General features: G+C 29.9%; 1 long non-coding RNA gene and 3 other non-coding genes across 4 annotated transcripts; all 4 read left to right on the top strand.

Annotated features, from left to right (window-relative positions):
* The first annotated feature begins 6,679 nt into the window (after positions 1-6,679).
* Positions 6,680-6,752, top strand: Trnak-uuu (transfer RNA lysine (anticodon UUU)). The gene has a single exon. It is a non-coding gene; the product is annotated as a tRNA-Lys (tRNA).
* A 4,194-nt stretch (positions 6,753-10,946) lies between these two features.
* Positions 10,947-11,019, top strand: Trnak-uuu (transfer RNA lysine (anticodon UUU)). The gene has a single exon. It is a non-coding gene; the product is annotated as a tRNA-Lys (tRNA).
* A 6,229-nt stretch (positions 11,020-17,248) lies between these two features.
* Positions 17,249-17,321, top strand: Trnak-uuu (transfer RNA lysine (anticodon UUU)). The gene has a single exon. It is a non-coding gene; the product is annotated as a tRNA-Lys (tRNA).
* A 9,458-nt stretch (positions 17,322-26,779) lies between these two features.
* Positions 26,780-55,404, top strand: LOC129915265 (uncharacterized). Its single transcript, XR_008772263.1, has 4 exons — positions 26,780-27,241; positions 40,460-40,502; positions 54,461-54,755; positions 54,825-55,404. It is a non-coding gene; the product is annotated as an uncharacterized LOC129915265 (long non-coding RNA).
* The last annotated feature ends 652 nt before the right edge of the window (positions 55,405-56,056 follow it).

Here is a 56,056-nt window from a genome sequence, read left to right as displayed (position 1 = left end):
ATTTTTAAAAAGCTTAAAGCTTATTCCTTTTTGTAAAATTAAAATTAAGTAAATTGAATGAAGTGCTTTTTAAAAACTAGTCTTCAAATTTAGAATTTTTGAAACAAAATTGTATTGAAAAATTTTAACATGTGTTTAATAAAAAATTGTTCTTTAGAAAATATGGATTTATTTTTCAAATTTTTTTGGCCATATACCAATATTTTTATTTAAATTTATAAAAAAAAAATTAAAAACTTTTGTAATAGAAGTTTTTGACAATAATTTAAATTTTTTTATAAATTCCAACATTTAAATCCTTATAAAGTTATTTTTTCTTCATTCAACAGCCTTTATTGTTAACGTTTAAATAGAGAAAGTTTGAGAAAATCAATTATTTCAATACAAAAATTCAGTTTTTATCAAAAAAAAAAAAATTGAAGTAATTTTTTTTTTGTTTGGCTAAACAATTTGTCAAGATAAATTCATATTTTATTACGAAAAAAGTTAAAAAAATGACATTTAAAATTTTTTAATAAGTACTTTGTTTTTCAAAATTCTGAGCTTTATATTAGGACCATTTTTACTTGCTCAATAGGGTAAGTATTGGTTACGTGTCGAAAAAAAATTCGACTTTTTAATCAAAACTAATATAACGATGATAGAGAAGTCCAAAAAAGTGGGAAGTCCGTCCGAAATTTGTTATACATGTTTTTTTCGTACTTTCCAAGGTTGTTTGTTTTTTTTTGGTTTTTTAATATCTCGCTTAGAACGTATAGCTCCCATAAAAAATTTTCGAGTTATGTAGTTTTCTCAAAAACGGCTCTAATGATTTTGATTAAATTTAACACACGTAATTCTGTACAAAGTTCTAACAAAACTGCGTTTTTCACTAAAAATACGGATAATGGAAATATGGTATTTCCGTTTTTTTTTTTTTAATCACTAATGTCGGCTCTTCCCTTAAATCTTTAATTAGTTATTGCAATTTTTCTAGAAAACGGCTCTAACGATTTTGATTAATTTATGCATACGTTATATTCAAAGCAATGAAACTGCATTTTTAGTTTTTCTCAAAAAAGTCAAATAACAAATAAAAAAAATTTTTGTATTTAACAAAAATTTGGTCTCCATGTCGGCTCTTTCCCCTACATTAACTAAATTTCTTACAAATTTTTATAGAGGCAGGTCTTATAATCTACAAGTAGACTAACATAGAAGTGCTTTGAAGTAAAAATTGAAAACAATGCATGGACCTAATTTAGTAAAACAATGGCATAAATCAAACCTTAAAGTGGTTTGAAGTCAACAGTAAATTCATTATAATTGTTTTACTCAATGAACGAGAATCCCTCAAAGACAAAAGTATTGGTCAATGTGAAAGTTATTTTGCAAAAAATGATTTACTTTATTCAAAAAATCTAAATCTTCCTCACTTCAAAATCATTTTTGGAAACATCAGCCATTTTCTGATTTCGCACTAGGTACGCCTTCAAATCTTCTCATCAAGTTGGTTTTAATTCTTATTTAACCTTTCTCGTTGTATAATCATATTTAAGACAAGTTCGACACAAACTAATTAAACCCAATAAGACACATTTCCAATGAAAACAAAGAATAAACTTATAAAAACTAGGTATTTTCTATGTTTAAATAAACCCTCAATAAATTCAATGAATTAGAAACAAGCCCATACTGTGATTACTTTAAAATAAACTCCTTCTCAAAACTATACTTCTATTATCTTTCTGATAAAACGAAATTTCTTCATATTATAAAATCAATATTTTTACTACCTATAGAAAAATCAATCTTTCTTTCGCGCGGTGCAGCATACTTAAGAAACTTAAAAAAAAAACTGTAATATGTATTTGAACAGAAAAATAAAATAATAAAATTAAACCAAATGTAAATACGTAAAAAAAAGAAATCAATTAAAAAAAATATTAGTTTTAAATAAATAGATTTGAATTTTTGTTTTACCTTAAATATACTCATTAGTTAAATTTCGATCAACAATATAAATATGGTTTGTATTTTTCTTTTTGAAAATAAAACAAAAAATCACATAACTGCACAGTAAAAAAAAAAAACAACAAAACAAACAAAAATGTTAATTAACAAATTCGGATTACACAGGACTTTTGTTGAAAAAAATTCTTACAGAAAAAAAATTAATAAAGAAAAACAACTTTTCAACTTACCATACACTCTCAGAGAATAAAAGTAAGCATTATCTCTATTACACATGTGTTTTGCAATAAATAAAAAAATATTTAATTAGTTTTAAATTGTTTTTATTTTTAATTAATATTATTTTTTATTATCTAGTTTAACTTTATACTTATTAAACATGGTTAACTTTAATTTCGTTAAACGAATTTTCCTAAAGGCAAATTAAAACAAAATATTAATAATAAGGAAAAGAAAAAGAAAAAAAAACAACAAAATGTAAATTAATTTATAAAAACTAAGTAATTAAATAAAAAAAAAAAAAAAAAAAAAACACAAATATTACAACTAAGAATCTTAGGTACTTTTTAGAATTAAGTTAATACTTACCATGATATATATGCAACAAAATAAAATAAATCGAGTATTTATATAAAGTTAAATTAAAAGATTATAAAAACAAAATATTTATAAGGTTAGTGCATTCTTTATAATATTATATAGTAAAAATACATATAAATTATAAAATAAGTTTAGTGAAAAAAAAAATAAAACTAGAAAAAAAAACAAAAAAAAATTAAATTAAATCACATTCATCCATCAAACACACACAAACACTTACTCACTATCTTCTTATAATTGACGACAAGCAAAAAAAAATTAAGAAAATTAATTTTAAAAATTTATTTGTTTTTCATTGTTTGATTTTATGGATTAAAAAAAATTGTGTAACCCAGTTTTGTTATTTATTAAACGTCTCGTGTATAGTATATAGTAAAAAATATAAGAAGAAGTGTGGTAAAATAAAATTAATAAAAAAAAAAAACGAAAATATATTAAATAAAATTGCATTCCATGTAAAAATTTCAAAAACAAAAAAAAAAAATATTTGTAATTCTATACTTGAGTATTATAACGTATGAATAAACAAGGACTAGGATATGAATATTATAAATTATTATTGTGTATGAATGGTAGGTTCAAGATACGTTATTAACATAAACAAATAAAAACAAACATATTTTGATGAAATGTAAAAAAAAATTGTTTTATTATTTATATTCCTTACTTTTTATTCTTTGCAGTTTTGTCTATGTACACTACCTACAGCTGTTTTGTTTGCAATAAAAATACTTGGACTGTTTAAGCCTATTTTGACTTGGAATTTAAATTCAAAAAGCAATTAAAAAGAACTTAAAATAATAAATTTATATACCTACCATTTGAAAAGTCATTCATAGTGATTTTAATACATTACTTAGAGCCGTTTGCTCAAACAAAACTTAAGAATTTAAGTTCTACATAAAACTTTAAGTGAAAGTTTACTTCGAGGAAAAAGTTGGGGATAAGACTCTATGTTCCACTTAAATTATTTGATTTTCGTCTCAGCAAGTGGCAATTTGTCAAAAAAACAGACTTACCTATTTTTAACTTGGTGAACGATTTTATTTAATCGTTTAAAATTTTGTGTCATTGTTGTTATTTAATTTAAGGTTTCGATTTTTACTTATTTGTGGACAACATTTTTTCACTCACATTTACCCCATCAGTTTTAATTTGCTGATCATTTTTTTGAATATTTGAATACTTGCAATATAAAATATCATGAAATTACCAAAAATTGATAATTGGCTATATTTTTTTTGCAAGTGCCCGGAAAAATCGACATATTTTTAAAGTCATGGAAAAATGTTACGTATACACCACAGTGTCCGTAAAAGTATTAATTTCAAAAACAGCAAAACGAGTGATAAGTGATGTAACGGAAAAAAATATAAAAGGTGTGAAAGCTATGGGAAGCTGGTTTCTACCTATCCAAAACCCTCTCCTCCCCCATTCAGGCGGGAAAGGTAGTTTAACAAAAAAATCAATTTAGCAGAGTTAAGAAGGCTTATTGTTCGAAGTCCTTAGAAACAGAAACAAAATCCTTACCAATTTTGAAGCAAATCGCTTCAGTGGTGTAGTTTATCCTATTTTCGTGACCTTTTTTCAATCAAAATTATGATCCTAAGTGGGCTGTAGGTCTGTCTTGGTATTTTAATATTTTGTCGACGTTTCGGGCGTGATTACACCCTTCTTCAGGACTCTAAAGTAAAAAATTTTTATTCTAAAAATACTAACAAAAATCTAAATTAAAATCTATACTTACAATATTATAAAATAATAAATTTTAAGATATTTCTTTAAATTTGTTTTGGTTAATTTTCTGTTATCTCTTTTTTATTTCTTATATTTTTGCAATATTTCAAAATTTAAAAATTGAAGCCTTGAAAAAGACGTTTCAATTAATCGAATTTCAAAATAATGAAATCTAAATTTCACATTTGATAAAAAAATCAAAATTTGACTTTCAAAATCAAACACGATCTTCAGAAATCAATTCAAATATAAAATTTAGCCTAAAATAGTTCTATGGACAAACTGGCTATAGATATTGCTCAGTCCTTCGCAATCTGATCGCCTATTAACAGTATTATTAGTATTTAAAATGTGCAACATTTCCAATAACATACGTTTACTATAGTGTTTTTCTGTCTGTAAAATGTCAACATTGTTAAAGTCTGGCCTATGTCCTTCATCTATGCAATGTAAAGCCAATGCTGTTTTTTGTGAGTGTCCGCTATTTATGTCTGATCTGTGACCAGCTAAACGATTTTTTAGCTTTTGCATAGAAGTTCCTACATAAACGGAAGGACAATGGTTTATTCCGTCACCTAGACATTTTATCTTAAAGACAATATTTGATCTTTCACTTTTCGAAAATTCACCTTTTAAATTTGAAAACAATGAACTTCTTAAGATATTTGACGATTTAAAAGCTAAACGAACATTGTCTTTATTTCTTATGGGGGCATTTAAAATTCTATTTGAAAGACCTGAAATGTATAGAATACTTTTGTATGAAAACTGTGTAAAATTTGTTACTAAATTTGTTTGAACCAAGGGATTGAAATATTGATTCAATATTGTTCTTATTATGTTTAATGGAAAGGAGTTAGAAAGTAAAGTATTGGTAATTATTTTTATGTTTTTTTGACGAAAGACAATGTCACTGATATCCAATACTCTGTTGACAAAATTTTTAGCTGTGTTGATAATAACATGTTTCGGCTGTTTTGAATTAAAATTAATAAGACGACCTGAAGATGTTGGTTTTTTATACCAATCAAATACTAATCTATTATTTTTTCTTTTTACTAACACATCAAGATAAGGAAGTTCTCCGTTATTTTCCAACTCAACAGTAAACTGAATTTTTGGATGAAAGGAATTTAAGGCAGTTAGAGTTGAATTAACATGATTCGATTTGAGAATAATAAAAATGTCATCGACATATTTTGTAATTAGCTTTGGTTTATTTGGAATTCTATCAAATACGCTATCTAATAATGCTTCCATTACGATATCTGCTAATATTGGAGAAGCAGGACTTCACATAGGAACTCCTTGTTTTTGTTGATAAAATATTTTATCATATTCCAAATAATTGTTGTCGATTACACAGAATCGCAAAATTTCTAAGAATTTTAATTTTGGAATTCTTGTATGATCTTTGATAATATTCCAACTTTTTTCAACTAATTCTAGAGCCAATTGAATAGGAATATTGGTGAATAAAGAAACAACATCAAAAGAAACTAAAACATGGTCTTGTTCTAAAACAACTGGTGAGACTGTTGAAATGAACGATGATGCATTTTTTACGTTATATTTAGAGTTACCAAGACAGACCTACAGCCCACTTAGGATCATAATTTTCAGTGGTGTAGGCTATAGCTCGAGATAGAGTATGACCGTTCAACAGATACCTATGTATAATTGCGAGACCCATATTTTTCGCATTCTCTATCATCGCAATGCAGGTAATGTTTGATTTTTATCTAGAATTCAATTTCTTACGAATTCTTATGCTGCATAATATGTATGTATGTAGTAGCTTTATGGCAAGTTCGCAAGTTTAAAATGCAAGGAGAGAGGGGTCTAGATACCTAGTCCTATTAAGTAGCAGGGATATTTTCAAAAAAAAAAAAAAAAAAAAATAACGATGCTACACTTACAAAATCGGAATTTACCTTTCTCAAAAGTCAAACATCCAGTTAGACTCACTAAATGTTAAACTTGAATGAATATGAAATATTCATCATTAATCGCTCTTTTCATGGACCACGAATTCACCAGTCTTTGCTTATCTAAATTGTTCATTATAATCATATGTTATTACTAGCCCAAATATTATTTTTATTATTTTATAACGCTTTCGCTATCAATAAATATTTTAAATCTGATGTAAACAAAATCATTTTTATAGCACATGAAGAGACCTAATTTCTAATAAATTTTACTTGAGAGCTTCATGCTTCCTGTATATTATTGTTCTTGGAACGTAGGTTATTTTGTAATCATAATAATTCATAAATCATAATCATTAAGAGCATTGTATGTATAAATATTTTTATTTGCCAATTTTGTCAACATCATACATATTTGGTGCTGACAAAACTCTCATTTGAATCAGCATTTAGCAAGTGCCCGGGTAGCTCAGTTGGTAGAGCGTTGGACTTTTAATCCAACGGTCCAGGGTTCAAGTCCCTGCTCGGGCGGCAATATTTTTTATTTCTTGCAACTAAAATATTCTATGTAGATGATGATGATAAACTCGAAACTAAATCTATATTTTGAGATGGACAATTTTGGTTCTTGGTTCTCATTGTAAATGAAATGTTCATTCCGAGTTATAGAGGGTGTCCCAAAAGTAATGGATCAAACGAAATATGCTGATAGGCCAACTTAAGGGCTCTCAGAATTTGGTAACTTCTTGTTCATCCCAAATCCTTACGGTTTTCGATTTAATGCAGTTCTTGTGAAATTTCGAAAAATCCCTACTTGGCAACAGTAATTTTCTTCCTACGTACATTATTGATTTTAGTTTCAATTGCTTATAACTCTCTCTGTTTTTTTTTTTTTTGTATTATTAACAATTGGCCATAACTCTGGAATTAATAAAACGATTCGCAAAAATTTCAAAACTGTGAAGACCTCACTGCTCACAGTTTAGCCGTTCGTAAAATTTGAATCTAAATTAAAAAAAATAATAAGAAATTAAATCCTTCTTTAACTCAACCGACATGATTTTGATGATGAAACTAGTGCTTCCAGAGTGTTAAAGCTCTGACCATGCCATCCATGAGAAAACCGTGACACATATACATTAGGGCGTTCGTTATTTTTAAATCAAGGTCCTAAGTGGAAAAACTGTTTCTAAATAGTATCTTATAATAAAAAAATCCTCTAATTTTTTCAGATTTTTATTTTGACACTAGATGGCGCCCAAGAGGGTTAAAGTTTTTTCTCATTTGAAATAGGTGTGTGTTGAATTATGAGGCCATTTTTTTAGATACCTATAGCCTTAAATCAAATTTTTTTGATGAGGATCTTGTCTACATTAAACAACGTTTTCAAAAAGGTATAAACCATTTTTCTAAGACCAGGGCTTTAGTCAATGGATGCTAAGGCTATATCTATTTAAGGCTATATCTAAAAAAATGGTCTCATAAGTCAACACATACCTACCTATTTCAAATGAGAAAAAAACTTTAACCCTCTTGCGGCGCCATCTTGTGTCAAAATAAAAATCTGAAAAAATAAGAGGATTTTTTTAGATACTATTTAGAAACAGTTTTTCCACTTACGAACTTGATTCTTGAAAAAAAAAAAAACCTAATTAAGGAACGCCCTAATATACATAGGTACTTAGGTAAGTTTCGATCCATAAAAGATGTTTTTTTTTTACATAAAAATGATTATTTGGATTTCTCCATCATCGTAATGATGAATGTTTTTGTGACACGAAATCCATAGGTACCTACCTACCTACTAGCCAGTGGCGTATTGAGGGGGGGGGGGGGGCTCAGGGGGCTCAAGCCTCCAAAATCATGTTATTATTTAACTGAATTCATCATAATCTACACGATTAACTGAATCTTGAATGATCGAGCCCCCTCCAAGTTCTGAAATGGTTGTTTGTGTTTGTTTGCGTAAGTGCCTTAGTTGCCGTTGAGGGTTGAGATCATTTTTTTTTAGGATTTTAGTCCAATTCAGAATGCTTCAAATTATTTTTTTGGTATTTTGAAGTCGAATTACATTAATGTTAAATTTTTTGAAGCTTCTTATGGAATAAAGCCGTATTTTATTGTCTTGAGTACCTTATCTATATTTAATTTTTTTCAAAAATAATCTTTTTCTCAAAGATATTGGAAACAAATTTTTTTTATATCTCAAAATCTTAGTGGTCAACATTAAACATCAATAAGAATGAAAATTAGTTTTTGAGACTTTCACGTCCTGCATTCACTTGCCGAAAGTGAAATTAGGTGTTCTGTATTTTCTCACTCATTTTTTTTTATCGAATTCAATTCACTTTGTTTCTGTTCGTGAATTTGATGCCTTTTTCAATGAATCTGCAATTTTTTGACAAAATATTATCAAAACTTATATCGGGCAGGTTCAGAAACGTTAGGGACTAAATATTTAGGTAATTTCTCCGTCTCTGATTGGTCAGCTGCCAAAAAAAAATCCTTCCAATTTAGGTAAATTTATTGGAAAGCTGACTGGAAAGTTAGGCAAGAAAATTTTCCCTAACAATTTAGGAAAGTTTTTTGTGTCAACATGACAGCAGATTGTTTTTAGTTAAAGAATTAATTTAGCAAAATTAAATTTATTTGTGTGAAAAACAACTAAAAAGTGCATTATCGGTTATAATTAATTTTATTTATTCATTACAGTTAGGTGAAATTTGGTGTTTTACCCATGCGACCGGTAAAATTCTTAAATAAATTTCGAAATTTGACAATAGCATCACATCCAAACTAATTTAGTCAATTTACTCAAATTTCCGTTCATAAAATGACGTTGCCTAAATATCTAGTCCCTAATATTTCCTGAACGTGCCCATTTTTATTGTTTTGTCGATAAAAGATGAATAAAAATTACCATTTTTATCAAAAAACAAAACCGACTTCCATGGATCAAAACTGGGTTTTATGGTTTTTCTAATAGTTTCTATGGCCAGAACTGAACGAAGTTGAAATGGGACCACATTGCAGCCCCCAGCTTTCCAATACAAAAAGAATTACCTATCAAAATTGGTTCACCCAATCCAAAGTTATGAGGTAAAAAGACGAATTGAATACCTCCTCCTTTTTGGAAGTCGGTAAAAAAAATGGAAAAAATTTTCCAGCCCCCTCCAAATTTTTTTCTGGATACGCCACTGCTACTACCCCGAGCAAGTAAAAAAATCTATAGAAAGTTTGCAAAAGAAGGTACCTAGGTACCTTCCTTAATTTTTAAAGAGAAATTGATATCTACATAATATGTTAAAACAATCACAAACAAAATTGAAGTGCAAAAGTTAAACAAAAATTCATAGTAGATAAGAAGTTAAATGTCCATCCAGATAACACTGGCCAACAAGGTTTTTGTTACAGACACCAAGATATACTTTTCTATAGGTTTTTTGGGTGCTAAGCTCGAATCCGAAGTCAGAACAATTCTATCACATCACGTTTTTGAGATAATCCTGTTAGAAAATCGAAAATGCCGCTTTTTACCAATTTTCGAGATTATTTCTTAGCTTTTGGTTATTTGTTTTAAATAAATTTGTAACGGTTTCTAATAGAATTAAATCTTGTCTTTCTAAATCCGTTTAAATCTTTTAAAAATCTCTTTTCTTCTTTGAGAAATCTGAAATTGAAATCAACGTGTTTGGTATATCTCATGTTTATTTACTTTTAATAGCGAATCTCGAAAAGTTCTTTGCCAATCGCTTTCAAATTTTGACACAACGTTCCAGTTAGAATCTTGAAAGTTTTTATATTTGCGAAGGTGGTGAATCGCGGTGAGATACATCAAAGCGTGACCGTGTCAGATAGTTATTCTAAATAATTACTAGTGAGAAAAATATAATTTTTTTCTTGTTAAAAACAAGATAAGAACTTACTGGAATGTAAATGAAACGTTGTGTCAAAATTTGAAAGCAATTGGCAAAGAACATTTCGAGATTCGCTATTAAAAGCAAATAAACATGAGATATACCAAACACGTAGATTTCAATTTCAGATTTCTCAAAGAAGAAAAGAGATATTTAAAAGATTTAAACGGATTGAGAAAGACAAGATTTAGTCTTATTAGAAACCGTTACAAATTTATTTAAAACGAATAACCAAAAGCTAAGAAATAATCTCGAAAACTGGTAAAAGGCGGCATTTTCGATTTTATAACGGGATTATCTCAAAAACTTGATGTAATAGAATTTTTTTGACTTCGGATTCGAGCTCAGCACACCAAAATCCTATAGAAAAGTATACCTTGGTTTCTGTAACAAAAAAAAAGTTTAATTTTGTTGACCAGTGTAATTATTATTCTGGCGCAAAGAACAAATTGTTTTTTGAGTCGTTCAATGACTCATCTCATCATCGTCTTGTTCGAATGAATCAATATAAATAATTTAAATACAAGCTTCTTCATAGGCAGTATGCATTTATGCATACCTACCTAGTTTTCTTTTATTTATTTATTTTGAACCATTTTAGAGTAGACTCGTTACATTGCTAAGCCAACTCATTATTACAAATTCTATCCACTCTGAAATTAATCCAATAAAAAGAAGTTTTGGTAGTACCCGTATGTATTTTTAGTATTCTTTCTTCTAATTTGTTTTTAAACTTCAACAAATGAATTAAACAATGTGGTGAAATAAAAAATGTTAAAACATACATTTGACACACAATCCACCAGTTGCCCGGGTAGCTCAGTTGGTAGAGCGTTGGACTTTTAATCCAACGGTCCAGGGTTCAAGTCCCTGCTCGGGCGGTTTTTTTTTTTTTTGTCTTATTATGTTCGATATGCATACTACTGATGTTGCGGATGTGGATTTTTTCATATCCACGGATGCAGATGCGGGTTCGGATTTTTGAAAGCTCTATCTGCAGATGCGGATGCGGATGTTTAAGAAAAATATGAAAAATTAATATAAATGGATTAAAATAATGATACAGTTATAGATTACATTTTTATTACTTGTGTTTAGTGAGAGAAATTAAAAAGAGGTGCATTAGACTTAATAAAAAGTAATACTGCCACCTTTTCTGCATCAAGTCCGTTACACAGAGGTTGGTTAATTAAGCCCCCGCTACTAAATAGTTGTTCCCTAGGAAAACTGCCTTTTGTAGTGGGTAGAAATTATCGTTAAAGATTCTACTGGCACTGGCCCTATTTTTGTCTGGAAAGAAAGATCTCTATTAATAGTCTGTTTTCACCCCAAATTTGATAATTTCACAAATTAGGTCAGTTCGAATTCCAAATTCTGAAAATTTCCTATACCTGCAATTTAAAATTCGAAATGAGATAATTTGCGATATTATCTAATTTGGGCTCTAGTGAAAATGGGCTATAAAAAATTATTTCTTTGCATTTTTTCTGTGTTTTGCCTAAAAAAAATCAGTCGCAGTTCGCAGACCATTACTCGGTGTGAATCCCATTGGTACGCGCCAATTCGCCGGCTCCGCCCAATTTCTTTCTTGTCACAACTTCCTTGCATCCGCATCCGCATGGAAATCCGCATTGATTATTGCGGATGCGGAGGCGGATGCGGGTGTTCCGCATTTGCGCATGCGGATGCGAATATTTGCAACATCCTTAATGCATACATATTGATAAATGATAACATTACAGGCCTAAAATAACCTATTAGATATCATCTCAGTCGTTTTGAGTTCAATTGTTCTTTTAATTTTTTTAATATTTCTTCATCTAAATTAAAACATAAATAATAAAATGTATTAGTACTAACTTCTTAAGAAATTGTTTGTTCGATCCTAATAATCCATAATTAGAATTTTCTAATTGATATTCTTCATGTACTCATATGCAAACTCCCAAAGCAAAATCTGACTTTTGTTGCTAATTAACATGAGTAATTAATAAAAAGAGGTTGTCTGTAAAGCCGGTTTACGGACGATGATTTTGCGTGATAACGTCGTCAGAAAACAGGTTGTGTGCTTTTCTTTAAAATGAGTCAATTGAAGAGTTTACTTTTTTCAAACAATCATAATTTACAAGAAAAAGCTAAAACTTCCTTGCATCCGCATCCGCATGGAAATCCGCATTGATTATTGCGGATGCGGAGGCGGATGCGGGTGTTCCGCATTTGCGCATGCGGATGCGAATATTTGCAACATCCTTAATGCATACATATTGATAAATGATAACATTACAGGCCTAAAATAACCTATTAGATATCATCTCAGTCGTTTTGAGTTCAATTGTTCTTTTAATTTTTTTAATATTTCTTCATCTAAATTAAAACATAAATAATAAAATGTATTAGTACTAACTTCTTAAGAAATTGTTTGTTCGATCCTAATAATCCATAATTAGAATTTTCTAATTGATATTCTTCATGTACTCATATGCAAACTCCCAAAGCAAAATCTGACTTTTGTTGCTAATTAACATGAGTAATTAATAAAAAGAGGTTGTCTGTAAAGCCGGTTTACGGACGATGATTTTGCGTGATAACGTCGTCAGAAAACAGGTTGTGTGCTTTTCTTTAAAATGAGTCAATTGAAGAGTTTACTTTTTTCAAACAATCATAATTTACAAGAAAAAGCTAAAAAAAAATACCTTTTTTATTTTCTCATTATTATAATTTTTTTACTTTAAAAGCTTACAAAAAAAATTATTCAATTTAAAAGCCAAGTATTTCTTCTTAAGAATAAAACCATTTTTAAATTTTTACAATGCGCAAAAAGTATAAAATTAATTTATTGAAAACAATCATTTTCATCAAAAAAAAGCAAAGAAAACATGAATTTTTATCTTCTCCCGTCATTAATTCCATTTTTTTCCCTAACAACCTATAATACCATCTGAAAGCTTATTATCTTAGCTCAAAATATATATATCTACCAGGTCTATGAGACATCTACAAAAAGAGGTAGAATTTTTTGAACTCGATCAAATTTCATTAAAAAAAGCAAAAAAAAACATTTATTTTTATGTTCTCAGGCTATGGAATCAATTTTTTTGTTTGACAACCTATTAAAAATATATACCATGTGAAAGCTTATTATTTCACCTTTCAAATAACGTATCAATCTCATTTCAAAGATGCCTACAAGAGAAGTAAGAATTTCTTAAAGTCAACCATGTCGAATTTCCAGACTAAAATTACGGTACTTCCCACACTGGTGGCTGTTCGGGGGGCAACAGATCTCCACTGGTGTTTTGAGGGGGTTGGGGTCAAAATTCTGCCGGGGTCAAAATTCTTTTGTCAAAATTCTGCTTTCAAAATTCTGCTTTACAAAATTCTGCTTTCAAAATTCTGCTTTTCAAAATTCTGTTTTTCAAAATTCTGCTTTTCATAATTCTGCTTTTCAAAATTCTGCAAAAAATTAAAAAAGTGTTTGGAAAATGTTAAAAAGCGCGCGCTTTTTAACATTTTCCAAACCCTTTTTTAATTTTTTGCAGAATTCTGTAAAATCATTTTTTTGAAAAATTATCTGCTTATTTGATTACTTACCTACATAATTTGTCATTTTTTAAATTCGAATCAATTTTTGTTTTATAAATGAATAAATTTAATTTAATTTAATTAAATTTAAATGAATAAATTTAAATTTATATTAAGAAAAGGTTTTTAATATTAAACATTTCCGAAAATAACTAAAAATTTATTAATTTATCAAATAAAGATGAATATTCAAAAATTTGAATAAGAAAATGAATATACAACATCGGTTCCAATTAGTATACATATTTTATTTGAAAGAAAGTCAGTATATGCATTTCAAAAAATATTTTCGACACTTAAATAAAAAAATTTTGGAAAGTACCAATGTTGAATTACATTAATGAGGTGTATTTTTCTTTAGCCAGCGCATATGCTATAAAAAAAAAAAACAGAATTAGCAGAATTTTTTTGTTCAAATAAATGCTGGCAGAATTTTGAAAAGCAGAATTTTAAAAAGCAGAATTTTGAAAAACAGAATAGAAAAAAAGCAGAATTTTGAAAAACAGAATTTTCGGTGAAAAAGCAGAATTTTGAAAAGCAGAATTTTGAAGCCAGAATTTTGACCCGATCCCGTTTTGAGGTTTTTCGCAAGTTTCTTGATTTAACATTGTGTAGCTTGTAGTTAGTCTACCGTTATGTGTGGTATACCAAATGAAAGGTAATTGTATCAGGATGCTCATAAAGTTTAATAAAATTTCTTTCTGCTCTTGGTCAAAAGTTATAACCTGTTGAATTATAAAATTTTATTTTACCGTTATCTCAAAATTGTGTTTACGAAAATGATTGAAGCTTCGCACACATAAAGTCGTAGTCATGGTCTATCATTACTCCATGTACCTACTTTATTCCTGTATCTATTAAAGAAAAAAAGATAAAAATCGGTTGAAAACGGTCAAAAAAGTGTTTTTTTTTTTTAAACTTGATTCTTCCATTATTCTGTCAAAACTCACTAAACGATTTCAATTTTTTGCACATGTATGCATAAAGCCAAAAAACATGTCCTATAAGTTTGAGTTTTTTGAACGCTCCAAAAAAAAGCTAAAAATCAAAAATTACCCAAAAATACCCCTAAAAAACAAGGTGTTTTTCAAAAATTCATAATCCAAAACGCAAAAAAATTCGTATCAAACACATAATTTTTTTTCCCTCATCTTTCACCTGGCATCTTTAGAATTGTCAAAAAAAATTTCCTTTACCCAAAATCATCATTTTGTCATAGCCCCAACACGCACAGTGGGTACCGCCATAGGTCAAAAATAAAGAAAGTAAATGTCAGTTTTTTTTTAAATCCAATGATTAAACAACGTTCTACAATCTCCCATCGAACCAAAATCAAAAAAAGTTTGACGGTTACCCCTTTTTTCTATTCTTAATAGCCATTCAAAGTCGGTATATAAAAAAAGGTACAGTTTTCTTATCGCTGCAGTTATAAGGTGTGAATTTGCGATAGTGAAAGCGGGTGTTAAAAAATTGTGAACAGTATTAAATTGTTATGGATATTAAACGAGAAGGTTAATACTTCCTAAAAACATAAATTATATTGTTAAATAACATTAAGGCTAATTGTAATGGGGCTCGCTAGCGAAGCAATTTTAATGATTTTTATTTAGCTTAGTTTTCATTAAATTGGAGATTTAGTTGGTTTGCCTTCGAGTGCCCTCTACAACTTTAGTTCTCAAATGAAGAATATTGTCCTACCTTTCGAAATAATAACGCTGTTTTTTCCCCTTTTTTCCACTTTTCGTAAACGTAAAACTAAAAAAAATCCTTTTGCACTATTATTTTTATAAAAGACTGAACTAGATGGTAGGGGTAAGGTGCTCGACTGACAGTGAGGTTCCATTTCCGGCATTAACAATTTTTTTTTTAATAAAAAAAAAAAAATTTTTTAACTTTTTTTATTTTTCTTCAAAATAACGAAAAATTTTAAAAACTGACTTGATGAATTTTATTGCAATAATAAATCATATAAAATGATAATACAGGCGTTTCATAAAAAAAAAATGGTCATTATATTTTTGACCGCACTTTGTATGGAAGGGTACCCACTGTGACACGTATACAACGTTCAAACAAAACGTTATAGCTTAGTTTCAAATTTTTTTCTTAAATGCAGTTATTCTTAAATTAGTCTCATCTATCTATAGCAAAAAAATCAATTCTTTACGACTTTGCGTTTAGTTTTTGGCCCAAATAGCATCTTTCCGTTTTACCCCTGTTTACCCTATTAAATGACGGAATTTTAGGTTATTACCTTTCAAATAAGCTATAGAAGATTTTTGTATCTCTAATAGTTTATTTTTAATTTAAATTTTTTGCCGCACTGCGAAAGTGCGTGCCATGGTTCATCGATTTATAAGACGTTATCACGTCAAAATACCCAATTGTTTAAGTAAATAATTGCCTTTGAATAACTGCTGTTCTTGAATTATGCAACTAAAAGATATTTTTTCTGTACGTCACTGTATGTACATGTACAGTACGAAAATAGTAGATAAATCTTTATCAAATACTCGAACCACATTCAAATTCAAATGCAACGGTTTATGTATTCGATTTCTATAGCCATTTCTTAAAATACAGTCATGACTGAAAAAATTTATTTTGCTTAAAATTGGTAAAAATAGGAATTTTAAGAATTTTTTTTTAATAAGCTAATATCATAGATTAAGATATCTATACATATAAGCGAGAATTTTTTTTAACATATGATTCTTTGAAAGATTTTTTTTTTTGTTCTGGAGTACCTACCTAAATCCCTAGATCAACAGGAAAAAAAATTGTATTGAACAAACGAAGCAAGAAATCTTTCGAGAATTTTTCGTTCAATTAAATAAACACATAAATAAATTTATAATTTTTATAGGTTTTCTTTTACATACATATATAGTCATACATAGTCATAACTTGGGATTGGGTGAACTAATTTTGCAGCCCGGTCTGCCTGATCCCATTTCAATTTCGTAGTGTTTTGACTATATAATCCATAAGAAAACCATAAATTCAAGTTTCGATCAATAGAAGTCGTTTTTTTCATGATTATACATATTATACCTACGAACAAGTAGGTAGATATTTACATTCAGATTAGCTAAATTCCTTTGCAGTTTTATCAAGGTAAAGAAAACACAAATTGCAATTTTTCTCTATATATATAATTTTTCTGCTACAAAAATTTTTGTTGCAAGTGTACTTGTGTTGTTGTTTTATCTCATTTGTTAGAAATCAAGGTGAATATAAACATTTTCATTTTTGGATGAAAAGGTTTGATATTTCAATTTAGAATTAACCAAAGGAAAAGGTGCAAACTATATTTTAGAGCAAAATGTTTTTTGTTCGAAATCAAATAGGTATAGTTTTATAGTTCAATTAATGTTAAGAGATGAATTGGATTAAATAAATGTACCTACCTACCTTATATCTATTTTTAGAATATTGTGCATTGAAATTCGATATTTACACAAAGTGGTGAAATAAAAAGAAACCTTTCATATTCGAATAAAATGTTGGACACAGCATATTCAACTGGCCCGGGTAGCTCAGTTGGTAGAGCGTTGGACTTTTAATCCAACGGTCCAGGGTTCAAGTCCCTGCTCGGGCGATTATTTTTTTTTATTTTTTTTTTCAAGTTATGTATGTGGAAACAACACATTTTTACCGACTTCCAAAAAGGAGGAGGTATTCAATTCGTCTGTATTTTTACTTGCTCAATAGGGCAAGTATTGGTTTCGTGTAAAAAAAAATTCGAGGTTTTAATCAAAACTAACATTACGATGATGGAGAAGCCCAAAAAAGTAGGTTTCGTCATGACGTCCGTCGGTCTGTGCGTCGGTGCGTCGGTGCGTCCGTGCGTCCGTGCGTCCATCTGTACAAGTAGCTACAGCCTAAACGAGTGGACGGATTTTCTTTAAATTTGGTATGGATGTTTTTTTCGTAATTTCCAAGGTTGTTTTTTTTTTGTTTTTTAATATCTCGCTTAGAACGTATACCTCCCATACAAAATTTTCGAGTTATTGCAATTTTCTCGAAAACGGCTCTAACGATTTGGATTAAATTTAGTACACGTAATGCTGTATATAGTTTTAACATAACTGCGTTTTTAGTTTTTCTCAAAAAATACGGATAGTGGAAATATGGTCTTTATATTTTTTTAAATCGCGGATGTCGGCTCTTCCCGTACATCATTATGGAGTTATTGCAATTTTCTCAAAAATGGCTCTAAGGATTTTGATAAAATTTTGCATACGTAATATTTAAAGTAATTGCTGTAAAACTGCGTTTTTAGTTATTCTCAAAAAAGTCAAGTCAAATAAAAAAAAATTTTATTTACCTAACAATTGGATTCCATGCCGGCTCTTCCCCTACATCAACCAAATTTCTTAAAAATGTATATAGAGGCAGCTCTAAACCTACAAGTAAGCTAACATAAAAGTGCTTTGAACTGCAAGAGCAAGTACGTGCGGCCCCAGTCGTGCATTTTATTTTTTTGACTTATGTCGAATTCCTTTCAATTTTTTGAATCGCCTCAAAAAAATCGAATTTTTTGTGTTAAAAAGGAACATGAAAACAGACCGAATTCTTTTTGCGATTGTATGTGTGTCATTTGACAACAATTTTTACACAACACAAACGTCAAGTTGAAACCAAAACAATTTCTGCAAAATAAAACCTGAGATTCCTTTGATCAATAATTTTGTTTATTTTCTTCGATAATATAGATTTATTTTAATCAGAATCAAAGGAAAATTGCAGTTATTATTAAGATCTGAGTGAAGATGAAGTAGAAGGTTATTATTTTGGCCGTATGCTGTGGTTTTACAGAGAAAAATTTTTCTGACGATAATTACGAGAAGAAAAGTCACAGTAATTTGACTTTTTCACAAGAACTATGCCAGGAAAAAATATATTTTGATCGCACATTGTTTTTTTTTTTTATTTATTTCATATTTTTCCGCAATAAAAATACGATATTCAATTAAAATTTTCTCTTTATTTCAAGTTGGTGTTCTCAAATAAACAAACAACACGAAGAAAACTTTCAGCTTGACGTTTGAGAAATGTCAAATGTTCGAAGTGTGTGTGAAAATCCGTGTAAATCTCTCAAAAAAGAAGGATTAAAAAAAATTCGAATTCTGCTTCATTTGAGGCGATTTTTTTTTCTATGGAACATGATTTACAGAAAAAATTCGCTTCGAGATCGCCGAAAATTTGATTTTTCAATTGAAAGGAATTCGACATTAGTGATCCAATTTTGATAATTTCTTTTTGTATTGGAAAGCTGGTGGCTGCAATGTGGTCCCATTTCAATTTCGTTCAGTTCTGGCCATAGGAAAACCATAAAAACCAGTTTTGATCCATGGAAGTCGCCAAGTCGGTTTTGTTTTTTGATAAAAATGATTATAATCTACGATATATGTAGGCATTTTATTATCCAGTTATGCATTCGTATACCTATATGAGATAGAAATCAAACATGACATTACGATAAGAAAAAATAGTTCCCCCAGCTCCGTTTCTATGTATGTCTTGCTTTGTGTTTTCTTCTCTATTATGGCAGTTATGAGTAGAGCTTTGACTTTGAGGTGATTTATGGATTCCATGCGATGGTAAAGGCTGAGCTGTGCATACATTGGGCGTGATTTTTTGGCAAAGCTATCGGCAGTAGGATTTCTCAAAAAGAACCAAAATATACTTTTCTGAAGGTTTTCGAGTTGCTGAGCTTAAATCCGCAATCAGAAAAATTCTATTAGCCTTCGTTCTTGAAATATAACCGTTATACTTTATAACGGTAATATTTCAAGAACGAAGGCTAATAGAATTTTTCTGATTGTGGATTCGAGTTCAGCAACCCAAAAACCTTCAGAAAAGTATATTTTGATTCTTGTGGCAAAAAAAGTTTAATTTGGTTGGCCAGTGTTGTTTTTGATTCAAAGACCGCTACTTAAATTTTAAACATCTCAGGCAATAAAAGAGATATCGGAAAGATTTAAACATTTTTTGAAAGAAGAAAACTAGTTCTTATAGGCACCGTTACAAATTTGTTTATAATGAATTACTCCACATAAAAACATAACCTTGAAAACAGCCAAAATTACGTTTTTTGACATATTCTAACGGTAATATTTCAAAAACGAAGGGCAATCAAATTTTTCTGACTTCAGATTCGGATTCAGTATCCCAAAAACTACTAGAAAAGTATATTTTGGTTCTTGTGGCAAAAACCTTGTTGACCAGTGTTATTAGAGGATCCTCAAAAGCTAGTACTTCAGTGGTTCAAAACAATAAAATGGAAAATTATATATCAATTCAGGGGCCTCAACATTAATACACCAGGGCCCAAAATAAAAACATTACGTTATTGGTGGCGTTCCGAATACTACTTCAGAAAAGAGGCCCCAATACCTATTAATTCTTGGCACCAAAAAAATTATATTATATATTATAGGGGCCTCTAAGCACTTAATTTTGAGGCCCCAAAAATGGTTTTTCAGGGGCCCCAAAAGAAATAAACTATGTTTGATGATGGAAAAACAAATATGTATTTATTACTTCAGAGCAGGGGCCCCAAGAACTATTAATTCTAAGATTCAAACATTTTTATTTTAGGGGCCTCTAAATATTCAATTTTGGGGGCCCCAAAATTAATTTTTCATGGGCCCCAAAGTAAAAAAATTATGTCTGATGATTGAAAATCAAATATGTATTTATTACTTCAGAACAGAGGCCCCAAGAACTATCAGTTCTAAGCTAAAAAAATTTTAATTTTAGGGGTCTCTAAATATTTAATTTTGGGGGCCCCTAGTACAAGTATTTACTACTTTTATGATAGAAATTTTAAGTAAGTACAACAAAGTGCATTACGAACATATTAAAACATTAAAATAAACCTAAAAATAAATAAGCCATAAAAAAAAAGTACGGCGTATACGTAATTTTTTTGTTTATCTAAGGGGCCCCCAAAAATCAAAAGGGAGGAGCCCCAAAATTTAGTCTTGCCCCGGCGCTCCGGCGACTCAACGTACGCCACTGCCTAAACGGATGTTTCTTTACTTCAAATACAGATGGATTTTTGGAATTAATTTTTACCTATCAAATAAAAATTTCGGAAAAGTTTCATTTTCTCAAAAACGCCTTCTACGATTTTGATTAAGAATTTCATGTGTTAGTTTTTAGACAAGTTCTAAATAGAACTTGTCTAATAAATATTAATTATTAAAGGTATGCTACCCACATACCTACCAAGGCTTTTTTTTTAAATTTCAGACTATGGCTCAAATTAACAGATTTGAAAACATTTATATTGCCTCAAAATAAATCAAAATGTTCACAAATATGTTTTTGATTTTTGAAAACCTAACTTTCGAAAACGGGAAATTGTAAAATTTAGTTTTAAGGTAGGTAGGAAGTTATATATTTTAATTGTATACAAAATGACATACCAATTTTATTTAAAAAGTTTATTGGTTTCAAGAAATCATTGATACCTACAAAATTAGTTTTTTTTTTTAACGACTCAATAACGATTTTGATTTTTTTCTTTTTTTTTTTTCAAAAATGCAATTTATTTTTTGCAATAACATTTTTTTTATTGAAAATGAGCTTGAGATAACATTCAAGCATGAGATTACACGATGATAGAGAATACCAAAAACGTGGATCTCGTAATCCTGCCTATCTGTATGAAGGTACCTACCTTAAGCTACAGTTTAAACTAAACTCCTATAGTTCCTAGAGCGATTTTATTCAATTTGGGTATTGGTAAATTAACACTTTTTGATGATTCCTCACAGGGAAATTTGTATTTGAATATAATACAAATTCTATATACTTTCCTCGTGTCACTTAACTCTGTACTCAAAATCCCCAAATAGAAAATAAAAATCGTATCTTATTGTTAGTTCAATTTTTTTTCAACCCGAATGGGTAGGTAATCAATTTGAATCTTGTGTGGTTACCTAATGTTGGCATTAAATGTATGTAAGCCTTTTACTGTTGACTTTGGAATATAGGTATGTTGTATATTCCACCAATTATCACCTACGGAAAATTAGATTCAAAATTGATTTTCAATTGATTTTATATTTTCGAGACTACCGAATAGTGTGTTTTCAATTAGTTTAAAAAATTATCTATTCTATGTGAAATAAATATCGGTATCATGGTCGATGGCGTCATATACTTACCTTTATCTATACAGAAACGAGAATATAGGTAGGAGACAAAAAAAATTTTAAATTAAAATTGTGTTAATTTGTTGGAATGTTATATAGATTATTGTAGTGCAACTCGTGTTTAAATTTTAAATAAATTTACCTAACACATCCAGCAGTGATATTTCTTTTTTTTTTTCTTTTCTCGACCTATTTATAATTTAAAATATTTATGTATAAATTTTGTTTTCATAAGTTTTTACGGATTCTGATATAATTAATATATATAATAATATTAATAATAATAGTTTTTTGTAGGCTTTTAGTCAATTTTTTTTATTTTTTTTTTTCCGAAAATCAAAAATTAAAAAATTGACTAAAAGACTACAAAAACTATTATTATTGAAATAAAAAGGTCACATTAATAAATAAACAATTTATAATAATATTATATTTATATATGAAGAAAGTAACATTCAATAATTGCATCTTAAATGATTTTAGTTCAAAACTGTTTTTTATTATGTTACTTTACTCCTATATAAATACAAAAAACTATTGAATCAAGACCCATAAATCACTTCTTCGTCACTTTTGCTGGAATCAGCTTTAAAAAAGGTTCTGTTTTTTTTTTTTTTTTAATTTGTAACCAAAAAGAAGACAATCAATGAATATCGAAGGTCGAAACAATGTTACCAAAAACTAAGAACATAGCGTGTATAACACTTGAAGGGATGCTTTTAGTTAAATATACCTTTGGGATTAGTGACTTTAACTTTTAGCATCCGGAAGTTGTTTTACATCTATTTTTACATCGTCCTATTGCGTGAACAGAGGCAATTAAATAAATATATTCCTTAAGTTGGCACTTAATGAAACAACAGATTTGCTGGGAAATTGTTAACTTAACAGGATATAAGTGTCTTTCTAACCCATGTTCTACTGGTATCTATAGATAAGGTTTTTTAAAAGATTTTTGCTTCTTTACAGTGTTTTTCTATTAAATAGTTTTAATTTATGACCTGAAAATTTTATTTTACAAATATTATTGAACAAAACACTTTTGTTCAATAATATGTAAGTAATTTTGAAAGAAAACTAATATTTCACATAATTTATGACATCAACCATTCTTCTTAGATAACTACCTGGATTCTTCTTGTGCATCGTCTTGTGTTTTTTATATAAGTTTCGGTGATGCATACATAGATATTCGCATTTGTGGTTGGAAAAAGGTGCCTATTGCCTAGCAAGATCGGATTGGATATATAATAGTCAATGTGAAGATATTACTTTTTTCCGCACACATATCTATGTTTGTAGCGATAGTATAGAAGTTTTTTTTTTCAGAGTTTATAAATTTGTACACGAAGAAAAAAGACCACCTAAAAATAAGCGGATTCTGTATTAAATTAAGCGGATTTTTGCATGGTTTTTTTACCAAGATGACTTCCGTTTTAAATTAAGCGGACCAATCTTCTTAATTTTCTTGAATGTAGGTACCTACATATTTTTTGAGAAATTGCAACTTTAACGATTTAGAAAACGATTTTTGATGTGAAACTAGTTTTGAAATTTGTCAATAATAGATATCGATGTTAGTATAAAAATCGATTTTCTTTGGATTTGAAAACAGCGAGTTTAACGTTTAAAAAGCAAAACTCCTGAAAATACTCACGGAAACTAAATCACAGATAAAAGCAGGTACCTACAATTAAAATTGAATCATTTATTTGCAAAACATGATATGTCCATGATTTTAAATTTTTCAGGAGAAGAAAAAAACGTTCTATTTTCTTTTGATATGCTTAGAAAAATTTATAAAAAATATATTCTGTAGAACTCTTGCCTAGCTACAAAATACTGTTTCGTTTTTAATTTTTGGAGCGATAGCTAAAAAGATAAAAAATAAAAACGCTTTTGGACTTATCATACTTTGAAAATAAATGGATGTGATAGTTTTTAAATGGATATGCAATTTTGCTTTTAGCCCCAGTCTATCAAACAATTGTATTTGAGAATAAAATACAATGTCCGGACAAATTATTTAACTTTAGAGTAGCTTTAAACTTAAGATTTTCAGCCATTAATCTAATATACCATTTACACAAAAAGAAGCTGTTGTTTATTTTCAAAAGATGATAAGTCCGGGACTTATTCTATTTTTGATACTTAAAAAAATATTTCGCGTAGCTGTAAAATCGGATAGTAGATACTTCATATTTTAAAGACAGACGTGGTTATCCCTGGAGTACAAATTTAGTCAAAAAAACGAATTTTGAAAAAAAGTGGACTTATCATGTTTTGCAAATAAATGGTTCAATTACTGTCGACATAACAAAAATTATCAAAAGGATTTTTTTTTGCATTTTATTGCTCCTTGAAGTTAAAGATAATATAAATATGGGTATTCTCCCTCCCCCGAAGCAAAAACTATTCATCCCAAAATTTTGAACACTCTGTAGTGCTTGACAAAAAAGTTGCCAACATTAGTTTTCCGAAGTTTAAGCATTAATGATGTAATGGAAGCATCAAACTTGAAATGTTACCTATGTTCAGAGTTGGGTAATCGAATCGTTAATTACATTACATGTAATTACAGGGTAATTGCATTGTAATCGAATTACTTTCCCATTACAATGGAAATGTAATTCGAAATGCAATTACAATTAAATTACCGTGTAATTTTATTGTAATTACATTATGAAATTACAAAAGTAATTGCATTGTAATTAAATATTTTGGAATTTGAAAGAAATTATATTGTAATTGAAACTCTAAAATTAATTTCTAAATTAAATTAAACATTTTATTTTATTCAAACGAAACAAAATCATTGAATAAATCAATTAATATTAGCTGTGTTTTATTATTTCCGTCATCCTGATCAGATCATTTTATTTGTTAGCTTTACAATAACAAAGCAAGATCCTGCTTTTTTTTGTAAGGGAAATGAAAACAATATGATTTGATCTGGATCGAGAATTAATGAATTTTTACATCACTTTACGAAATATTTTCATCCATTAACGTAAAATTTAACTAACCACGGTGATATTTTTCGTTAGTCAATGTATTTTTTGATTAATTTAATGAAAGGAACTTTCGTTAGCTAACGTTAAGTGTGAATTTTTTGTCACTAAAAAGGGAGAAAAAGTGTATGAAACGTTTTCATTAATTGATGAAGGTTTTCATATTACGAAAAATTACATTTTCGTTGAGCCAACGAAAGTTTCGTTGGGCCAACGAAAATGTAGTGTATGAAACGATTTTCGTAATTTTTTTTCAGTGCAGACCGAGGACCATACAAAAAAATCACGTATTTTGTATTCTATTCGCATTCGCATAGAGCTGAAAACTTGTACAGAGCATTTAAACATCGATGAAAGTAAAATGTCAAAAGTCCCAAAAAATCCCATGAGTGCATAAAAAGTTATTCAAGTTTAAATGTCGAAAATAAAAGACAAAAAGCACGATTTTTTCGTAGGTATTGGAAGTACTTTCTCTGAAAGCAAATATCTTCTTAACGATCGATGTGAGCTAAACAAACAAACATTCAGACCTCAACAAACCTTGCCTCGATTTTGGTTAACTATGATTAGAATAATGTATAAGTAAAGTATGTGTTGCTATAATCTTTTGCTAACTAATGCATAAATGAAAAATCTAATCTAAATTCATCCAACACTCTTAACTTCTAAATTCAAAATCTCAACCATATAATTATCCTTCACTCTTTATTCCCAGAGAGAGAGATAGAGATTAAAATAAATGACAATCAACTTAACTTTGATAAATGTAAATAAAAGCCACTCCACTTGACCCCGATTAAGTCGATTAACTTATCAAAGTGTAGGTAGGTATATCTCGCCAACTTATAAACTTAAATATAATAATACAAAAACCTCTCTCTCTCTCTTTCTACGGTATCACAGAAAATCACTTTAAAGTTCATGTCCTTTCATTAAATCAATACCTAAAAACCATCAATTTTCTCCATCATACCTATACCTACTATAATAGTTGAGAGAAAATTAAATCTCAAATCTATGTCGTACACATTATTATGAGCCAGGATATACCTACATAACTATAGCTATGTATCAATATCGACCAAAATTCTATACCAAAAACAAAACAAAACAAAATCCAGTTTAAGAAGAAAGAACAAATTTATTTTTATTGCTAAAAAAAGGAATAGAACAAAAAAGCATAAAAAATCCTGGGACAACCTACGACTATAACCAAAACAACAACAAAAACATTACCATTCATCTATATCTTTGAACAAAAAAAAAAAAAAATTAAATAAATAAAAATAAAAAAAAGGAAACCCGAACATTGCCCGAAGTGGAAAATGTCATAATGGACCACAAACAAAAAAAAAAAAAAACTCCAATCTATAAAACAGTACCTACCTATCCAAAAGAAATTTTTCCGAAAAATTCGATATGTAGCCTAGATACTCCGTAGTACTCCGAATTATATTATTTGAGTATATACACATGCAAGCACGTCGTATATCTCGTGTACATAATAATTATTGACCATCATACTATCCAACTACTACCTCCTATATCCTCTTAAATTTCCCTTAACAGTTTTTTTTTTTTTTTTTAACTTTTCCATTTCGTTCCACCACCCATAATAATATAGATACTCATACTGTCACTATTGCTCAGCTAGCAGATACTTTTCTGTACAGATACGATCCACAAATAAATTTTTTTTTACCTAGCTCGTATCTATACCTCGCTTTACTGCTGATGAAAACCGATGAAATGAAAATTTATCGTATATTTCGTAAAATAAAAATTCATTTGTCATGCGCGCGCGGTATCTGCACAAAAACACAAAAATTCAATCCACTGTAAAAATATACAATACACAAATACATTCCTAATGTTTAAGTTAGGTATTTATTCAGCTACGTGGTAGGTCAGCTGAATCTGGGATTGATACCCTCGTTCATTTTTGTTTCGTATAGTATGGCCGCAAAAAGTGGGAATCATTCAGAACTGGTAGAGGTCTTGTGCGCTTGAAGGTAGCTCAGTAGTTTGTTACTTGACGCATAGGTAATAAGTTGTGAATTATGGTGAACTGTTGAAAAAAAAAAGATACAAATCTATCTAAACGCAGTAAATGCGAAGGAACTAGGTCGTTTTCGGTACAAAAAAACATAAATTATTTAAAATTTCCAGTGCAATGAATTATTTGTGATGATAACAATATCTGATCCTGGAATGGATCCTTTAATCCTGTGGAATGGAAACAATATTTTTTATGACTTAAACTTTTTCAACTGTGTTCGAATCGGTGACTAATTTCTGAATTTTGGTGAAAAAGGAAACAAAAGTTCAAACATTGTCTGGTGAGTATATACCCCTACCCTAATAGCTATAGGAAACCCCCAGAAAACCCCGTTTTATATTTAGTGGAATGCATTTAGCTTGTTCTACACGAATTCTAAATGGAGCAGCCCCAATTCTGGGGATAAGTATCCTAAGGCTCCAAGCAGGAATCAGGAATGTTTTGCAGTTAACGTGTATCTACCTCTATCTACAAAGATTGACGCGACCGACGGACAATTTTCGCGCAAGCTTAATTCAATTGAACTGTGTGTCTGCAACCCCTTGACGAGGAATATAGTTTTCACGACTTGCCGAATACATAAAGTTTGTGTTCAATTTGTGCACCAATAACCCCCACCTCCCTTTTACCCCCTTGTCAACGTCCTTAACCCTCTTCCTAGCTCGATTTGTATATATGGTGGATATACAGAATTTTTAAGGATACTTTTCGAGGGAAAGGTCATTATTATAGAAAATTTCACCAAACATGCCAGCCAAGTAGGTACTCTTTGGTATCACAAAAAAAAGTGGACTTGCTTTGTACAGGATCGTCGAGAATCCAAAAAAAAAACCTTTAAAAAACGTACAAAATATGGCCGCACCCTTTTGCTGTGCTTTTTGTTGTTGTTGTTGTTTTTTGTCCTTTTTTTTTTGAACGAACAGAAAATTAAGTGCTTTGTTTCATGCTTGTGCGTCTAGATCCCTAATCACTTTTTCGTTTTTTACGTTTTCATTTTATTAAGAAGACAGAAAAAATACGTCTTCATGAAAGCTGGTTACTTTTAAATTTAAGTTAAACGCCATTTTTTACTTAATGTTCCCCAGGATGATTATGTTTGGGGGGATACACACATACCCGAACCTCGCTATATAGTGAAGAAAATCTACTACAACGAGAAGGGATGATGATGGGATTCATGGGGGATGAAAAAAAAAAATGTTTATATTGTTTTCAACACTCTCTAATAGGAAACCCAGCGATGAAGTGCTCTTGTTAAGTGCGCATCTACTCTATACCCTACCATCCATCCATCTATACCCATTTCTATATGCACCCAACCACCCATTTTAATCTGCGTACTTGTCGATGTCGCCCCGTTTATATATACTCAGAGAGACGTCACACAAATGTGAGGAGGTGGGTTGTAGGAATTTCGTCGTTCTTTAACAATTTTTGCTTTTTTTTTTCATTTTTTGTTGTTGTCATCCCCGTCGTGCAGAACCGATTAACGATAAAAACCCGGGATTTATTCTGCATAATAAAATGCTTTTTGTGTTTACTATGTGTGTGCGTTTGGATACCTTTGTGTGTGTGTTTTTGTATTATAGGGGGTTTGTATATTTGTCGCGCGGAATGAAAATTTAATTTCAGGATTTTAAATGCGAAATGTGGAGATATCTCTTAATAGAATTTAGTTCGTTGTACTTTTTTTTTGTACTTTTAAATAGGTTTTGACCTTGGAATGAGGGTGACAGTAGGGAACATTTTTGAATTGGTAAACCTTTTTGAAATGGAAAATTTAGTAGATGGGTTTTTGGTATAATTGTATCCAAATCTCTACCCTACTTTATCAAAAGGATAAACGAAATATACATTTTACCAATACTCAGAAAGGTTTAGGTAGGTACTTTGACTTTCAAACATTTTCGATCGGTTAGGTACTTTATTACAAGAACTTTAAAAAAGGTCAAATAATTAAATGATATCACATTTAGGTACCTGTAAAGTTCTTATTTTAAAGAAGATAAATATTTGCGAAGAATATCTAGGTAAAAACCTTATCTTGGCAGTTTCTGCAATTGTATAAATACCTACTTGGACTGTCAAGCCAGAGGTACTGGGTTTGAATCCAGTGTCCAACACCTAGAAATCTCTTTCAATCTTTTCGACGAATAGACAACACCTTTAAGAGTGCCATTGTCAAAAATATGGGTACCATAACATATCATGAATATGACTCGGACTCGGCAGAAATTGTAGCCCTTCTCAATTCTTGCAAAAAAAATTACACGCAATTAAAAGCGAACCCTTAATGAACCGTTCAACATTTTAAAGCACTATTCACATGAGCACGACCAACGACCAAAAAATGAACGAAAAAATTCGTTAATTTTGACATTTCTTTCACATGACAGTTTTTAATTCGTGGCGAATGAAGTTTTAATTCACCACCAAAACAAAAATGATTCTTGGGGCTAAGTACGCGTGAAAATTTTGTTCGTCAGGAATGTGGAATGTGTGGAACGCGAATTTAGTCTGACTTTTCGTATCAACTATAGAATTCTTTTTGCTACGAATAAATTTCTTTCCTTCAATTTATTAACATTTTATAATTAAAAGTGAAGAAATGCATCACACAATCAAATATAAACTATATTTCTATTGATTTGTTAAGAATTTGTGAGGAAACGTGTCTAAAATCGCTTTTGCTTAACACCAGCCGGCTTTCATCGATTTATAAGACGGTACCCTTATAACGGTAAAAATATTCAGTTTTTTTTTTTTTGATGGACTGTGTGTTAAGTTTTTACTGATTTGTTTTCGAAGTCTCGCTGAAAAACGACTTAACTCTGCGTCTAAAGTCTAATAAAGTGAAATCTCGGTGAAGGTTATAAAGTCTTTATTGTTTTTTTTTCTACTATTTTTGCAGTCTTTTAGCACATTAGATAGATTAGAATCATTCGTCTTTTTCGCTTATCGTTAAACTATAAAGCGGGACAGACAGAAACAAACGCTTAGTCTTCCTTGTAAGGAGTTTTTGGTTGTTCTTTTTCGTTGCAATTTTTTTAGCGATGGTTTTCTTAATCCGAAAACAAAAAAAAAACATTTATCAATTTCTCGATCCTCTTTGGTTATAAATAGGGCTACAAAATCAATTAGGTAAAAAATGATTACCTCAGTACCTACAATTTTCTTTTCGAAATATAAGGAAAAAATGGTTTTTACAACTATTGAATTCGATTTTTAGATAGAAAATATAGGTAGTGAGGAACACATTGTACTTTTAGTTTTGGCTGTTCAACACACTGGAGTTTTTTGGTATTTTATGGGTTTTGGAGAATATTTAGTACTCTCGCAATACCCGTAAAATACCAAAAACTGCATTTTTCTGCATAGCTCCGTTCGAAAGAATGGATATGTGGTAAAAATTTGGATATAAGCTAATCTTTTTAAATAAGCACGCAAGGTCAAACGACGATTTTTTTACGAATCCTAAACTTGTTTAAAACACATAGAATTTCGAATTCGAGTTTTTAAAAACTAATCCTAAATAAATTTATCTACTATACTACTATACTACATTTTTGTATCGTCAGCTAAAATCCAGTGAGTAATGACCTAACTTAACTCTTCACCAAAAATTGCATTAAAGCACTTTCCAACCAAAAACCCACATGTGCTCACATTATATATTTTGCATCAAGTTGTATATAAAAATCCTAACATCAATCGTTCCTGCCACTCTTGTCCACATAACTAAAACCATTGCATAGACTTTTAGCAAACCCATAAATGGTCTTTTACGTCATATAGTACTTAGTGCTTCTACTCCATATAAATAAATTTTCCTTCATGCTAAAAGTGCATTCGTTAGTTTTGTCACCCATGAAATTTGTATTTTCCTTCTCTTTTGCCATCAAGCATTTTTTCGTGTTAGGTAAGTTTTATGTTATAGGGGAAGGTGGCCTAAAATGGCCCCCCTAAGGGAAATGTCCCATATCTCGAAAAAAAGTAACATTCAAACTTAAATGCTATATACTTTTCAAAATTTAATATATTACTCTCACATTTTTGTGCTTTGCGAGTTAAAAAAAAATTCCAAAAAGTATTTAAATTTTTTTATTTTCAAGACGTCTACAAATTTCACGGATCAAATTTACCCGGATAAAATGGCACACTGTCCAAATGTACGTAATTTTAAATGAAAAATCGAGTCAAAGGGCTCCTTTTCCATTTTCTTGGAACAAGTGGTGCTTAATCCCCCCCCAAAATTTCTGTGAGTCATTCAAAACCCTGTTCCCGTTGGTTTCTCATCTCCTTACTGTAGTTTTTGGAACTTCGAATAATTTGGATGCTTTTTTTCCAGATTTTGGACGGAATCAAGGACTTTCCTCAGTCCAGGGCTTCCTCTCTGTAGATCGTTTATGTTTAGCAACCATATTCACTATAAAAAAATGAAAATGTGAAAGTCAGTATAAAATGCCATGTGAAAGTATGTATGCCATTTTACCCGAGTACTAGGTAGGCCATTTTGCCCATTTTGGGTTTTTTTAATTCAAGTTTTATACCGAAAAATCTAAAATCGTTCTAAGCCAACTTATTACATTAAATTACTAAGAAATATTTCATACATACGTATATTACTCTTCTTTTTCCAAAATACAATGTTTTTTATACTTCATAAAAATTTAACGAGTGTACTTTTGAGGTGGTTAGAAACAGTTTGACTTGTCGAATTTTAAATAATGCCTTGAAGTTGCTAAAACTTCATGTCGGTTTTGCCAGATTAACATAAGAATCGCGTTTATAAAACTTTCTAATTATGTTTGATTCTACGATTTCTAGCAAGGGGGCCATTTTACCTTGGGGTGCCACTTTAGGCCACTTTCCCCTATTCATAATAAAAATGGCACCAAGAACGCAAGAACAGAAATCTTAACTTTAAATTAAATTTAAAATTTGCATTTCTTTTTTGAACTTAGTAGATATTAATTTTATAAATAATGAATAAGAATAAGTTGCGAAAGTTTAAAAAAAACGCATGAAACTGGAAAAAATGCAACTTTTTCTCTAAAGTCTGTTATGTTTTGTCTTTTCAAACATTTAACACTAAAATATTCAACATAAATGTGTCCCACTTTCATCATTAAACCATTAAAATAGGCTCGATTTTTATCAAGTCATAAAAATTCAAAACCCGATAATGCTAAATTATGGTAACAAATATACACCAAAATACCAAGGTACCTATACCAACTTTATGTAGGTATTTCTCCAGTTAAAGTTTTTTTTTATGTAATTTTTAACATTTTTCGGTCAATGACACAAGCTTTTGGGTATATTGCCTCTGTTTTATACACATTTGCCGTTGTTTGTTTTAACATATAAATGTCAACTTAATTACCATACAAAAAAAAAAAGTTGAATCATAATTTTGTGTTGACTGTTGTCGGTGTCCGTGTTATGTCAGAAGAATATGTTCGTACCTACGTTCATTATAAAAATGTATATTCACAATAGTATAGGTAATATAGGGCTCATTTCTGCTGCCAAACAAACGATGACTTAATGAAGATGCATAAATTTAGCACGACAACACAAACGAAAAAGAAAAATGTAGGTAATTAGTCGGAACTTTTTTTTTTATTTCTTCCACTAATTTATACTTGAGGTACTGCTAGCTACTGAGGTAATAGGTATAGGTTAGTAGCGAAATATATATAAAAAATTATCGGAAATATTATTCGTGTTGTAGGTATTTTGAAGTTTGTTTTTTATTGCTGTCAACAGCTTATATCAAATTATAATTACTATACACTTTCAATGAAATTTTTATTGTTTACTAAAAGTATATTTAGTATAAATTTGTTTATATTGTCTTATGTCATTTTCCATTGACGTTTAACTTATCATTTTGCATTTTGTTGTTGCGGTTAGTAGAAATCTATTAACAATTTTTTTTTTTTTAATTTGTATTTATAATAAAAATTTCATCATATTGGATAAAGTTAACAACCTCGCTGACAAGCAGTTTGAACTTGAAATAAATTATAAAAAATTTCAAAGATAAATATAAAATAACTATTTATAATTGGAAATCAATTTAAATAGATATTATAGAGGTATTTTGTTAGTTTTGGTAGTAAAATAATGATTATAGATTCGTAAAATAACTCAGAAAACCAGATTTTTATCGGAAATGATTTTTAGGAAACACTTCGGAATGACAGCACGTGCGGCTTAAATTATTGTATCATATTAAATCTATATTAGGGAAAAGATCAGTTGAAATAACTTTGTTTCTTATTTTTTCAAATTGTTTAATTTGCCACTTAAATGTCGATAGTTAGGTATGTAGTATTAATTGTTCGATATTCTGAAAAATTTTAGCGTTAAGAAAGTACCTATAAAAAACGCTCAGGAAAACCTTCTAAAACGAAAGATACATGAAATACGGGAAACCGACGAAGTTACGAATACCAGAGTTACGGGCGACAGAGTTACGGCCGTCAAAGTTACGCGAAACCGAAGTTACGAAAAACTAGAGTTACGAATTCTAAAGTTATGTTAAGCTATGACATGTAATTTTTGGGTTGGCAACAATTGCGATATGGAATTATGGAAATACAAACATATATACATATTAGGGTGTCCGTTATTTCCCAAAGTGATGTTTTCGGGGGAGACACCCCCTAGATCGAAAGCTTAGGGCCTAAATAAGGGGAATTTAGCAAAAAAAATTTGTTTGGGGGTCATTAACCCGTGCCTCTAGGGTCATACTTTCCCCATACAAATTTGTATGGGAAATTTTTAACTCATACATAAAATTTTTTTTCTCTCGCGTTAAATCATATATTTTTTTAATGTTTGATAATTCTGGTTGGAAAACAGTTACTTTAAAAGATCACATTCAAAATTTCCCGTTAAAAATTTTTTTTATATTTTATTTCGGTTTTTGAAATTATTAGCTGTTTTCGTGGTTTTTGCTTTCACCTATCACACAATTTTAAATGCAGTTTTATTGTTTTTTAATTCTTTTCAAATATTGCATTCACAAATTTGTGAATAAATAAAAAATTTCAATTTTTTGAATTTTTTTTTTTTAGTTTTTGCAGTTTTTATAATAAATAAATATTATTAAATACTTTACCCTTCCTTGTTTGCAACTTTTTTGATGCAATTTTTTAGGTGAATAATTTTTAAATAAAATTCAATAAAAATATTGTAAACATATCTTTTGTAGTTCGAGAAAAATAAATTTAAACGTATAAAAACGGCAAAAATTTCAAAAAAAAATTTCAAAAATTGAAATTTTTGATTTATTCACAAATTTTTGAATGCAATATTTGAAAAGAATTAAAAAACAATAAAACTGCATTTAAAATTGTGTGATAGGTGAAAGCAAAAACCACGAAAACAGCTAATAATTTCAAAAACCGAAATAAAATATAAACAAAATTTTTAACGGGAAATTTTGAATGTGATCTTTTAAAGTAACTGTTTTCCAACCAGAATTATCAAACATTAAAAAAATATATGATTTAACGCGAGAGAAAAAAAATTTTATGTATGAGTTAAAAATTTTCCATACAAATTTGTATGGGGAAAGTATGACCCTAGAGGCACGGGTTAATGACCCCCAAAAAATTTTTTTTTGCTAAATTCATCTTATTTAGGCCCTAAGCTTTCGATCTAGGGGGTGTCATCCCCGAAAACATCACTTTGGGAAATAACGGACACCCTAATACATATACATATATTTTTTTTGTTTTTGTGAGAAGATCGCAAAAACGTTGAAATAGAAAAAAAAACATAAGTATGCTTATGTAAGTTTGGGGGACATAATTGAAGTTAACTTCTTATTTTTCCAACTAATATTGCACCTACGTATTTTTTTTTCTATTAATTAATATAATTATTCAAAGCGTATTTTGTAATACCCACTTTGTATATCTATACCTATCCAATCAAAATTTTACAAGATTAAATAACACCCATTTTCGCTTAACTCATTTAGTTCTGACCAATGAGAAAAATGTTAATCTCTTGTTTGTATTTCCATAATTCCATATCGTTCCTCGCAATTGTTGCCAACCCAAAAATCACATGTCATAGCTTAACATAACTTTAGAATTCGTAACTCTAGTTTTTCGTAACTTCGGTTTCGCGTAACTTTGACGGCCGTAACTCTGTCGCGCGTAACTCTGTTATTCATAACTCCGTTACCATTTCCTGGTTCCTGGTACATACAACTTTTTTGAAGTTATACTTCTTATTTGACGGTGGGTATGAAAATTTGTTTTTTAACAAGAATGTCAAAGGGATTATGACGCGATAGCCATCTCCGAGACAATTGGCCAGCAGGGCTGTCGTTTCACCTTTAGAGTTGGTAGTACTTTAGTATTTCAAAATGCAGTACGCCGCAGTAGGTAAAAAAAACACACAAAACGTGGCAAGTTGCATGTTTCATGTCGCAAGTTGCATGTGGCAAGTAGCAAGATTCATGTGGCATTCAGTATGCAAAATGTGGCAAGTTGTATGTGGCAAGTTGCGTTTGGCAAATAGCATGTGGCAAGTTGCATGTAGTAAGTTGCATGTGGCAAGTTGCATGTGGCAAGATGCATGTGGCAAGATGCATGTGGCAAGTTGCATGTGGCAAATTGCCACAAAAAAAAATTTAAATACTCATAAATAAAAGAAAAAGAAAACATAGACTAAAACTAAACCTGAATTGATATAAAGGCCATTAATCGTAGATAAAATTTAATTTTTTTTTCTAAAAAATTTGGGCCCGGAAATTGGTATGAAGAAATAATAAAAATTAAAAATATCAAATGAAATTCATTTAATAAACTGAGTGAGAAGTATAACTTCAGTCGCGTGTACATGTGTACACACACTCTTTTTTTTGTGTGCTGGCACTGTCGCGACATGTCGCTGTCATCCCCGGCACACAAAAAAAAGTTTTATGTACCAGGAACCAGACCTATCTTTCTATATGTTTTTGAACCCGCTGAATTCGAACTTCAAGTCCGTTTTGCCCGACTTTTCGTTTTTTTTTTTTTATAATAAAAAATCGAGAAAAATTGTTTCCGAAGAAACAGCAACTGTTATGGAAAATATTCAAATTTTTAAAATCTAACTTTAATTTTCTTTGCAATTATTAGTTGCTGATCAATGATCATAAAAACAAAACCATTCGATTATATCAAGGTCTATAAAGAGATTGGAGGCAAGGTTTTCTTTCAAGTCCAGGGAACAAAAATAAGGACAACAAAAATGTTTTTCCAATATGAAAAATGTTTCGCTTTTATATCTTAAAATAAGAGACCTTCAATTGCTTTTTCGAAAACCCCGATATTACCATTTCTAAGATTGAAAAATCCATTAATGTTAGGGTTTTTACACTTTTTATGCTTAGCTTATTTCGATTGGTATGCTGAAAAAAGTTGAAAATTTTAGAAAAGAATAATATACAAATTTACCTCCCCCCTTTTCTTCCTTTTCTGCTTACGAATAAAGGGCAACACATGTTAGACACTCCACCGCAGCTGACTGTATGCAATTGTTGAAGGTTTACAAAAAAAAACTTTCAACAACATTTTTGGATAGGTCTTTTCGTCTAATTTGACAAGTGGTTCATGGCAAGGTCAAACCTAAGATAGTCTTAACATTTTTAACACATTTTTTGACACATTATTTTCTTATAACTGGTACCTATAGTTACAATTAAAGTTGGTCTTGGTTCCCTTAACCGACAAAACGTGTAAGAAACTTTAACCTTCAATGATATTTGACTTGAAATTAATTTGCGTAAAATAACCCTTGGCGCAAATATACACTTAACTTAAAAATTTCCTTTTTGTTATATTTGTTTGTCTTATATAGCTCGTTGTTAACCTAGATACCACAGATACCTTACCTAACATAGAAATACATTATTTGGAAAGGGGAAGTTCACTGATAGCATCAGTCCATAATACATAAACATTATAGAAATATCATCTACATCCACAGTACATAGTATAGATATATTTCGTATGTGCATTTTTCGCTTGTGGGGATGTGAATGAAATTGAAGAATAAACTGAAAATTTGCATGAATTCCACATAAAGATGTCATGTAGCTACCCATGTAGATCTGTTTGAGATATGCTAATGTCGATAACGCTACCTAAACTACTAAGAGGTGGGTTAAAAAAGTAAAGATAGGTATAAGTAGCTACAAAAACAGATACAGATACTATAGATCTGAAGGTTTACTTTTTTTTTTTTAATTTTCCAAATATCATATTCACCCAGCTAGCAGCCGAATGGTGAATGATACAACAGAGAGATATTTCATTTGAGCCTTAAAAAGGGTAAAAAAAATAATATGGTAGCAGTTGGCCTTCTGCTTCGCTGTTTTTATTCCGCATATTTTCAGAAATTTTGAGATATTTTCGTTTAAAAGAGGCAATTGAATTATTTATTTTTTCAAATTTAGTATTTTGACTTGCTATATTGAATTTGGTTATTTTATTTGAGAAAAATTGCTGAGACTATGGCATTTTGAGAGTATTGATTATATACAAGATGATTGGAATTTAAATTTGATTAAATTTTGATGAGGTGTTCAGAAGGTAGGGAAGGAAGTTTATTTTTATTTGAATGATTTGATTTTGGTTTTCCGTTTTAGGAAGATGCAGGTTTGTTTATGTGTATTTTTATTTTAACTTAGACATCATGTGGAATTATGTTAAACAAATTGATTTTGATTATTACACTGGTTAACAAAATTAAACTTTTTTTTTGTTGCCGAAACAAAAATATACTTTTCTGAAGGTTTTTGGTGTGCTGAATTCGAATCCAAAATCAAAAAAAAATTAATCAGCTCAAGTTTTTGAAATATTACCGTTAGAAAATGCAGCGCTTCGGACCTTATTCTTTTAAATATGGAAAATTGTTTGAGCATCTTTAGTAACGGTTTTTATAAGAACTATTTACCACCTTTTTAAATCTGTTTAAATCTTTCCGATATCTTTTTTACTGCCCGAGATATCCTCAGTTGTTTGGTATTTTTATAAATTTTATAACGTCATTATCTTCTTTATGATATATGAAGCCAAACCCACTGACTTCAGTTTAAGAAATCTCGGGCAATACAAAAGATATTGTAAAGATTTAAACAGGTATCGAAAGATGGAAAACAGTTCTTTATGAAACCGTTACTATATATGCTCAAACAATTTTCCTTATACAAAAGAATAAGGTCCGAAGAACTCAAAAAAACGTTTTTTTGCATTTTCTAACGGTAATATCTCAAAAACGGGAGCTGATTAGTTGTTTTCGACTTCGGATTCGAGTTCAGCACACCGATTTCGGCAACAAAACCCTTGTAAACCAGTGTTATCGATCGGATGACTATTAAATGAAGGAAGTGGAACCTGTATATTTATAGATGGTATACCTTCATTGATTATATAGCAACTTCGTCCTTCGCCAAGTCCCTACAAATTTTCCCTTTCAGTTTAAGAAAGCGTAACGTAAACACAAATTCGTTTCGTTACGAAATAGGTATACCTCTGTTTGGTTTATTAAATAGCCAACAATTTTAAGCTATTATATTTTCATGAAACGAAATAACGCCTAATCACCAAGGCCGAGCCATTTTAAAATACGTAAAAGTCAAGATTTTGCAATCATACCGGGAGGTTAAAAATAAATAAGGGACAATAGGCGTTTAAAAATATATTGATGCTCAGCAAAAATATCTAGCCAATTTTGAGGGTACAAAAATTAAATCCAAAAATTTTGTGCAACAAAATAGCATTTCATAGCTACGCTTCAGTTTTGGATATCAAAAAATAATAATCTCTTTATTTTCATCCGCTAATTTCAGTCTAACTCAAGAAAAGTAATCAAAGAAGGGAAAAAAACAGAAACAGACTAATTTTTGGTTTGCAGGTAGGTCACAAAAACTTAAAGTTTAAAAACAAAAGGTTGTGTACAAAATATAAAGTTCTATAAATTTAAAGCTGAACATCATTTAAAAAAAAAGAAATGGAAACGAAGTTACGAATAACAGAGTTACGCGCGACAGAGTTACGGCCGTCAAAGTTACACGAAACCGAAGTTACGAAAAACTAGAGTTACGAATTCTAAAGTTATGTTAAGCTATGACATGTGATTTTTGGGTTGGCAACAATTGCGAGGAACGATATGCAATTATGGAAATACAAACAAGAGATTAACATTTTTCTCATTGGTCAGAACTAAATGAGTTAAGCGAAAATGGGTGTTATTTAATCTTGTAAAATTTTGATTGGATAGGTATAGATATACAAAGTGGGTATTACAAAATACGCTATGAATAATTATATTAATTAATAGAAAAAAAAAATACGTAGGTGCAATATTAGTTGGACAAATAAGAAGTTAATTTCAATTATGTCCCCCAAACTTACATAAGTATTCTTATGTTTTTTTTTTCTATTTCAACGTTTTAGCGATCTTCTCACAAAAACAAAACCATATATCGTCGGTGAAACCAGAAAAGTGTGTAACTCCATTTTAGCAAATTTTATAGGAGAGCAAAAAAACAAAATCGTTTTGAAGGCATTTGTATGAGTTTTCATTTTCTAATTTGCTAATAAAATAAAAACTCATAACTTTAAGGGGATTCTGAGTTTAAGGAACGGTAGATATTAGGTTTGTCTAACAGATGGCATTCAAATCTAATTTTCAGAAAATTTGGAGTTACACACTTTTCTGGTTTCACCGACGATATGTATATCTATACCTATCCAATTAAAATTTTACAAGATTAAATAACACCCATTTTCGCTTAACTCATTTAGTTCTGACCAATGAGAAAAATGTTAATCTCTTGTTTGTATTTCCATAATTCCATATCGTTCCTCGCAATTGTTGCCAACCCAAAAATCACATGTCATAGCTTAACATAACTTTAGAATTCGTAACTCTAGTTTTTCGTAACTTCGGTTTCGCGTAACTTTGACGCTCGTAACTCTGTCGCCCGTAACTCTGGTATTCGTAACTTAGTCGGTTTCCCAAAAAAAAAAAATTATTTTAAAGTTTTCTTGTTAACCGTTAACCATTTAGAAATTCTAAAACTTCAAACTTTCATGTTTCCAAAAAGCATGCAATTTTATTGTTAAATTGTTAGATATTAAATATGAAAATTTTTAATGTTAAAAATTTCAAACTGTTTCTTAAGTTAGGTACCTATAAGAAAACTGTTGAACAAGAAATTGAATGGCATAGGTGCCTACTTCATTTAGTAGAAAGCTCTTTAACAACAGAGAATTTTTAGAGAAGTAATTGGAACCATTTCTTTTAAATTATTATTTATTTAAAAGAATTTAAACCATGAAAATAAAAATATAAATTATTTAACCATAAAATTTCAATTGTAATACGTATACTTATATTTTTTAATTTAAGATACAAGATATTATATAATTTGTTGATGTTATTTTTAATATTTTTATTTATTTTTTTTTTTTATTTTCAGAGCTCAATAAAAAAAAAACCAGGAAGAGATGTGCCCAAAAAAGGTAGTTATCTAATGAAATTCGAAAAATTCTTAAATATAAGATTCATTTAGTAGTTTTGCTTATTACCTAAAAAATCGCGAAAAAATTCAATTTCGGCATACAAAAATGGTTTGGAAGAGTATCTACCTTTAGTTTGGTTTAAATGCTATTTTCGTTGCAGACCAATGTTATTAAAGTCAGAAATTTCAAAGAATTTTCGTAAGCATGGAATTCCTTGAGCATTTTTTGATTTTGTTGAACAATTTCAATTTTTATCAGAATACTAAAATTGCTTACATATATACATAGGTATCCGTCCACATTTCTGGAGTAAAGTACTTTATTCTTGTTTTCTTGTTTAATTTGTACCTAATGTTATTTTACTTTGTGACGATATTTTTAATACAGTATCGAACCTAAAAAAGAAGATTGGAAAATATGCGGTAAAAACTAAATATTGCTGAAAATATATGAAGGGTCCAGGGGAAAAAAAGCACAAGTACATTCCAACTCATTTCGAGAAAAACGCATTTTAGAATTTTGTTCTCCATACAACTTATTTTTCGGTTCATGAACGGGCATAGCACAAAAATGTATATTTTTCAATTTACCGCAAAACCCCAAAAATTAGTAGGTACTAGAAAAACGTTCCTCGGAATGATGGTGATCTCTTCAAAACGACTTTAGGGGTCTAGAAATAGTATCAATGTGAATGATATATTATTATATTAAGATAGTGGGTCTTAAATAAATCAAATAAAACTTCATTTCTTGGGGCAGAGACCGATTTCTACACAAAAAAAATGCTTATATGCAAGTCCGAAACACTTAGGGCATGAGTAATTTTTTCTTTTGTTTTTTTTTTTGTAACTTTTTTGATAGAAGTGTATATTACAGCCATACTTCGATAGGATACTGAGTAAAAAAAACCTAAAAAAATGCAAAATTATGAGTGTAAGGCTACATTATTTATTCAGATTCTAAGAGCGTTCCCGGAAATGACGTTTTGACCATAATTTATTTTTATTTTTATGTCACAAAGTAAAACGAAATATTTTTGAGATACCTAATATTGTAGTGGCCTCGATTTTTGATCATAATATCACAAAAAAAAATAAAATTTCAATCTAACTATACCCCAAAACAAGCGTTCCCGGAATGACGGTTAATTGATGTACGCTACTTAAAATTAAACTAAAACTAGCTTCTTACATACATTTTATATATTTATCCATAAAAATAAGCGTGGAATGATTAAATCTATATAAAATCAACTTTAAAAACTGCTTGCAGCACAATTTGTAAGTTAGATGATTAAAATATTGATACATTAAGAAATGTTGCTTTTATGCGTCATTTTTCTTGGGACAACTTTTATTAATGTATATAAAAAAACAAAAAACATAATTTTTTTGTAAGAGATGTACCAATTTATAAAAAGTATTGTGTATATGTAGTATTAAGAAAAGAAATACTTAAAAATAATTGACTTAAATGTGTTTTTAAGTCATTTGAATATCAGTTTTTGAGTTATGGACATGTCCGGGAACGCTGTTTTTGGGTATATAAGATGCAATAAAAAAGAAATTTAAACTTTTCTAACCGAAACAAATATATTTGTAGATGCGTGCCTACTATTTTAATTATGGTAAATGCGAAAAAAAAACTTTTAAATACATGTTATTTTGATTTAAAAAAAATGCCTGGACATCAAATTTCCCACCTCCATGATTTTGACCCATCTACATTTGATTTTATTAATAGAATCGCAAAATCCTCATGAAAAGTATTTTCTACCATCGATGGTAGCTGGTAAAGGTATCCTAATTATTTTGATACTTCACATGCAGGAATTTTTCTTATATCATCGCACAATCCATTTCTTTTCCCACGTTGGGCCAACTTTTCGGAGTCCAAACTTTATTGGAATTCATTCTCATATGCCCAATACACCTTCAGTAATCCCTATTCGATTTTATGATTTTTATAACACATTCCATGTTGTTTACAGGACAACATGGCAAAAAGCCCTTTTTGCTAAAATTTTCTCATTTCTTTTGACTTTTGTGAAAGGCTCGAATTTCGATGATTTCGTTTTTCTTGTTTTTGCTTTCGGATAGTGCTACAGTTTATTTGTAATAAAAATATTCTTTTTTTTTTCTCTCCCTCTATCTTTCTCTGGGTCTATCTCTTTCATTCTATTCATAAAGGCAGATAATAGCCTGAAGGCCAACATAATTTATGACATACCCTTGCAAGGGCATCATACCTATATAACTATATGTGTATAATTTTTTTGGGAACCTCAGCTGCTACATATACAGGGTGTCCCAAAAGTAATGGATCAAACGAAGTATGCTGATAGGGGATCTTAAGGGCTCTCAGAATTTGGTAACTTGTTCATCCCAAATATTTACGGTTTTCAATTTAATGCAATATTTGTGAAATTTCGAAAGATTCCTACTTGGCAACAGTATTTTGCTTCCTGCGCCCATTATTGATTTTTGTTTTTTACAATTCTTTTACTAAAACATTAACAAATAATTTGGAACAATTATTTAATCAAAATATTTTTTTTTCCATACACCATTTCGATGAAAATTAACTAACAGTTTCAAGTTTTATAAAAAATCAATTTTTAACTTTTATTTGAGAGCAACACAACTTATAAAATTTCCATGGTGTGAGAATTGTTTATTATTTTAAAAAAAATGCCCTGTTATTGTAGTTTTCAAAAATGTAAAACAGTTTCCAAAGTTGCAGTTAGATCGCAAAATATTACAATTTTAATTCAACAAAACAGGGTTTTTCAAAGAAAAAATACAAACAAAAATAGAGGCTTTTGTTCAAAGAAAAATAAACAAATAACAGTTCGAGAAAATTTGTTTATTTTTGGTTGTTTTTTGTTCTGAAAAACCCTGTTTTGTTGAATTCAAATTGTAATATTTTGCGATCTAACTGCAACTTTGGAAACTTTTATACATTTTTGAAAACTACAATAACAGGGCATCTTTTTAAAATAATAAACCATTCTCACACCATGGAAATTTTTTTTGCGGTGTTGCTCTTAAATAAAAGTTAAAAATTGATTTTTTATAAAACTTGAAACTGTTACTTAATTTGCAGCGAAATGGCTTATGGAATCAAAAATATTTTGATTAATTAATTGTTCCTAATTATTTGTCAATGTTTTAGTACAAGAATTGTAAAAAACAAAAATCAATAATGGCAGTAGGAAGCAAAACACTGTTGCAAAGTAGGGATTCTTCGAAATTTCACTAGAATTGCATTAAATCGAAAACCGTAAGGATTTGGGATGAACAAGTTACCAAATTCTGAGAGCCCTTAAGATCCCCTATCAGCATACTTCGTTTGATCCATTACTTTTGGGACACCCTGTATAATAATAAACCGAAGAAGGAAAAAAAATTCGCTGCGATACACAAAAAAAAAAAAGAAAATACTCACACTCTTTTATAACTCGGAACTGAATGCACACACATTCAAAGAAATAATAATAAAATAAAAAAAAAATCATACCCTGATATTGAATCAGCATAGAACACACAAATTAATACTTCTGGCAATCGGATTTTGGCTGTCCAATAAATTTCGGATTTTTTACGGATCTAAAAATGAAATTTAGATGAAAAGGATATGTGTAGAACACATTCACATACTGCAAAGAGGGTGCAAAGAATATATAAGTAGATAGAGGTGGTGGCACTGAAAAAAAAAATTATGTAGGGCAAAAAAGGTCAACATGGAAAATCATGTTTAAAATATGTGGCAATGGCAGAGATGTTTGATAAGAGAGAACTTATTTTTATTGAATACATTTTCGGGAAGAGCTTCTTTTAATTTGTTAAAAAGCTAAAAAATGTTAATTTACATAACCTACCCTTACAGTAGATACCTTCTCGACTATTCAAAAAAAGGAAAATATATTTTGTACTCATATCACGGTTCTACATTTTAAATTGAATTAAATCAATTCTAATAACAGAATTACCAGCTCCTTGTTTGAGAACAACTCCAATTTCAATAATCATACAAAGTTGGTTACGAATTCATCTATAAGCAATTTGAAGTTCTCATACATTATGGATACTTTTTAATGAGGACTTTTTACTCCATGAAAGCACTCTTTTCAATTCCTGAAGTTCTCATTCATTATGTAGGCTTTTGAATAAGGACTTTTTACTCCATGAAGGCACTCTTTTCATTTCCTGAAGTTCTCATTCATTATGTAGGCTTTTGAATAAGGACTTTTTACTCCATGAAGGCACTCTTTTCACTTCCTGAAGTTCTCATACATTATGAAGACTTTTTAATGAGGACTTTTTACTCCATGAAGACACTCTTTTCACTCCTTGAAGTTCTCATACATTATGAAGACTTTTTAAGGAGGACTTTTTACTCCATGAAGGCACACTTTTCACTCCCTGAAGTTCTCATACATTATGAAGACTTTTTAATGAGGATTTTTTACTCGATAAAGCCACACTTTTCATTCCCTGAAGTTCTCATTCATTATGAAGACTTTTTAATGAGGACTTTTTACTCCATGAAAGCACTCTTTTCACATTCAGAATTTCTCATTAATTATGTAGGCTTTTGAATGAGGACTTTTTACTCCATGAAGACACTCTTTTCACTCCTTGAAGTTCTCATACATTATGAAGACTTTTTAAGGAGGACTTTTTACTCCATGAAGGCACTCTTTTCACTTCCTGAAGTTCTCATACATTATGAAGACTTTTTAATGAGGATTTTTTACTCCATGAAGGCACTCTTTTCATTTGGTGAAGTTCTCATACATTATGAAGACTTTTTAATGAGAATTTTTTTCTCCATGAAGGCACACGCTTTACTTCCTGAAGTTCTCATTCATTATGAAGACTTTTTAATGAGGACTTTTTACTCCATGAAGGCACTCTTTTCACTCCCTGAAGTTCTCATACATTATGAAGACTTTTTAATGAAGACTTTTTACTCCATGAAGGCACTCTTTTCACTCCCTGAAGTTCTCATACATTATGAAGACTTTTGAATGAGTACTTTTTACTCTATAAAGGCACAATTTTCACTTCCTGAAGTTCTCACACATGATGAAGACTTTTTAATGAGGACTTTTAACTTCATGGAGACACTCTTTTTACTCCCTGAAGTTCTCATACATTATGAAGACTTTTTAAGGAGGACTTTTTACTCCGTGAAGGCACACTTTTCACTCCCTGAAGTTCTCATACATTATGAAGACTTTTTAATGAGGATTTTTTACTCGATGAAGGCACACTTTTCATTCCCTGAAGTTCTCATTTATTATGAAGACTTTTTAATGAGGACTTTTAACTTCATGGAGGCACTCTTTTCACTTCCTGAAGTTCTCATACATTATGAAGGCTTTTGAATGAGGACTTTTTACTCCATGAAGGCACTCTTTTCATTTGGTGAAGTTCTCATACATTATGAAGACTTTTGAATGAGAGTGAAGGCACTTTTTTAACTCCTTAAATTTCGCATAAATTCATATAGCAGGACTTGGAGCGCTTTTCTAGTGAATTAAATTTTCAAACAGTTGGAGCTATCCCAGGAGTGTCTGAAGAAATCTAGGTTCTATTATAAAAATACACCAGAATGACTTAAAACAATTTAGGTAGTTGTACGTGAAAAGTCTATGGCCAACAAAAAAGGGAAGATGTTAGTACAAAATTATTACATAATTATTTCAACAGCATTTAAATAAGATTACTAACTATTCCTACCATATAACGCGGCGTGGTTCAGGACAGAAGCATAAAATTTACAAAAGTGAATTGTGGAACCTAAAATAGGTTTATCAACAAAATGAATTGTGATGAATGAATTTTAAAAATCTACTCTTTCTTCATGTTCGTATAACGTAGGTATGGGTACCTCTCAACCTGTGCGGATCAACATCAAAGTAAGATTCGCTATAAAAACAATCTTTATACCTAGGTTGAGGTATATAATATTGAACACAGGGCGTATAAGCATCCATTCATTAAATGGGTTAGCTTGTGTTATTTTTCATAAATGGAGACCTAAATAGATATACCTACCGAGAATTGTTATAAAAACCTAAAAGATAACTTCCATGGTAGATTTACCATGGCATACCTACCTGCTGGCAAAATATGTAATTTAAAATCACATACCTTCCTACCACCTCCTTTTGTATATATACCTATTAACCTCATATAAACGCGGCACTAAAGCCTTTAAAGAAGGAATTCCTCCAAAAAGTCAAAACAACAAAATAATAATAAAAAAAATATTAACCCTTTTTTTCAACTCTACACACATATTCCTCGATTCCGTTGCTTTTTATTGCCTGTTAAACTGTTGTTGTTGTTATTCTCCTTCGTTGTGTTGTTGTTATTCTGTTTTTTTTTATTTTTTGTTTTTTATTTTATTATTATTCGCAAACTTGCAACCTTAAATCTGGCTCTCACGTATAAACGAAGCAAAAGATACTTTTACCGCGCGATCCACTATAACTTACGATTTCCTTGTTTGTAAACAACAATGTTGCAGCACTTTTTTCCCATTCTACCGAAAGGTATCAGTTTGATACTTTTGTCTCTTTCTTTTCTTGATTATTTTTTTTTTTTTAGTTTCATTTGAAGTTCATTATTTATTTATTTTTGTCCGTCTGTCTCGCCGACGGCGGCGGTGATATAGCGGCCCCGCATCGCGTCCGCCGTTGTTGTCGTCATTTTCATTTAGTTCAATGCTATCGAATACGAAATAAAAATACAAAAACACGAATAATATGCGATGGGAATATGGGAACCTTTTTTGAATTAGGTACTATTGAACTCTCGTAAAGAAGTGCGGGAGGAAGTTGTTGTTTTGATTTTGAACCGGCAGACCGGCTCACACGAAAGTTTCGAGCTCAAAAATATTGGTTAGGTAGAATTTATAGCTAAAGATAAAATTGTGAGTAAGGAAATAATCTTTGCCGCCAAAATAATCACTGAATCTTTTTTTTCATGGTTTTGTTGCACTAAATCGCAACAAAGTTGCAAAAAGAATTTGCGTTTAGGAAGCAAGGTTTTGAGGAGGTTTATTTGTACGATTGGGTAAGATAATGTCAATGGACTCTGTCTGAATACTGAATGAGTTTGTTTTGAAATTAAGCTTCATTAATGCGAATTAGATTAGATACCTATTATATTTTTAGTTTTTAAACGTAATACAAAAAAAAAATAAATTCCAATTAATAAATTTCATTCAAAACCTAATAAAACATTATTAACCTTCTGTTGGCACACGGGTGCGAATTTGGAAGGACTAATATACAAACATTACGATTTTTCGAAAAAGTGGTCACAAAAAAGTCTCTTTATAAGGGTGAAAATATATTTTTTTTGGAAATGTTAATATAATATTCGAATTCCTCGGAAAATTCTACATCAATTTCATATATGATTCTCTATAAAATATTAAGACCAAAAAAAGTTCTAGCGACATGAAAAAGTATTAACCAAATTCGCACCCGTGTGCCTATCACGTCACAAAAAAAAAAAGTGTGCCTACAGAGGGTTAAAATTGCAATGGGTAGCAGTAAAACCTATTTCCACAATTTTTAATAAATTGTTCTTAAAATTTTGAAAAAAAAATTCATATCTACCACTACATTAATATGTAACATAATTTTATGTTAACCCTATCTAAGCTTTACAAGTCAATCTCTGTAATAACTTTTCATATTAAACAACCATTTACCACTTTGTCTGGACATACAAAAAAAACTGTTTTGTTTTGTCAGTTTAAAATGTTAAAAAACATCAATCATCATGCTGTGTTGTTTATTTTGTTTTAATCGTTTTGTGCGATGGTTTGAGAGCATCCATGTCTTTGTTCAAAAGTTTGCAGTGCAATAAATCGTCAAATGAATGCAATAGCTCATGGTCAGTTTTTTTGGTATATTCTTTTTTGTTTTAACTTTTAGTTCAATTAAAAATAGATTGGACCATTAATTTCATGCCAGCGATATAATAATTTTTTGTTTAATATAGGTATGAACTTTGTACGTTAATGTATTTATATTTTCCAGGAACAAAAAAAATACTTATATGACATATTTTTAAGTAAACCAAATCATCTTTATAAATAATGTTATGATGTGTTAAATTAATTATCACATTTTGATGAATATTTCATTTATTTTTCAAATAAGAAAAATATGTAGAAAGTTATACAACTTTAACTTATTTGTTAGCTCACGAACTCTGTTTATCACATGATAATGATAATTAAACAAATTAATAGATAACTACGTCAAGGTTTCAGCGACTTTTATTCGTCCGCAATGCACAACCATAAGGAAAATTATAAGGTAGAAAAGATTTTAAAATTTAATATGATTTTTTTTTTTTTTGAAATATTTTTGAGTTCTTTTCTTCGCATTACTATTCCTTGGGAAACCGACGAAGTTACGAATACCAGAGCTACGGGCGACAGAGTTACGACCGTCAAAGTTACTCGAAACCGAAGTTACGAAAAACTAGAGTTACGAATTCTAAAGTTATGTTAAGCTATGACATGTGATTTTTGGGTTGGCAACAATTGCGAGGAACGATATGCAATTATGGAAATACAAACAAGAGATTAACATTTTTCTCATTGGTCAGAACTAAATGAGTTAAGCGAAAATGGGTGTTATTTAATCTTGTAAAATTTTGATTGGATAGGTATAGATATACATATATGGTTTTTTTTTTGTGAGAAGATCTCAAAAACGTTGAAATAGAAAAAAAAACATAAGTATATTTATATAAGTTTGGGGGACATAATTGAATTTAACTTCTTATTTCTTTTTGACGTTATTTTGGTGTGGTGAACTGTTGTTGCAATTGTTGCCAACCCAAAAATCACATGTCATAGCTTAACATAACTTTAGAATTCGTAGCTCTAGTTTTTCGTAACTATTCGGTTTCGCGTAACTTTGACGGCCGTAACTCTGTCGCGCGTAACTCTGTTATTCGTAACTCCGTTACCATTTTCTATACCTTGTCAGATTGTGTTTTTAAAGGGCTTGAAGTGGAAAGTTCTTGTTCTTATTTTAGTAGTTTTTTTTTTAAATGTCTTAGGGACAATGAAATATGCAATATAGAATACGAATCAATTTCTTATGATCTATTCACGACAAATATAAAAAATTACTTAAAAAATAGCTGCGAAGTAAGTGATGAAAACTAAAGAATAGAAACTATCAATCTATCGATAGTTGTAAAATATTCATTCATTCGATAGTTTGAAATCATTCATTCATTAAGGTAATATTTTCATTCGATTAGTTTTTGTATTCTATAGTTTTTTATTCGATAGTTTTTTCATTCGAAAGGTTTTTTTATTCGATAGTTTTTTTATTCGAATATTTTTCGTGAACAATAGTTTTTTCGATAGTTTTTATTTGAATTTGTAATAATTTTTGAACTTTGAGTGGGGTAAGTAGGTACCTACTAGAAGTACTATTCATGTACTGAAAAAGAAATCATTTAACACACCATTTTATGTTGTTTCTTTTGGAAAAAGTTCGTAAGTAAGAATTCAAAGTCAAATAAAAAATATTTGAGGCGCAGTGCCCAGACCAGTGGATTTACTTTTTCTAAATTACAAATTTTAAAAAAAGGTCACTGTGGTGTATGCGTACTATTTTTTTTTAGGTGAATACAAAACAATGTTCTAATTTTTAAACTAAGGGTAGAAAAGAGAAAAAAAAATTGGGGTATCCTGGGCTAAACTAACGATTCTTTCACAGAAAAAAAAAATTATAATTTTTTCGGTTTCTGATATGCTAAAAAGCATTTTATTGTATCTTTTGAAAAAATATTGGAAGAAAAAAAAAATTGACTATCCGGTTCTAACGTTGGACAAACGAACCAGGCAGATTTGAAATAAAAATTAGCATTTGGGGGGGGGGGGGGGGAACTGTTGTTCTTCTTTAAAAAACGTTAAAATTTTTTCGATCTCTCTTTTATTGTCATAGATAACTTGAGATCAAGTGAATTAAACATGATATTAACGAATTTGTGTATGGGTTTTACTATAGTATCGTCTAGATTTTGACATATCAAAGATAAGTTATTCCAGTTAACACAGTTAACTCTGAGTAAATTTGTTTCGCAGGGTTAACTAATTTAGAATTTTTTCATGGAATTATGCAAAAAAACAAAAAAAAGGTTTCTTCTAAATTCCTCTATTTTTCGCATAGGATAATAACACTGGTTAACAAAATTGAACTTTTTTTTGTTGACGAAAAAAAAAATATAATTTTCTGAAGGTTTTCGGTGCGCTGAACTCGAATCCGAAGTCAAAATATTACCGTCAGAAAATGCAGTACTTCGGACCTTATTCTTTTATACCTATGAGGAAAATTGTTTGAGCATATTTAGTAACGGTTTTTATAAGAACTATTTTCCTACTACTATTACTATTTTTTCTTTCCGATATCTTTTTTACTGCCCGAGATATCCTCAGTTGTTTGGTATTTTTACTTGCTCAATAGGGCAAGTATTGGTTTCGTGTAAAAAAAAAATTCGAGGTTTTAATCAAAACTAACATTACGATGATGGAGAAGTCCGAAAAAGTGGTTTTCGTCATGACGTCCGTCGGTCTGTGCGTCGGTGCGTCGGTGCTTTGGTGCGTCGTCACAAAAAGCTGTACATGAAGCTGCAGCCTAAACGGGTTGAGGGATTTTCTTGAAATTTGGTACAGATAATTTTTTTGTAATTTCCAAGGTTTGTTTTTTTTTTGTTTTTTAATATCTCGCTTTAAACGTATACCTCCCATACAAAGTTTTGGAGTTATTGCAACTTTCTCGATAACGGTTCTAACGATTTTGATTAAATTTACCATACGTAATGCTGTTTGTAGTTCTAACATAACTGCGTTTTTAGTTTTTCTCAAAAAATGCGGATAGTGAAAATACGACATTAACTCTTTTTTAAATCGCGGATGTCGGCTCTTCCCGTACATCTTAATGGAGTTATTGCAATTCTCTCGTAAATCGCTCTAACGATTTCGATTAAATTTTACACAAGTAATGTTATACGTAAATCTAACGTAACTGCATTTTTAGTTTTTCTCAAAAAATACGGATAATGCAAATATGACTTTACATTTTTTTTAATCTTTGATGTCGGCTCTTCCCTTACACCGTTAATGAGTTATTACAATTTTCTAGACTAAATTTGACATACATAATGCTTTAAGTGATTTTAATACATGAAGCTAATTGCGTTTTTTGTTTTTGTCAAAAAACACAAGTAACAAAAATATGGCGTAAGAAAAATTAAAAAAAAAATAATTTCGTATTTTTGCATTTTTTATGAAATTCCTTAAAAAAATCAAATTTTAACTAATTCAAAATATTTTTTTTTTTAATCTTTGACATAAAAGCTACTTTTATCATAAGAGCAAGTACGTGCGGCCCCAGTCGTGCATTTTATTTAATATGGTCATTATCTCCTTTATGATATATGAAGCCAAACCCACTTACTTCATTTTAAGATATCTCGGGCAATACAAAAGATATTGAAAAGATTTGAACAGGTATCGAAAGATGGAAAACAGTTCTTATAGAAACCGTTAAATATGCTCAAACAATTTTCCTTATACAAAAGAATAAGGTCCGAAGAACTCAAGAAAACGTTTTTTTTTTGCATTTTCTAACGGTAATGTCTCAAAAACGGGAGCTGACTAGTTGTTTCTGACTTCGGATTTCGGAGTTCAGCACACCGAAAACCTTTAGAAAAGTATATTTTTGTTTCGGCAACAAAACCCTTGTAAACCAGTGTAATTGTTGGAAATATCCCACAAGAAATCCCAAATACTAACCTACGTCTTAATTTATCGCATGATAATGAATTATTGAGTGTCCAAATGAAGGCACTTGTACAAATTATTAAGTTCTTGCGTGCAAATGACTTGATTTTCTTTAGTGTTGATGCGATATCGGCAAAACATTAAGGACCTATCCCAACAATAACCGGAATTCAATATACTCTTCATGAGTTAGCAATAAATTTATATAATGTATTAAACAAGTTCCTATGCAAAAATCATATGAAATATATATTTTCTCATATATAGATGAGAAGATTATCATCCCACCTACACAAATACATGCATAACAGCATACCTAACTTGACGTTGACATACATGTAATATATCATTCAATATCTAAAAAGTCCTTGTTAACAAAAAACCATTTCCCTTAAATGCCAGCGATAAATTTCTAACATCAAATGCAAAACTAGACAACAAAAAAAGGAACATCTTTCCCCTTCCGCAGTACGTATCTTCATCGGGTAAGCGCGTCAAACATTTACCCCAGTCACTGTCAATTTTTTTTTTCTTTCTATTAACCCCTCTTTCCTATTCCGACAAACAAAAACGGAAGTCAATAAAATAAATAAAAAAAAAACTTGAATATCCTTTGCTGATTTGGAAATGAAACAGAACATAGCTATGGCGGATAATTTCTAAATGGAAGAATTACAAACACATGCAAAAAAACTAAAGATTAACCAGAGTTATCCTTATAGTAAGCAAAACGAAAACTGAGTTTGTATGTGTCTTCCATTTTAAAATCTCGCTCGCTCACATAATCCTTCATTCTATACTATTTAAATGTAACATAGGGGAATTTTTGTTTTTCTTTTCTATAGTGATGTCTGAAATTTAATAGAACACAACAAAAACAACAATACTAAATAGAGAAAGAGAAAGAAATAGAAATAGAGTGAAAATCCTGGCTGGGAGTGCGTGTGTCTACCAATTCATTCCCAGGATTCTAATAGAAACACCAAACAAAAAAAGGGATGCTATGGTGGTGTGTACAATTTCTAAATTTCCCCTCCATCATCGATTGAGTCTGAGGTTCCAGGACGATTTGTCCTTTTTCGTCTATTTTTATCGAATACCTAAAATTTCGTAACAAAATTTATTTGTTAACAACGACATGGTACTTTTTTTCTGAGTCATTACTGGAAAATGCTGAGTCAGATTTTTTTGCTTAATATGGCAAGGACATTCCAATTTTTACAGAAAGGAGAAATCCTTTTTTTTGTGTTCATCGAAACTACTTTGATAGCCTTGAGTTGACAGAATGATAGATTTAGGATACGAATATGCCAGTATTAAGTTGTTGTCCTCATAAAATGAATGGCGGTTTTTTTGAAGCAAGTTGTGTATATGTGAGTGTGTGGGAGTGTGTGGGAGTGTTTGTGTATGCCTTTAAAGGAGCTTAAAAGGATTAAATTCTAATGAAACCAACGAACACAGCTAAACTAATTGTTAAGTTAAGTTAGCTATTCCCATCACATACGGCCATGTGACAAAGGTTTCACACACACTCAGATACATTTTTATAGCTTTTTCTATACAAATAGGACCTATTCAACCAAATAGGTATGTATTAGTATTTGAATAGGTATGTAAGCAATTGCTATTTTGAAGAGGAAATCGTAATTTAAGATAAACCATTTTAGTTGAACAAGCTTAGGCCTATTTCTAGGAGGATACCACTATTCCAATTTCCGAATTTGCCAAATTACCTTGTATATAACAAACTCTAGAAACTGTTTGTTTATTTATATAGAAAGTGCGGGTTTTTGTTAAGGACACTTATTGAACCACATGGATTACCTACTAACAGGGGATAATCCCAAAAATTAAAACACACATCTCAAAGCGGTCTATGAGAAAAGAATAAATAAATTGAAAACACCTACAAAACAACAAAAAGGTCCTTTCTACCTATCAACCTTTTCTCAAGATTTCAATTTTAATTATGTGAAGGTTGTTAAGCAATAAATAAATTACTTTGGTAGTTTTAAGGTAGATAGGATTGACAATTTGTATATATCTACCTGTCCCTTTTTTGAAAATTTAACTTCTAAATAATGTTAACTTATGGTTATTTTACTTTTGTCTCTTTTCAGGTATTTCTGATGGTTTGGAGAAAAGGTCGTCATCTTCAACTTGAACAAGAACTAATGTTTATAATGAGAATAAATTCAAGGTGCTATACGAGTATCTATGACTATGACTTGTAATTTACAGACTTGGAAAATTTGGTTTCCCATTGACTTCTTGGGAAAAAAGTCATTTGTTTTGTGTTGACCTAAAAGGATTGTGTTTTTGTTGAAATGGAGATGAATAAAGATGTCAAAAGGTGTTTTAAGTTATGACTTTTGGGATTATAATGAACAATGAAAGGAGGAAGGTTTATCATTGGTAAAATAGGCTTATAAATATTATTTGTTTTTTGTTTTGTTTAATTATAATTTTTTTATTTTATTTAAGGTATTGCAAACTGATGATATCGCAAAAAAATCCCTCTAATATGAATACCGTTATGCCTATAGGACTGAACTGAACACTAACGTATGAGTACCTACATGAATAAATTTTAAGCGAATTCATTCAAAACCTTGATAACACAGGCAACATCACTGCAAGTATAAAAAAGCCATACGCAAACCCCTTCTGACGAAGGCACTAAGAACAATGAAGAAACACGCACTTGTGTGAAAATAATTTGTTTACTCTTTCACTATTTTGAAATAATCTTAAATCTGCTTTAAAATGTTCTAAATATCTAAACCAATCTTGTATTTTTATCTATTTGTTGAAACCAAACCTATTAGATATTCACGATTATAAGCACAATTTCAGCAAATTTTTCAAAAACATTTTCTAGTTTGCCCAACGTCCCACACAGATACGAAATTTTCAAATAAATATTATATTCATTTTAACGAATTTGTAAATTATTATTTTAAACAGATTCTTGCAATTTCGATTGGCAAAGTAAGCGAACCGAACGGTCCTAAACTTTTTCGGATACATTTTAATCAAAAAAAAGAAATAATTCGACTTTATTATTAATACTATATTATACCAAATTCCGTCCAGTCTTTTAAGGCGCAATGTCAAACCAATCTTTTATTTCCATTTATGACAAATAAATTAAATTCTATTAAGATTTTTATTTAACTGCTTTATCAATCTTTCCTTTCTTAAAAAACCTGATTAAACTAAGAAGTTTTTAGCTGTGCGGGGGCTCTAAATAATTCATAAAAACTAGTTCTTTGAATTTTGTCGAACAAATTAACAAAATAAAATTCTTTTATTGTTAAATGAATTATGAAAAAAAAAATATCTTTCTTTTTTTTAAAGAAAATAATACCTTTCTAACCCATTTAGATATTTAAAAAATTTAAAAATTTCTTTTCCATTTTTTTTCCTGTTTTACTCCATCCCATAACGTTTCATAACCCAACGTAGAAGTTCAAGCAAAAATTTCTTAGTTTTTGATTGCTAGAGTCTAAGCGCACAAAAATGCTAAGAAACCGCACACTTTTACTATAGCTCAGAATGCTAATGCTATTCATATAGAAAAACCGATTTCCATGGATCAAAACTGGGTTTTATGGTTTTTCTCATGGTTTCTATAGCCATAATTGGACGAAATGGGACCACACTGCAGGCACCAGCTTTCCAATACATAAAGAATTATCAAAATTGGTTCACTT

The sequence above is a fragment of the Episyrphus balteatus genome, chromosome 3 (genome assembly GCF_945859705.1).
Source record: "Episyrphus balteatus chromosome 3, idEpiBalt1.1, whole genome shotgun sequence".
Classification (NCBI taxonomy): Eukaryota; Metazoa; Arthropoda; class Insecta; order Diptera; family Syrphidae; genus Episyrphus; species Episyrphus balteatus.
Note: the sequence above shows the minus strand (reverse complement) of the source record. Positions and strands in the feature narration are given on the sequence as shown.